This window comes from Sorghum bicolor, chromosome 9 (genome assembly GCF_000003195.3).
Source record: "Sorghum bicolor cultivar BTx623 chromosome 9, Sorghum_bicolor_NCBIv3, whole genome shotgun sequence".
NCBI lineage: Eukaryota > Viridiplantae > Streptophyta > Magnoliopsida > Poales > Poaceae > Sorghum > Sorghum bicolor.
In genome coordinates this window covers 51,080,366-51,141,313 of record NC_012878.2, presented here as the reverse complement: position 1 = coordinate 51,141,313, position 60,948 = coordinate 51,080,366, and the positions used below count along the sequence as shown (strand labels likewise).

Genomic DNA, 60,948 nt, shown 5'->3' with positions numbered 1-60,948 from the left:
TTAACGTGGTTATAGAGATATAGATATAAGTATAGATATAGATATGGACCTAGAACTCTTTCGAATTGCTTCCATTTCATTTGACTCACCAGATTCATTGAGCAAGGACGCCCTTTCGGGGTTCGTTCTCATTTGCTTGCTGTGCTGGTGAACTCTTTTGGTGCATGTCTCAGTTCCCAATCATACAGGCATGCAGCAACAGGTACAAGGAGGACAAGTGTACCAAGGAATCCAAGATGAACTTTTCTTTGTCAACACCTGTATCTGTTTCCTTTTTTAAAAAACAAAAAAATATATATATTCTTTTGATCACCTGATTGAGATAAGAATCTCGATCCTAATAAGAAAGATAGAAGTGAAAAAAAAAGCAGTGCTAAACAGTTTTAAACTATCCAAAAATTTCGTTACAAAAAAGTTATGTAAACTGTGAACATGGTTGAGGATCATGCCATCTTCCCTGAGGAGTTGTTCTTTTTTAGCCCCCTCCACTGTGCGTCCGTGGCTCTGTGCCACACCTCATCGCTGGCACGTGGGACCCTGGTGTCAGTAATGAGTTGGCTGTGCTGATCCCGTTCCCGCCCCCTGATCCCCACCAAGGGGCGGCGGCTCATGACTCGACCCGCGAATCAGACGTCCTCGTGGATCCCCGAAACCGCACCGATCATCATCATTCATCACACCGTAGAATAAGCACCCAGCTCCTCGTGATCATCGGCTCTCGGCACGACCACGCACCACGGCCTTTCGCTCAAGGTGCCAGCCGTGTGCCGACTACCTGCCGACCCACAGGTCACAGGTGAGGCCACAGCCCCAGAGGCGTCGCGGCCGCGGCCAGTGACAGTTGGGGTTGGGGTCGGAGCTAGCCCTCCAGCCGCCGCCGAGCCGGACGGGCAGGCAGGCGGGCCAGGGCCAGAGCCAGAGGTCAGAGGACGCCGCTGCCCCTATTAAAGCCGCCGTGCGTGTGCCCTGCCCCTGCACTGCACAGGCACAGCATCCATCCACCCAGGCACCCAGCCACCACCGCCTCCCCCTCACGATCCGGCCCCCGCTTCGTCTAGGAACCTCCGCCGCCGCGCCCCGTCCCGGCGTCCCCGACCACTGCTCCGTCTCGTCCGGCCAGGTACGCATCGCCCCGACCCGTCCGTCACCTTTGATCGCACGCGCGGCAGGATCCCTGTAGTCGTAGATCGCGCCGTCCGTTGTGATGCCACCCTTTTTGTTTGTGCTCCGCCTTTGACGTTGGGCGCGGCGTGCCTTCCGGATCTGTCCCTGTTGCTGTGTTGATTTTTTTACTCGTAGCGTAGTAATAGTCTTGTCACGTCGTGGTAGTTAAATGTAAGAACCGGTGATAATTGCCAAAGATTGTCATACGAATTCTCGAATTCCATCTGCATTTTTATGTACCTTCCTAGTCATCTGATAGTTGACATCATATTCCTTGTGCTTTCTTGCCAGTAATCCAATCCATCGATCGGGATCACCGGTCCAGCAAAGATGTCAACTGCCTTCACCGTCCCACGACTGTCCGTCCCCAAATCCGGGGCAAGCTACCACCAGACCGCCGCCGCTCCGGCGGCGGCCAAGAAGACCGTCTCCTTGGTCAGCTACACGAGGCAGCAGGCGCCGCACGCGTCAGGGATACTACTACGGCTGTCCAGCTCCAGCAGGTTCGTGGCGGCGTCCGCAGCGGCCGTGCACAAGGTGAGGCTGGTGGGGCCGGACGGGACGGAGCAGGAGTTCGAGGCCCCCGAGGACACGTACATCCTCGAGGCGGCCGAGAACGCCGGGGTGGAGCTGCCCTTCTCCTGCCGCGCCGGGTCCTGCTCCACCTGCGCCGGGAAGATGTCGAGCGGAGAGGTCGACCAGTCCGAGGGGTCGTTCCTCGACGAGGGCCAGATGGCCGACGGGTACCTCCTCACCTGCATCTCCTACCCCAAGGCGGACTGCGTCATCCATACCCACAAGGAGGAGGAGCTGTACTAGAGGCTTTGAATTGCTTATGCATCTGTGGTTGCTTGCTCCAATGGTGCCGCGTTCGTTGAGGTTCCACCATCCATGACAGGGGAACGGGGGGTTCGTTGTTGAGATGGACTAGTTCTTGTCATCAGTTTCGGTGGTCGTTTCGATGAATTTATGGTATATGAGTTGTGACAATAATTATGGCAATATATGGTTTCGCAATTCAAACTGCAAATTTGACCAGCAATGGCAATGTACCATATGAGAACTTGTGAAATTGGCATTGTGTTCAATTGGCTAGTTTGGCTCGGGCTTTCAGTTTCCACATCGATTTGGAGGTCATTTTGGGCCCAAAGTTGGTGCTTAGTGTTGCAAGATGGAAGCCCAACTATTATATGGGGGTTGCCAGATGAGCGCACTATGTCACTGTCGGTCATAAGTCATAACTCATAACGATTCAGCAACATAAGTATCTCCATTTTATTTGGGCCCAGAGCCATTGCGTTCTCTGGATGGATGATTACTCCTTTCCTAAAGTGAAGTCTAAACGTACGTGGAACCTCTGAAAATTCTGAATGCTGAATGTATGATGTTATTTGTTTAAACTGTTCTTTACTAATGTGATGTTTCTTTTCACCTTCAGTTTTCAGAAACAAATTCAGACTTTCAGAAGTTCAGAGCTCAGATGCAGGATGTTGATATATATATTGTCTGTCCTCTGCGCTATATATGTTATATTTAGCTGAGCTACCCTCACTAAGTGCGTGTTGATCTGTCGTCCGTTCGCTTGTCTTATCAGCCGTACTTTTTCTGCCAGTCAGCAGTGTTTTTCTCTCACAATAAATCAGTTAACGGTAATTTCAGCTATGTCAGATCAGCGAACAGGTTTATATATATGCGTTCTCCACTTATTCAGTCGGCACTGCTCTCTGTTCAAGTGTTCATCTGCGCAGTTCGGCACCGCTAGCGCAACAGCAATCGCTTCCGTTCCGCATCATCCAAATTGTAGATCAGCATCAAGCCATTAACACACCTCTTTTTTTTTCTTGTCATTTTCACGGTGCGCTGACGCATCTTGTCTGTTCAATCCACCGAACATTTGCTCACAACCAAAGAAAGAACACACAATGAGAATGAAAAATGCTGGAGAGAGAAATAAATAGGTACATCAAAATTACAATTCAAATCAATGCCCCACGTGTCCTTTTGGAGGAATGCAGACTTTTAAACCCTGCAACAAAGCAAGAATCTTAATTATAGCTTGGATCCGACAAGGTATAGAAAACTGGCTTCTTCCTCCCATTCTGCCGATCGTTGAATGTTCAGCATTCACAGTCGCATTCAGTAACTATGTTCGCATATTTACATACCTGATGAAGTAATGAGCCAAACAAAGAAGATTTTTTCCTGGCGACCGTGCTGGCGTCTACAAAAAGATCAAGAACCTGAGATCAGAGACGCAAGCTTTCGCTGTCATGGCCACCATCAGGCGTGACGGGATGACGTGGAGCCTTTAATTCTTGGTCAGCGACCACTACCTGTCAGCAGTCATCCGCTCCTGCTGCCCGCCGCCGGAACGAACGAAGCCAACTCCAACCAAGCTAACGACGACGACGACGCCACGAAAGGCCCATGCAGCACCGTGCGCGTGTAGTAGCCGGCGGCGGCCGGCGCTCCGGCGTGCACGATGTACGGGGTAGCGTACACGGCAGGCACGAGCCTTTCACTGTTCCGTCGTCATATGTCAGGCATACGCACTGTATCTAGACATAACGTATATTAAGTGCGTGATAAAATCAATATATATGAAAAATTAAAATGACTTGCAATTTAAGTGGTGAAATCAATATATATGAAAAATTAAAATGACTTACAATTTAAAATGAACGAAATAAATAGAAGATTTTACATTTACTCCCTCCGTCCACAAATAAATGCACTTTTCGAGAAGTCAAACTTTTTAAATTTTGACTAGAAATATATCAAATAATATCAATATTTGTAGCTATAAATAAGTATATTATAAAAATATATTTCATGTTCAATCTAATTATACATATTACATATGATAAATATTAGTATAATTTTATACATATTTGGTTAAATTTAAAAATATTTGACTTCTTAAAAAATGAGATGAGATGTGCACTTATTTGTGGACAGAGGGAGTATTTGGAATACATGAATTTTCCACTGGATTTTTTTTGTTATTGGAATGCCTTCTTTGTTTTGCTTATCCACGGAAGGCAGGCCGTGCCTGGGACCAGCAGCCGTCTCCGAAAGCGATGCGTTTTTCGTGACCTGGAGCGTATATAGTACATATACATACATAGAAAGTGCATGTATGTATGACAGACCAGGCAGAGTCCACGACTATAAAAGAGCAAGGGGTGTACATGTACTCGGGTAGCGCGACCCGACCGGGCCCGGCCCAGAGGAGCGGAGCGCGCGCCCGCATCGCCTGCCCCTGAGGCCAGGCACGAGGGAGAGGGAGGCCGAGCGTCGAGAGGGGGGAGCGAGCCCCCAGACGAGCCATGGCGCGGGCGGACGACCACCGCACCGTGACCATGCGCTCCTCCCCGCTTCCGCCTCCGCGCTGCGTCGTCGTCGTCCTCCTCCTCCTGCTGCCGCTGCCGCTGCCGCTGCTCTCGCTCCTCTCAGGTGCGTGTACGGGTGCTAGCGCCGGAGCACGCGTTGTTCTCTCGCTGTTCATGTCCACGGCGTTGCTTTTGCAGTAGTAGTAGTTAGGAGTAGATGCGTTCCTGGTTTCGGAATTGTTGAGATTGAGATTGAGATTTCGCGCTCCTTATGAATTCTGATTGGCAGGCCACATGCATGCATGGAATTATGGAAACAAATTTGAATTTTCCTTCTGTATCTGTTAGTATTACTGGCTGCTTCTCCGTTTCCTATCAGTTAATTAGTAGGAGGGAATTATAGCCATTGAGTTCATATTTTCCTGATCCTTTGTTTACCATGGTACTCCTAGATTAGACCATCCTTCCTGTATGTGTATCACGTAGAGCAAAACAGCTGTTCTATTTTTTTTCCCACAATATAATGGCCTCGACTCCTCGAGCATTGCTAGCTGCTGCATCGCGAGGTCCTTTTCGTGGGTTACTTCAGCTAATTTTTCAGTCGGCCGGTCCGTCCGACGTGGGTTTGACAGGCAAAAGAATTAAGGCCTTGTTTAGATCCAATTTTTTTTTTTTGAATTTTGACATTGTAGCACTTTCGTTTTTATTTGACAAACATTGTCCAATCATAAAGTAACTAGTCTTAAAAGATTCGTTTCACGATTTACCGATAAACTGTGTAATTAGTTATTCTTTTTATTTATATTTAATGCTCCATGCATATACCACAAAATTCGATGTGACGGAGAATCTTATAAATTTTTGGATTTTTGGGTGCATCTAAACAAGTCCTAAATATGTCCACGTCATACGCGCGAGCCCCCTTGTTGAAATCACGTATGCCTGATTTGACATTTCCTTGAATTTTTCCACACGATCGCATGCGATGCTGATGAAATTCCGCTGTGGCGCACGGCTTGTTGTGAAATCGACGTCCGTCCTACCCATAGTGAGCACCACAACAAGCCTGTTTACGTGTGAAACTGTGAAAGGAACCCCTTGATATTTTTGTTCTTCATTCAGATCAGTTGTACTACTCTGCCGACCCAATTATCACTAGGATTAACTTAATTAGGATGAAATATAGTACGTATAGTTTCGTCAGCAATATTGTATGTCGTTGATACATTGATGTCGTTGAAATGGAGGGAGAACTAGTATATCATGCCGACCTAATTATCACTAGAAAGGTTCGCGCCAAACAAAAAAATCACTAGCAAGGATATTAACTAGGATGCGATGAGAGATACGTACATCTCACAATATAGTTCTTTCGTCAGCAATGTACGTCGTCGTTAACTTAAATCTGAATATTTAATTACCCGACCCTGATTGCAATTGCAGCCATCAATGTTGCGTCGGCGGCGACAGCGGCGGCGCCACTCAAGTTCGGCATCAACTACGGGCAGATCGCGAACAACCTCCCGCACCCGGCGCAGGTGTCGGGCCTGCTGCAGTCGCTGAACGTGAACCGCGTGAAGCTCTACGACGCCGACCCGGCCGTGCTCACGGCGTTCGCCGGCACGGGCGTGGAGTTCATCGTCGGCAACGAGGACCTCTTCAACCTGACGGACGCGCGCAAGGCCCGGGCCTGGGTGGCGCAGCACGTGCAGCCGTTCCTTCCCGGCACGCGCATCACCTGCATCACCGTCGGGAACGAGGTGCTCTCCGGCAAGGACACGGCCGCCATGCAGAGCCTGCTCCCGGCGATGCAGGCCGTGTACCAGGCGGTGGTGGCGCTGGGCCTCGCCGGGCAGGTGAACGTCTCGACGGCGCACTCGGTGAACATCCTCGCCAGCAGCTACCCGCCGTCGTCGGGCGCGTTCCGGGAGGAGCTCGCGGAGTACATCCAGCCGATCCTCAACTTCCACGCCGAGGTCGGCTCGCCGTTCCTCATCAACGCGTACCCGTTCTTCGCCTACAAGGCGAGCCCCGGGACCGTGTCGCTGCCGTACGTGCTGTTCGAGCCCAACGCCGGCGTGGTGGACCCCAACACCAACCTCACCTACGACAACATGCTCTACGCCCAGATCGACGCCGTGTACGCGGCCATGAAGGCCATGGGCCACACGGACCTCACCGTCAGGATCTCCGAGACCGGGTGGCCGTCCAAGGGGGACGACGACGAGGTGGGCGCCACCGTGGCCAACGCCGCGGCCTACAACGGGAACCTCATGAAGAGGATCGCCATGGGCCAGGGCACGCCGCTCAAGCCACGCGTCCCCGTCGACGTGTTCGTCTTCGCGCTCTTCAACGAGGACATGAAGCCCGGCCCGACGTCGGAGAGGAACTACGGCTTGTTTTACCCCAACGGCACCCAGGTGTACAACCTCGGGTTCGACGGAGCGGCATTCAGCCCATCATCGCCGACGTACTCCTCTTCTTCCAAGCTGCCGGCGGTAAGGAAATTCTGAGATTTATCATTGGCTAAATTAACTAGTATAAGAATCAAGTTTATTACATTTCTGTCGTCATCACGAGGAGCTTAATAATCCATTGTGATCACTGTTGCAGATTACATTTCAGATGGCGGTGGTTGTCCTACTCGCTGGCTTCTTCCTATGACCATCCTAGCTACACAGTACCGTGCGTGAAGATTATTGCTATTTTTCTTTTTCTTTTTTTGCGAACGACTATTGCTATTTTTTTTTTTTTGACTAACCCCATATGTGCCTTCATTGGCCATCATACTAGCTACCAGAGCCCATAATAGTCTGACTTGAGGTATTAGCTTAATTATGTGACAGTACTTCCTGTTCAGCTGACTTGATAATGCATATTTTTTTATATAAAAAAAGAAATTTCAATTATACATTTCTGTTTGGTGTCATGGTAGACTTTTTTTTCTCGTTATATATATTTTAGATTAAGGAATAAAATGTATTTCAGCCTTTCACATTCACCAATGAATCGGTACAACCGACCAATACAGAAAAAGAACGGAAACTACAACCCGCTCTGTTGCAAACTTCTCTGTTGCTTCCAAAGAGTGCACACACGGACGACAAACTCATCACAGAACTTAAAAAACAAAGACACTTAAGATCTACAAACTTCTCTGTTGCTTCCAACCCGCTCTTCCAAAAACCTTTGACAACATAACTTCCAAGCACATGCATCCATTCTCTTCAACATCATCCTCCAGTAAAATTACCTGTATGAACGAGTTAGATTTTTTCTTATCCGATACTATATCATTTCCATTCAACCACAAAAATCAGCACATCACCAGCAAAACCAACATTATCCGGCTTCTCAAACTTGGGATAAAATTACTAAGCCACGAGCCAAACATGTGAATATTATTTTTGGGTGGTTGAAAGTGATGAACAATGCATTCCACAAGAATCATCATCATACGACACTCGAAAAAGAGAGGTTTCACTGTCTCCTTTAGCTTGGTTCGCTTTATCTTTTATAAATATAAGATCCCTCTTTTTAAATATCCGAGGAAAATCGGGAGCTTTGTCTTTCAAAACGAATCTTTTCCACCATTCATTTCCTTCATGATCTCCCTATATAAAGATTGAGTCGAAAATTCACCATTTTTCCTCAACGGCCACAAAAAACCTATCCTTATTCTTACTCAAATTGATGGACAACTAAGGAGACCAAATTTCACTGCCCTTCTAAACGATATGTTCAAAGGGGTCGAGCTGTTTTTGACCAATCCACAGGTCATTTTTAAAAACTAGTCTCATTGCCACTATTAACCTTGAACGCTTCTTATGTTTTTAGGGGTGGATTTAGCACCTGGGCTGCCAGGGCTGCAGCTCGAGGTGTAGCCCCAAAATCTTCAGTAACAGCTCTGCTATGTAGTGCAAAAAGAGCTCAAGCAAATAGCCTTTAGCCTCACTCAACATAGCCTCAGCGCCTCCTAACAGTTCTGTGATTGAATTTTAGCTAAATTCCTACCCTTTTAAGGCCTTGTTTGGATGTAGCCGGATTCACATCAATCCATATATGTTGGGGTGGATTGGAGTGGAATTTAAACTAAATTCCACCTCAATCCACTCCAACACATGTGGATTGAGTTGAATCCGACAACATCCAAACAAGGCCTAAAGGGTGTAATGCTAGTAAATTTCTAGCCTTCAATAATTTAGCCCCCGATCCTAAACCATTTGTGAATCCGCCACTGCATGTTTTAGCATAAGGTCTTTAACGTCCATAAGACCTGCCCAAAAATTTAGAATCATACCCTTTAGATGCTATTGGAGGTCATCGATCGGCTGAGCATCAAAGTCGATTTTCAAAACCTCAAGTACAAATAAGTAGCAAGGTTATTCTAACCAGGTCATACAGTACGCTAGTACGTATTTCATACAGTTATGATATCCTGACTTTTGTTGAGAAAAGTTTGAGCCATGGAATCGAGTAGTTTGTCAACCTCTGTTGACCCATTATGTTAGGTGGTCGGTCATCCTGAATCTGGAGGCAACATATACATGTTTGGCCTTTTCCACCTCCGGCGCGCCATACGACGGCTGTCTTCAGGCAGCGTATCCCTCAGGGACGACAGGGAGGGGCAGGCCGATGGTTAATCAGTTCTTGCTTGCGCTGCCAATGCCAGCCCTGAGAGCTCCACACCGACCAACCGAAGAGGACCCGCCTTGCTCGCGTCATCTAGAAAAGAATCGAACAAGAATTAGCACAGGAGGGAACGAGATTGGGCGAGACTAGAGCATGCTTCTTCCATTTGATTTGACAGCTACTTTTCAGAAGCAAATGTTGCTTTGGCCAAATTGGGGTCTGCTGCCGTTGAACGCTTGCTGTTGTCGTTAAAACCTTGAGAACAGGGCATTTTTTTCTACTGAGAGAGGTCCAAACTAACTAACTTTTCAAAATGAACTTACCAGTCTACAAAACAAAATTAATTAGGTCAAACTAAGATCAATGCTTCTCTGTTTGCTGCTACTGCTCTCTGTCTATATGATACATGGTCATCTGTTGATTTATTCCTCATTCTGTTTGACACAACCGAAAAGTTTTGACAGTGATCTCACGGCTTCTTGTACTTTATGTGCAGGTTTATCAAGATTTTTTGTGCCCTTTATCAGTTGATTGGATTGTAAGGTTGTAAAGTTTTCTAGATGCAGAGAGCCGCTGCAAAGTTTTGAAAGCATGAGTTGAATTGGAATAGAATGTAGAAGTGCCCAGATTAGTTCTCTAGATGAAGCGAGCTGCGAGCATGTGACTGAATTGATCGTCGGGTGTTTGTTTTGTTTTGTTCTTTCGCTATATTAATAAAGTCCATCAGATTTCTCAGTGTCCTTTTTGTTCGGTGTCAGTTGTGCTCATGCCAAAGTTTTTGTGGCTCCAGTTAGTTGTCAAACAACATTTTACAAATCAACCGTTGTGACTTCATGGTTGCTGCTCCATTTCTGACTTATATATCAGGTTTCTTTTGCCTCTTTATTGAGCATGACTAGGAGAACAGGTGGTAGTGACTTTGACTTTTTTTTTACTTATAACAGGATTGAACTATCTTAAAGGCTTCATCAGCTAGCATAAAACTTGAAAATGGTGTCACGTTTCGAGGACGGCACGACGAGGATGAGCTTAGTGAAGGTGGCCCGGCTGTCACACAAGCGGGCACATAGACAGCCAATGTGGATCCCTGGAGTTCCACGACACAGGCTCTAGGTCGGTGGGGTTGGAATGGATCAGTTTTTAAGGGTGATAGAGACTATGCACATCCCATTTTCAGTTTCTACTTGTCATTTTGGTTACGTTTGGTCAAAGAATTATTTTTTCTTCTAACGTTGGTCTTTTACCCCTTTACTTGGCTTAAAGGATGCATGCAGATTTTTATTTTTAGCAAAAAATATTGCCGTTTGGTATTTTCATGTGCGTCTCTGGAATAAAACCGTGGGGTTAGCACGGGGCACTATACTAGTGTTGTGTGGGTGAAGGAATGATAGCATAATAGCACTACTTTTTTTTAAGGTTTGCCGTAGCCGGTTATGATCACTCGTGTAAATGTAAACTTCAATCCTCAAAATTTCTCAAATTTTATTGCCTCACATAGACACCACCCCCCCCCCCCCAAAAAAAACTTGTCCTTGAAGTCTTGAACTAAAAGGAAGGAATACAAGTCCATATATAGGATATACTGTAGAACACATGTGAGGTATACATGTCAGCGCCATGCTGTCACGAACCCACTATAAATTGATCTCTAGAAATGGGATTGGAGAGCTCAAACTTGGGCCTGTTTGATACAAGAGCTAATTGTTAGTTAGTTAAAAAATAGTTAAAATTAGTTCTAGTGCATCTAAACAAGAGAGCTAATAGGTGGGTGAATTTGTCAGCTAAACCTATTACTAGTTGTTACCCAAGACTAACTAGCTAATTTAATTCGGATTAATTTTATAGCCCTAACTAGTAACCAGTCATGTGTATCCAAACAAATCCTTATAGGGAATCTGGGAATGAAAAGAAGACAGAAGAAACTTATACCAAGGACTTCCACGCCCTGGCTTATATACAGTCGAGCTCCTCATCATGACCAACACGATCTATATCACCACTTTTCAAGACCTCAATACATCTTTGCGCTCTTAAAAACCCCATAAGTGTGACCACGTGTCATCCATCCCTGCTATTGTATTAGCTGCAGAGGATTACTGTAGAAGAAAGTCGAGAAGGATTACAACAGAGGATCTAGTTCCGCACATACGCTCCAACGTTCATCTACCCAAAAACTTTATTGTTAGTCACTATGTCAAGAGCAATACCTCACATAGATGGAGTATTTAGGTTTTTTCTTGCTGTCAAGAGCCTAGAGTCTTTCTTTGATAGTTTTTTATTTGGGTTTCTCCATCGGCTTAATAAAAAAAAGTCATATCAAACATACATACATGAAAACCGCTTGCAAACTAACCAAAGACAAAACTGATAGCCAAAGTAAAAAAAAACGTAGTGTGGAAGTGGTATGGAAATTCTCATATTGACCAATATCGTTTTCATATTATTAATTTTTTTCATTTTTATAAAACCATGAAGAGATGTTATCACAACAATTTTCACGGTTTTTTCATTTATATATTTTATTTTACTGTACTACTCATTTTTAGATTCCATATTATATATTATAGTACCAGGTAAGGTAAAGGAATTAACAGTTACTAGCCTTCAAGCTAATAATTAACATATTTATTAGTAAATCTGCTTAAATCCACTGGCTATTACTAATTTTAGCTAATCAATTTTTAGTGTTATCTCCAATTAAGTTTTTAAGTTTGACTGAACTTATAAAAAAAAGCGTCCAAATTTATGACGCCAAATTAGTATCATTAGATACATCATTAACTATATTTTTATAATTGTTTATTTGGTGTCACAAAGATTTATATTTTTTTATAGTTTAAGTAAATATATATATATATATATTATGTAAGATAATTCTAAAAATTGGTTTATTCATTCACACCATACGGAGTAATTTTTATTTGCCAAAGACATAAGTCGAAGATTTTCTGTTCGTCTTCTGTGTGACGTCAGTGTTTCAGTTTCAGCTGCGGGCCGGCAGAAAACAGTGGGTGTGTGCTATCTTGGTGACGTAACTTAAACCCCGGACAAGCGTCCGATTGCGCATGAACGGTTAGATCTCTGACCAGTGAAGAAAACGCAGATATCCATCTCCATTCTCCATGTGTAGCCCCAGCGTGTCAGACACTCAGACTGTTGTAGCCGCGACTCCCGAGTCCCGACGACTCGCGCGGTCGCGCCCCTCGCCTCCTCCGCTGATCCGGCTGGTCTTCCCCGTCGGCATCGCACCTCCGGAAATCTCAGGCTTGTCCCTCCACTGCCTCGGCCATGGCGGTGCGAGCCACGGTCTCCCGCTTCCCGGCCACGCCGGAGGCGCTGGAGTCGTGCGCCGTCCAGTGGGGCGTCGCCGTGACGCCCTTCGCCGCCGCCGACGAGCGCGGCCAGCCGCCGACCACCGGCGCCGGCGGGGACCGCGTCCCGCGCTGCGAGCACTGCTGGGCGTACCTGAGCAGCCACTGCGATCTGGAGCGCTGGGGCTGGACCTGCGCGCTCTGCGGCACGCTCAACGGATTCGACGACGAGACCGAGCGACGGTTCCAGCGACCCGCCGCGTGCCCCGAGCTCAACTCCTCTTTCGTCGACCTCGAGATCCCAGGTAGCACAACACGCAGCTGCCTGCCCCACCGGCGTGATGTGGGTTGAATTTTGATCTGTGGGTTGAATACGTGCAGTGGATGAGGCAGAGGGTGGAGGAGATGGCGTGCAGGCGCTGCCTGTTTATGTGGCCGCAGTGGATCTCGCATGTAAGTCCAGTACATTCCGATCATGGAATTCTATCCCAGTCCGTTTGATGTGGGAAGTTACCTTCGTATGTGAATTCTAGGTCATACCCAAAGAACCCAACTAGATTGAAAAAGATAGTATGTTTTTCGGGATAAAAAGAACACAAAGCAATGAATGGACCTTGCTAAATTCTCACATTCGTCTATTTCAAGCAAACAACAAAACATAAAGAGGAAAATTAATTGCCTAGGTTTGGCACATAATTCAATGCTAATCATGCACACAGCAAATTTTCCTTTTGGATTATTTGTTGATCTTGTGTGATGTGCTATAAAGTAATCTGGGACTTGATTGTTGCCAACTCTGAATGCTTTCAGGTTCCGAAGACTTCCTGGAACTCATCAAGAGTGCGCTTCTTGCGGCCTTAGAAGGTATGGAATTCTGATCATTCTGAACTTCCTGAATTTTTTGGTTCATCGAATAACTGTGTTATTTGTGAATTCAGTTTGACCCTTCTTCATTTGGGTTTTCACCATGCAACAGCTCTTATTCCGGGCTCCCTATTTGGGCTTATGACATTCAGCCACAAGATTGGGTTGTATGATGTCCAAGGTCCGATTCCACTCGTAAAAAATGTTTTTATTCCTCCGGACTTAGAAGAAGATGGCCTGCCTGTTGCCCTTGAAGATGCCATGCCCCTACATTCTTTTTTGGCTCCAGTATGTTACAAAACTACAGCTGAATTACAAAGAGATTTAGACATGAACTTATTGCCTAATGGCAAGATAATTTATGGGCAGGTTGACACATGCAAGGATCGAATTGCTGCTGCTCTGGAGACACTGCGACCTACATCTTCATGGGAGAGAGGTGCTGCTTCTGGGCAGGAAGAGGATACTGTTTTGCTCGGAGGACGAGGTTTTGGGACAGCCATGTCTGCTTTAATTGAGTACCTAAGTTCAGAATATGGTTCTACTTTTGCTTTAGGTGGGTCAATGCACTTTCCATAGCTTATGAAATATCTGGTGTCAATCAGGCAATTACCTTTATAACTTATAAGATGATGTATGTTTGCAAACAATCTAGTTACCAGTATCCTTATGCCGAATTGACTTTTGTTCCTTGTTGGGGAGCAGCTCGGGTTTTTGCTTTTCTGTCTGGTGCTCCTGATTATGGAGCTGGTCTGCTAGATACCAGGAGATATGGGGAGCAATATGCTAGTAAAGGGGTAGATGCTGACCTTGCATTACTCCCTGAACAGATACCTTTCTACAGAGACCTAGTAAGCATGAGTCTAAAATTTACAGTTGATTTGACTTTCTCTGCCATGTATTGATCTTACTGAAAAATTGAAACAGGCAGCTGTTGCTGTTCAATCAGGAGTATGCGTAGACATATTTGCTGTAACTGATGAATACACTGATTTGGCTTCACTGAAGTTTTTAAGTATTGAAAGTGGTGGATCTTTATTTCTTTATGCAAATACAGACGATTCAACGCTTCCCCAAGACATGTATGCTTGATTGAATGAATATTTTATGTGTTCTATTCAGAAAATTCTGACAACCAAATTTCCTAATAAATGTGAATGGTCTTTTCTTCCTTTCTTGCAACTCCCACTAACAGATACCGCTTGCTAAGTCGACCCTATGCATTTGGTTGTGTTCTAAGGCTCAGAACATCTTCAGATTTTGAACCAGGCAATTCTGTAAGTACTCAAGCTATTTATGTTCACTTTAATCCTATTATATACGTGTAGCCAATTTGTAATACATTCATCCTTCTGACAGTATGGGCATTTCTTCCCTGACCCTCAATATGAAAATGTGCAACACATCATCTGCTGTGATTCATTTGCCACTTATGCTTATGACTTTGAGTTTGCCCATAACAACGGTTTCTCCAGGTATATTGTTTTAACTTAACCCTGTAATTGGTTACTTGCTACTAAATGATGTATTTATTAAAGGAGATATTTGATCTCCTCTTAAAAGGAAGATACTACCAGAAGCAGAATTTTCTTGTTGCACTTAATCTAGTTTGCACTAGTGTGCTACTAAATGAAGCTACATTGCCCAAGCAGTTTGAAGAAGCAAATTTCTATGAGCATGATAGTAGTTAAATGAAATGTGCATTTTAGCTGTTTACCTGTAGAAAATCCTCACAAGAAATAGCAACTAAGTTAAAAAAGAAGCCCTAGTTTTCCTCAAATGTATATATATGAAGGCATGGTAGCCTTGTTTGCTGGATCCATTAATTGATGACCATGTGTCATATTCCCTCCATTCCAAATTATAAGATGTTTTGACTTTTCTAGGTACACAGCTTTTGCTATGCACTTAGATATTCATTATGTCTAAATACATAGTTAAAACAATGTATCTAGAAAAGCTAAAACGTCTTATAATTTGGAACAGAGGGAGTACGTGTTAATGGTGGTTAACTAATGTGAGTATATTTACAGGCACACAGATCCTGCTGTTGTCCAGATCGCTTTTCAGTACAGCGTGATTGAACCTGTCAAGGAGACATTAGGCAATGGTTCACAATCATCTGCAAGGTACATAGGAGACAAAAAATTGCTTTCTTATAGTTAACAAGGTTCTTGCACGCCTTGCAGTTACTATACCTGTGTTCATGTTCAGTGGAAAAGATAGTTCAAGACTTCAAGCAGAAATTTTCTCTAGTTAGCTGGCACTCATCAAGCTTAGCACATTAATAAAACAATTGTATGTATCAGGGACCATAAACAATTTGAATTCTTTAGTCACTGGGCTTGCACATACCCCTATGGCCCTATCCTTAATACATCTGCATTTGTTATCTATACATTTTAAGTATGCAGAGAAGTGGCCTTCCATGAAGTTTTCCATAAAAAATAAATCAATATCTTTTTTGATCCAACTAATATTCAGGCTATTCAACTGATAACTAGCCTGTTACATGCGTTCTCTCTTGAACTATCGATATTTTTTATCCATTTTTTTTTTGGACTTTGCAACTACTCGTATTAAATTTCAGCAACTCAACAAGAGAACAGTACATAAAGTGAATCATATTAACATCCTTACTTTTCACAATTTTGCCTACTTCAGTTTTATTTTGTTGCTATCCTTGGAGGTCATCTCTCTTCTTGTAATGTTATACCTTTGCAGTTACAAGTTCTGTCTAAAGAGGCGGTTGAGAATAAGAACATTGCAGTATCGTCCAGCTAGTAATATCAGTGAAATTTATGACAGTGTAGATCCAGAGGTTGTACTGCATATCCTTGTTCATAAGGTAAACTTATGTTAGTTCCAGTAACATAATGTAATCATATTATGTTTGTTTTTGTTTAAATTAAGTACTCCTCGATAAGTCATCCAGAATGAATTGAAATAGAAAAAACAGCTTACAGCAATTGATTAGAGGTGATTAATATCAAGATTTGTTGTTAGTATTAGAAATTCTGTGATATCATTGAATTAATTTGGAACAAGGATCAGTGAACCTTCTGTCAGGAAGATTCTCCTTTGCTGATCTTTAACTGGTAGTATCAACAGGATTTTCTTAATAAAAAATGTCCTCAGATTAGTCAATGATTTTAGATGTTTGCATATTGGCAAGAATTAAATAAACTCTGACAGAAGGCAATAAAATGCTATGATTCCTTTTTTTTTTGGGTAAATGGAGCTGTATCCTTCCACTCGTTCATCTACATATGTTGATATGCACTAAATCTTCCGCTGTACACTGTTTCCAGGTTATTTTAGAATCTTTGGATAAAGGTGTTAGAGAAGGCAGGCATCAAGTGCATGCTTGGCTATCCCTCCTTGCAGCCCGGTATAATCAGGCTCTGAGCTCTGATGTGCGAACTCCGCTATCGAGCATTGACATTGACTTCTCACAGTGCCCACAGCTTCAAACGATACCTCAACTTGTTTTTGCATTGTTGAGAAGCCCTCTTCTTCGCTTGCATGAAGAAGGCGTACACCCAGATTACAGGATATATCTACAATGCCTTTTCAGGTTCATTGTGTTTTAAATTTGCTATGTTCTGCTTTGCAGCATATCTTGCACACAATTTTCCTTATATTAAACTTTGTTTAGTTTTACTCCAAAGAAGACTTGTCTAGTTAGAATATTATTCGTAATTCTCTTAAACAAATGTAAAATATGTAAAACATTCCATGTTGAGTTGCTCACTTTGAGAACAAAAAATTTTAGACCATTCCTGCTTTGACGATCTCTTATCCTGTATTCAACTAATGTGAACAAATATTCTAACTCCAAATTCACAAGTTTGAGCCTTGTTTTTTTTGCAGTGCACTGGAGCCATCTTCTCTAGCTAAAGCCGTATATCCAGTTTTAGTATCGTATTCCTCACCTGACAAGCAAGCATTCCCACGACACACTCTGAGCCGTGCTGCTCTAATAATGAGCGAAAGTCCAATATTTCTTCTCGACACATTTACCAACCTTATTGTTTACTATTTGTCAACTGCTGATCCTTCAATTCCTTTTCCTCCACCCCGTGACTGTAAGTACATGGTTTTGCATTTTGTTGTTCATGTTTTGAGTAGTATGTATATGCTTTCAAAAAAAAAAAGAATTGCTTAAAGCTCCAAAGAATATTTTGTTTGGTGTAGTGGTGGCTAATAATATTGTTGAAAGTCTTCCTTTTGCTGTTGAGAGCACAGATAGAAGCACTGGTAGTCTAGTACTTGTTTGTTTCAGCTGCTGATTCTTTCTACATACCATGTAGGTCTTTTGAGAACAACAATCAATAGACTGAAGCAGGACAGATGTATAACCCCAAAGCTTACATTCATCCATGGAGGGAAAGATGATTCAACATTGTTTGAGAGCTATCTCATTGAAGAGCAAGATGTTGATGGATCAGGCTTTACTACTGGTTCAGGTTTTGTAGCCTTCCGTGAGAGCGTGAGGAATGTTGCAGGGGAGATCATCCAGGAAGAAATTGGAAGTTAGTTTCAGCTCGATCACACTTTTGGTTCAGCTGCAGAGTGTATTGACTAGGATGCTACCTTAGTTAATGCCATCGTAGTTAACTGAAACTTAGATAGCCAAAATGGAGAAACAATGTCAATGAATAATAAAAGGAGGCCACTTGATATATAGTTACTTCTGTCAATAACTGCTTTAGAATTGATGTCAGAGAAGCCTTTCTGGTACAGGGGTACCAGGTCTGTCTCTCCATGCTAAAAGAGACGAGTTTTACTACAACAATACACCGTGGGAACCTGGTTATCTGAATTTTGGGAGAATTCAAATTTTGGCGGATACCAGTGCTGCTGTCTATTCTGAGTAAATTGCATCCACCATACAACTTTTATGGTTGTATCACTTTGATCCAGCAAGTTGCAAACCAGGTAAGCAAATGTGTGAACTTGTCAAATATGTGTATCTATGGTCATATGTACGCGTAGCCTTGTTGGCTTGAGCTTATTAGCCGAATCTGTCAGCCATTTAGTAGTGTTTTTCTCTTACAACAAATCAGTCAACAATACTTTCTGCCATGGCTTACCTTGTTCATTTAGCTGATAAGCCATGGCAGAAAGATTGTTGACTGATTTGTTTCCACGCAGTCTCCTTGCTTTGTTTCCCTTCTCATATGGGTTTTATGAGTGTAATTAGTGGTTGGTTGGTTTCTTTTTCTTTTTTGGATATTGGTTTGCGCTCTTCAATAGATCGTCGCATGGAGGTAACAAACGACCCTCGGAGCAGATCGACAAAGGGTTCCTAGCGACCTTCGATTTTGATGGAGCAATGCGACATATACAAGATGGACTCACTTGATTTTTTTTACATTAAAAGTGCAAAAGATTTCTTGGTCCTTCATAGCTCACAAACCATTCGACAAGAACCATATATATAGGTTAACTAGGGTCAATGTTACCAGTTGCCCGATGTATCATTAAACCTTAGGCTGCATTTGCGTTAGCAATTCAAACAATAACCATACTCAATTTGCTATAACTTAGCTAAAGTTTGGCTACCAACTGAAATACTCTATTTTTGTCACAACTTAAGCCATTTGGTTTAGTAGGGTCTGTTTGGCACAACTTCAAAAGCTATTGTGAGTTTTTTTTCAAACACTTATTTTCAAATACAGCTTTTATATGTCTCTCATAAAGACATGAGTTGAGATGAAGCGAAAAAATAGTTTATCCCAGCTCACTCTCATCAATGCATAAGTTATTGGTGAAGTTGTTTTAAGTTGAGCTGTGTCAAATGGAGACTAAGTGTAATGCAAATGTTAACGGTAATGATTTACACTCAAGTATGAACGGTAACTAGTTTGAATACAGAGAGTTCCCAGCGTGATCTGACGTATGTCATCTGATACCCATATAATTAAATCGTGTTACAAATGTGTCAACCAAACAGCACCTTAGATTCTGTTCGAGACCATGATCTGCAGGCCGCTGATGATCTGGCACCACACGGTGCAGTAGACGAGCAGCGACGAGAGAGCTGCGACTGCGATACGTAAAATCATGTTCATTGTTCATTTTCGCGGTGGTCGAGTCTGGCGCGGTAATAAGAATCGTGACTCGTTTGGCAACGTGAGATACACAGTCCCAAACATGCCTCAGAGTCACATGGCAACCTGTGGTAACGAATCAAATAGATTCATGAATGCCACAATTTATGGTTTTGTGCTTTTTTTTAGAAACAAGGAGCTGTCATTGTTGAGTTACCATCTGCAGAAAGATGATCAAGCTGACGTGGTCAGGCACGCAATGTATGGGGATGATTGCCGGATGGGCACTCAAAACTCTATCAATCATGACTGATGTTCCTCACCGATTTCTGAGTTAGTTTCAGTGTGTTCCTCTTCCGCGAGAAACTCTTTACGTGCATCAAAGATTCTTCATCATTGCACATAATACAACGCAATCAGATATACTGAGTAGTGATTACATTATGACCAACACTGCACCGCAGTAAAAAAAAAAAAAAAAAAAACACAAACACCGCAGCATTCGGAGTTTCAGACCATCGTCGCAGCGGCCACGGCGCCGGCGGCGACCAGGAGCACAGTCGGCCACGCGAACAGCACAGCAGCAGCCGCACCGCCGCTGTGGTCAGGCGATGGGGCGGGCGCCTCCGCTCCCTGAGGTGGCGTCGCCGGGGCCGGGCCAGGCGCCGCCGCTGCCGTCCCGTGGGTAGGAGGCGCTACGGCTGGCGCAGCTGCCGAAGGCAGCGCTGGCGCCGGGGCCTTGTGGGAGTGCGCTCCGTGGCGCTCCCCGGGCGGCGCCCACTTCGCGTCGGCCGCTGCCACGGCCGGCGCCGCAGCAACGGCGGCAGCGACCACGGCCACGAGCAGCAGGGCCATGAGAACCGAGCAACCTCTCGCCGGCGACAGTGCCATGGATCGGAGCTTTGGCGTCGAGGCAGAGACAGCCTTGATGCGAATGGCAAGGTGAAGAAACTGCACAAGGCCGTGACGCACTGAAGCGGCGCGTGATCATTTATACACGAGTTGATCGTGGCGGAGAATGGCAAGCATTTGATAACGGAGAGAATATGGAAGGTGAGTAACGCGATTTTTAGGGGGTGTGCGTTGATGAGGCTCTATAATTCCTCGTTTCTGAGGAGCTGCGTCCAGCGTGAGTGCGCGTCACTCCCTCCCAAAATTGCACATCAAATAGGAGCAGCTCTTTATTATTCTTTCGTTTAAATTTAGATTCGGACACGTAGAGACTCTTACCTGTACACAAACACCACCTATGAGGTTCGTAAAAAAAAAAAACTCACCTTTAGGTATATCAGTTATCTCTATGATCACTTTCGAACGACTAAAATGTATCAAGATTGGCAAAGTAACTATATGTCTCAATATCAACGGACACATTCTTTACTATTGAAATAATAAATCTAAGAATATATAAAAACCTCCTAATTTCACCTTCTAATTTCTAAAGGACTCGATAGAAAGATGAGTTGCACGGTTATTGAGACAACTACTTTGGAGGTATTTACAAGACACGGTTGGAGATTTAGTGATAGAATTGCTTTTTAGCTGTCGAGTTTGGATTCTTCTTTTTTCTTAAACCGAAACCTTTTGTTAGAGTTTGCTTGGTCCGTGGTGGTGGTGGTGTCTATAATAATGACTAGCTATATGCATTGATCGATGTAGAGGTTGTAATATCAATATATTCTCTTTTTTTTTAAAAAAAGACTTCATAGACAGATACAGATATGGCCACGAGAAACCTAACCAGTTAAGGTATACTCAATTCTCAAACTCTCATTTATATAGTCAAGAGCAAAAAGGCAAGAATTTAACATAGGAGATATTATCAACAAGCTAAGACAACAACAACAAACAGTGAAGATACATATATAGAGACAGACGCATACGCTGCACTTTAATAAAGATTACAAGAATGTTCTGTTACATAAACATACATTTTCATTAAAAAAACATAAACATACATTGTACTATGCAGATAAAATAATACATGTTAATCATGATATCTAATTGATCTATAAGAGCTGATACTATAGCTCGACAAAGCTCGGCTTCAAAAGTTTTATTCATACTCCACAAACCAGAGTGCACAGGGGACAAAAAGGTAGATGGTTGAAAATCTCTATTACAATAAGCGAAATGGACCATGCGTTTTTACTTTTTGAGAGTTTATATATTCAGATTAAAATCCTAAAAGATTTATTTTATGGATCTAGAGGAAAATATATGAAAACTTTAGGGAGGTACAATACATTTTACTGTTTTAATAACATGGAAAAATTATTTAAAAATATGGTTACAAATATACCCATTATTAAAAACTTAATGTGAGAAAAAAATGTGACAGCTGTGGGATTTGAACCCACGCCCTTTCGGACCAGAGCCTAAATCTGGCGCCTTAGACCACTCGGCCAAACTGTCACAATTGTGTATTCTTCCGGAAACAAATCATATAACTAAATGGTCTTTGTCATGAGATATGCCATATTTACAAATAGTAGGAAATGTATCCGACGATAGAATAGGATGTATTGTTATTGTGTAGTCACCTGGACGATTTGTGGATCAAAGATTTATTCAATGACCATCATCTGTTCTAATATGTTTTCAAATCACTGAACTCATGTTGTTTTAATTTATATAAGCATTAGTTGTGAGTCTAGGTCACATATCAGACAGAGAGGGGCATGTAGCTATTGTGAGAAGTAAAAAAGACAAACATGAGAATTTATTCTTTCTTTAATATTAGATATAGGTTCAACACCCGAGGTTAGGTTTTAAACATAGAAGGACTAACTTCATATGGCCCTTATTCTGGCCTCGGTGACCCACACGTGTGCTAAGATTATTTTTTCATAAGTTAATTCTAGAATGCATATGTATTAGAAAAAAGAAAGAAATGAAGATAAATTCAACATTCTGTAAAGAATGTAGCCCAAAATGCTACTTCTTCCCTCCCCACTGAAGGCTCATTGGCCCAATAAGGCGGACTTCTCTCCCCCACGAGGCCACTCAACTCGAGAAAAAAAAATCTATGGACTCTGGGTGCACTCCAACTCTAGGCACCTCCATACAACACATGCCACTTTGAATGTATCAAACGTCTAATAGGAGGGTGGTTTCTCTGTATCACACTTCTTGTGTGTGGGGTGACCGGGTGAGCCTTTGTGTTCCAAACAGACCTAGGTGCTATGATGATGGCCGCATGATTTGTTTTTCATGCTACGTGTTGTGCAGTGCAGTGCATCGAGGGAAGGGGCGCACGGTAGGAGCATGGACCCAGGGTCCATGGCTCAACTCAGCATCCCTTCCGTCTCGCTTATGTTTTGCTCGGTCTGTTGGCATGCCTTCCAATTGCTCCCAAATTTCCCAATCCCACAATAAGGATATCGTCAATCATTTTCAAAGCAAGAAGGATCGGAATTTTGTCTTGTAATTTGTAAGCTTTCTAATCGTTTTGTTGTTTCATCGCCTCTAAATATTTCAGATGTTGTCACTTTGGTAGGTTTGAACTATTGGTACTTCTTTATGTTCTAAACAAATTCAAATTATGCTTAAATTCTACAAATATATGAAATCGTACTATTATACATGCCAAATATAAGGTACAATTCCTTCACATTTTGAATACCCAAGCTACAATTCCTGGGCCCGCCACTGGTTAATATGTGAAATATAAGGTACAATACCCAAGCTACATTTTGAATACCCAAGCTACTGGTTATATTTGACATGTATAAATAATTGTACCTTATATTATACATGCGAAATATAAGGTACAATTCCTTCACATTTTAATATGTTGTGCAGCCTTGGAAGCGGCAAACTTAATTGGTTGGAAAGAACAGGCCGGAGCTAGAATAATCTTGCCGGGAGAGCTTTTGCTTGAGCATGTACAGTTGTACACCATTGACAGCAACAGTACCAGTCCAGGTACGTCAACCTGTCAAGAATAGATCGATATCGACCGGTATAGCTTGAGGCACTGCTCGGTAGTAGTGCTACCATTTTTTTTCCATGTTTCGTCAAGGTCAGCCGCTTGACGCATCCAGCTGCCAGTTGTGTTTATTCCCCGTTGACGCAGCGGCAGTAGCAGTCGCCGGACAATACTACCTGCTCGACGAAACGACCCATCTCTTCCGGGACAGTACGTTCCTTGTCCGGTCACGTCGATCCATCGGTAATCAAATCCAGCTAGCGAGGAGCGCGCGAGAGCTGATGCCTTTTTTTTTTGGCTCCGTACCAAAGCAGTAGACTGGGTCACGGTCACACGCGCACGACGACGAGATCACGGCGGCACGGCGGCCGGAGCGCAGCGCGGCCCCTACGCGGCGCGCTCGTCCACGGCGACAACGGCCGTGGCTGGCCGCGCGCCGGAGTGGTCGTTGTGCTGCCACCCGATGACGAATTGACGACGACGCCGTCCAGGGGTGAGCTGTTGCCCGCTAATTAAGGCAGGCTGCTGCTATCCCTATCTTGATGGGACGATGATGATGCGTGCATGGCTGCATGCGGCCGTGTATGGGCACCGGCGGCGACCAGGATAGAAAGAAAAAAAAAAAAAGGCTGCGTACTTGTGCCTGCCGAGTGTGTGGGTGGATGACTGGATTGATGACTCCGTCGCGCGCTGATCACTCTGTAGTGTCGTGGTACGCGCTCGAGGTCGCTAGCTGTGTCGCGCCGGAAGGACGGGAGGCGACAGCGACATATAATAATATAGTTTTTATAAATATTAATTATGATATCAACTAAGTATTTTATTGATATAGTAAGGTAGTTATTAAAGAAAGAGTAAAAATTATAGAAACTATGTCTAGGTTAGAAATCATGTTTACACGAGATTCAAAACATAAAGTGATACGATGGTTGAAAATAGAGAGAATGTATGTGATTGGATAAAAAAATAATTTTATAAAAACTATATATTGAAACCATGGTTTATATATATATATATATATATATATATATATATATATATATATATATATATATATATATTGTCTATAAAAATTAATAGATATAGAAACTGGTATAATTTTTAGCATTGAGATTGTTCTAAAGTATGTACTCTGCTGCGTGCTTACATGGCAGACCCTGAGCTCCCAGAACTGTTCGCGCTCAACTACTAGGCAGTGGGAAAATTTTCGGTATAAAAAATGCATTTATTTTTAAAGGAAAAAACTCTTTATTCCGACCTGAGTTTTGCACTTCTCAACAACCACTTAACATTACAAAGTTTTAAGAAAAAAATCCTTCAAAAGCACAAAAACAGAGAGACCAAACATGGCAAACAAGACTAATGACCAAAAACAAACTAAGCGTAGAGCCTATTAAAAAAGGGCCACCCGTTTATAATGAAAATTGCAGTTAATGAGGGTACGTAGTTAATTTTTTGTGAGGCTCGTATATATGACTTATGCCATATATGTGTCATATTAGCCAAAACCACTCTGAACTATTTTAGGGGACACTTTGCCTATTTTTGAAATTAGGGGATATGGGTTCTCCCGTATTTTCTTCAAGGAAGACCAAACTCTCTGACGGCAGCCAAAACTTGGGTTTGCTCCATTGCTTCCGTGCATGTGTTGTTGTTGGGGAACAGCAACAAGTGCGGTTCCTCCACGTACCTCTCGATTTGGACCATCATTATCTGACCTGTTAAAACACCGTATACCAGAAAAGAAGAAAGAAGAATGCCACGCGTGTCATCGGCTGCTAGCTGCCCGTAGCGCGTGGACCTTTATCAGTCCGGAGTTCCAGTTCCATCGACAAGTACATGCATGCATGCATCCAAAAGTGCTGCCTGCGCGCGCGGCTTAACAGAGACCACATCACGCGTTTTGCCGATCCGGTAAACGAGCTGGGCAGCTGGCCACTGAAGGTTTGGCTTAACACAAACCAACCCAAACCTTGGACTAATAAGGCCAGTCTCACTCAGAAATTTTATTAGAGCTTCATTATTAGCTTATGCCTTTGATCCACCCTGTTGCGGTCTGCTATAGGCGGTTGTGCTTCTCACACATAAAGTTATATAAACTCTGCTTTCTCCTTATATATATATATATATATATATATATATATATATATATATGCCACAATTGGATCTTTAAAAAAAACTTTTTATGAGTCATGAATTAAAGAACTATAAAACCATAAAAATTATTGAGAAAGTAGGCAATTTCTAGATTAAAGTCAAAATTTAAGTCATGACGATCTCAAATATTAGCATATGAAGCCCTAACGTATTAGTTAGATTGGACAACATGAACAACGTCGTGATCAACACACTAGGCGTACATCAATAACAGATTAGATTATGATGTGTGTACCCTTCAGTAATTATATATGGTCTCTTGGTCTGCCAAGAGTAATTTTGCCTGCTCAGCACAACATGAAAAAGGTTCGTCTCTCTCTCTCTCTCTCTAAAAGAAAAACATGAAAAGGTCCAACACTGATCAGTTAAAAATGGTCATTCAACCGTCAAGTGCATATATAATTTCGTCTTTTCTCCAAGGTAAAACAGACAAAAGTTTTCAGGAACATGGTATACCTGGAATCACGATCTGACACGACACCTCGAGTACGTAGCTGACCTGTGAAGGCAACTTTCACCGTTTTCTCTTAAAGAATGTTTCAAGGTTTCAATTCTAGTACTGCTCATGACAAGTTGACACGTTGCCATGTTTACAGATTTTAAGATAATATAGGATCTGTTTACATCATATAGGATTAGTTATTAGCTAAACTAAATATAGTCTAAATTATCTTAGTTTTTTGAAACGACAAATTATCTTAATTTAGCCTCATAGTTAGCTAACAGCTAGTTTGAGGCTCAGGCTTAGTTAAACTTAAACTATTAGCCTCTATTTAGATAGGCTAAGGTTAAAAATTAGCTGACGCCTTTACTTGGTGAAAATTTTTGGGTTTAGCTACTGTAACACTTAATTTCATCTATATTTGAGAATTATTGTCTAATTATGGACTAAAGACTCAAAAGATTCTCTCGCAAATTATAGACAAACTGTGCAATTAGTTACTTTTTTATTTATGTTTAATATTTCACGATGTGATGAAAAATCTTAAAAAAATTTAAAAACTAAACAAGACCTGACTAACAATTAATATCAAACGAACCCTAAATATAGGTTCGTCACGCGCGCTGCACCATTTATTTGGACATCCGCGCGCCTCTGTTTCTGTCCCCAGCAAGTTCGCCAAATCGCCAGACTACGGTCAACGGGTTGGATCTTTGGTTGTCGGTTGTCGCTTTCAGTGGGATCAACATTTTATATTCAGAGATAATCCTCGCGACCTCGCCCTTTATTAGCAAGATCTCGTGACTGGACAGCAGATTGCATATGTACTATATATGTCATTGAACACGTCAAGAAATAAGTGGCTGGATTTTTTTGGTTATGGCAGTTTAACCTTTTTGTCTATCGAAGACGGACAAAAGAGCCTTTTTTTACTAATAAAAGAAAAAAAACAGCGAAAGAAGCATCATCTCCGACGAGCAGCACGAGTGTATAGTACCCGTACCCATTTATTACCCACTTGCGTCGATCCACTTGTAAGCATATTAGAATGCATATTATTTTAGGATAGAAAGGTACTCCTTTCGATTTAGAATACATATTATTTTAGGATAGAACAAGCGATCATTAATATTCGTTTGTATCTGATCTGATTTTATTCGATTTTAATTGTGAATATAATTCCTTCAATATAATACTTTGTTGTGTTTTTTGTTAACATATGACGTACTTCCTTTGTTCTAAAATAACTATCGTTTTTCGCTTTATAATAAATGACTTTGACTAAATATATATTAAAAATATTTATGCTACATAATTAGTATCATCAGAAAGATTTTTGAATCTAGTTTTTTAACAAATTTATTTATAAATATAAATATTGTACGTATTTTCTATAAATCGAGTCAAACTTATAGCACAAAAACTAAAAACAATAATTAACTGCAATGGAGGGAGTACATAGATAAAATAAATTGTATTCTTGCTGAAACATCTTTTGTCAAGGAATACGCTAATCCTCATAAGAGGGTGATGATAAGGGAAATCATAAGAGGCTGTGAAAAATATTGCCAAGGTAGTTGAACAAGCACACTTTAATTCATATTCTCCCGTTGTGTTTGTATCCTATTATATTTAATCATCGCCATGACACACAAGGGAATCATACTAGTCCTTGTCTATGACCAACATCGGCTAGGTAATTCAACAAGCAAATCACTTTAATTCACATCCTTCAATTCAGTTTGAATCTATTTATATTATCTCTTCACAATGGCACACTAAAGAATTATAAGTAGGAGGTTCTTATGACCAACATTCATGAGGTACTTGAACTTTTATTCAAATGCTTCAATTCAGTTTGAAACTAATTATATTTACTCTGCATTAATTGCAGCTAGTAGGGCACAAACCAATGAGCTGTCTAATGAAGCACAACTACCTCGTTTCATTATGTAAGTCCATGTATGGAGATCACTGTCGTATTATGTAATCAACGGTAGCTTGGGTAGTACATCATCTCATAGCGGGTATGTCTTTCCTCCCACTCTTGTTAGCATGGATTGCTCTTGTAAAGCTTAAACTTGTTCCTGGATAGAATGTATGTATTTTTAATTTGTTCAATATGTATTAAGCTTCATCTCAATAAATATTGTGAAAACGCGATATCACAACCAGATGCAATATCATTTCGGGGGTGAAGGTCTAACACCTTAATCGAACTATTTATCAGCAATGAGTGATCACCACTGGGTTAATGCATGACCCGATGTTGACCAATTGCTCATTACCGCCGGATTAAACCACTGACTGGTGGTGACCAAACTCTCATCACCATCAGAGTGCACCACTGACCGACGATGATCAAATGATCATCATGATCGAATCATGCTATAAATCAACAACGATTATTGGATCAACAATGTCAGGTCAAACGTTGAACCAATGGTGACCTTGCCATTATCACAACTGGATCAAATGGCTAACTAGCCGTGATAGAAGATTATCATTGGTTCGTAACCAGCGGTAATAGCCATGGCCATCACCATGGACATTTCACTGTTGAGGTCAAAAACCAGCAATAATAGGGGTTTCTGACCTGGCAGTGATGACCTTCCTATAGTAGTGATTAGATGATAAATAATGTTTTCACATAAAATACACCCAACTAATATTTTATAATGTAAACATAGTACAAACATCCATATATGTCAAGCATTATGAGGCATCAGTACTATAGATCGGGATTCAATAAACTACCAATTCATGGCTTGAACTGACAATTTGACAGTGATAGGACACCCGACAATGATATTGGGGTCATCACTACTCATTGTTGGTTTGAACTTGTAGTGATAAGCTGCACGAAAAACTTCTTGACTTTTTCATATGATGTCCAATGAAGATAAACTTTATACCAAATTTGTAGCACTCGATGAGAGCTACAACTTTATAGTTCATAACATTTTTATTTGAAGTGCTTTTGATGCCAAAATATTTAATTCACAATATTTTATAGAGTTAATACCAAAATAATGCATATGCTCTATAGTCATAAGTGAGTGTGTAGTGGTATGGAAGGATCTTACATAGAAAACTACCAAAAAATTGTAGATCATGAAAAGTTATACAAATTTGTAATTGCATTTGAATTTCTCGTATTTGAAATTCAAATTTCCATACGACCTCGAATGAAGAAACGACTAAAGCAAAAGCTATAATCTCAAAAAGTTATACAAATCTATAGTAGACATTTTTTCATTTGAAATCATATATTCAAGAAAAACTAATGTTTGAATTTCCTCACATTTGAAATTTAAACTTTTCAAATGACCCCGGATGGAGAAACCACCAAAAGAAAACTTATAGATATTGAGAAGTTATAAAACTTTATAGTTGAAAATATTTTTATTTGAAATCATCTATCCATAAAAATTATGTTTGAATTTCTCACATTTGAAATTCAAGTTTTTCAAATGACCTCAGATGGAGAATGGACCAAATGCAAAGTTGTAGATCTCAAAGAATTATAAAACTTTGTAGTTGACAACTTTTTTATTTGAATTCATTTATGATCCCATATATGTTCATTTTCAAATGAACAAAAGTGTCTTATGGGTGGAGTGGTTATGGGATGAACATGCGAAGCCTGAGATCATGGGTTTGAGCACCTATCGCCGCGCAGCATGCATGCCTGCAATGATAAGGGGTTTAGACCCGACAGTGAATAGCAACTTCTAACCAAACAACCTGATCAAACTCTTCATCTACTACACTATCATAATGCAAAGGAAGAGATTGACGACTCTCATCCATCAGTTCAAGTGTGTTCTTATAACTATCAAACCTAAAAAAATCTGTTGGCAACCAAAAAAATCCTTTGTTTGCAATACCCTTGATTCTATTCTTTTTATGACCAACTCTGGTTTATCCTATTCTACCCTTGGTCAACACATTCAATCTTCTCATCATCTTGTTGCAATTCTTATTAGGATTTGTGTTGGTCCCACTATATTCCTAAAGCATATAAACCATTTTTTCATTTCCATACACATAGTTATAAAAGTACAATTGTTCCCAACACCTTTTCTTCTTTTTACAAATCCACCATTCATCTGCATATTAGAAGTTCTTGCCCAAATCGACCTCCAAAATGAAGAAATGCAAGAGGCAACATTCAAATAACAAATGGGAAACATACACTTTTTGATTGCAAAATAAGCAAGTCTTATCTACTACAAGTCTTCATTTACTCAAGTTATCCACGGTTAATAATCTATTGTTTTTTAATAGCCAAAGAAAGATGTCCAACTTAGGAGGAATAGACAGTTTCCACATCGTTATGCTATACATAGGCTAGATATTTCTAAATATTACTACACCCTTCATGTTGTAATATAGTGTAATATAAGGAACTTTTGGAGACAAGCTATTTTGCATTAAATAATCGCATAAATGTGGCATGTATTATATCAATATGTGCTACTTACCAACCAATCATCATGAATCACATTATTAATAATGTCTGATTAGTAGGTGTATACACATACATTCGAGGGAGTACAACATAAAAATATTGGACTAGATATGTACCATTAAATTAAATTTTGAAATAACAAACTGTAGTCATATGTGAAAGAATTAGAAGTAGCAATTTCTTAATTGTAACCACACATTCATTATATTTTGGGACATAGTCCCCCCTAGAAGTAGATCTAAAGTTACCATATCATACTAGGCCTCAATAATTGCTAAACTAGAATTTCTAAAACCAACAATCTTCCAAAAATCTAATGTTTCTACCATCTCCCACCTCCAAATGTAGCCCATTTTTGTTGCACTAGTATCCCATAAAACTCATTTACAAAAAGAAGCAACAACTCAGGGCAGCAAAATAGGTAGGATTATTCACAATGTAGTTTTAGTAATCAACATTTTTTCTAGATCAAATGATACATAGATATCCAAGAACCAAATAAGGAAATATTTCAGCTACCAAGATCTATAATGCCAAGACCACCATAATCTTGTTTTTTTGAGTAATCAATTGTTAATTTGAAAAAATGTATATGTGGTTATATATTCTCATAGGAATTCTAAAATAAGCGATGACCCATCTGAGAGTTCATGGCCACAACTGTCCACTCTGGAAACTTGATTATTGACATCAAGTAAATAGTAATACGAGCTAAGAAAGATTTTACAAGCTAGGTTAATCATCCTCCATATGAGAGCAATCTCCTTGTCCAACCAACTACTATTAATATTCTTGTCAATTATAGGTTTGATACATTCTCTTCTAATTTTTGCATAATGCATAGGCACCGCTAAACATTTAAAAGGAAATTATCTCCTTTTAGAGAAAAGGGCTAGTCAATTCATTCACCAGATTGTCATCTAAGCCAATGATCATTAAGTCATCCTTATCATAGTTAATCTTCATCCTAGAAAGCTATTCTAAATAGGCTAACGGCCACTTTACATACCTAGCATTCTCTTCATTCATAAGTAAGATGGTATCATCAACATAGGGGCTGATGATGCTAAGGGAAAATTTCCTGTAACAAACCAATAATCAAACCATTATTTGTAGCTTTACTTACTATTTTTGCTAAAGCATCTGCCACCAAATTTAAAAAAAAAGAGATAGATAGGACCTCCTTGCCTCAAGCTTTTTCCTGTTTTAAGAAGGGGCTTTATGATAATTAATCTGAATGCAAATGGATCCATCCATAGTTACTTGTTGGATCCAAGAGATCTATTTGGACCCCAAAACTTCAAGATATGATAAGAATCTCATAAAGGAAATGCTAGCAGAGTCTGTGATAAGCCTTCTCATAATGTAACTTTTATATAAAGGCAAACTGTCACACTAGGGACACAAGATCATCCTTGACCACTTCGCAAAAATGATGATAAAAAATGAAGGAAAAACCTGTTAGGGACACATGATCATCCTTGACCTGCACTAGTAGATGATAAACAAATAGATAAACAAGGTCGAACTGATAAAAAATGATGGAAAAACCTGTTAGGGACACACAAGATCACCCTTGACCTGCGTTAGTAGATGATAAACAAATAGATCGTTCAGATGCTAACTACATCAACCGTTAGCAGCCGCAACTAATCTAAAGGGTCGGGTTGCCGGACGTTAAGCACTAATAAGAAGCTAAGCGGCCATTACAACTAACAGGATACTGTTGTCCGCAGCTACTGACTGACTTTTGGAAACCATTTTGACTTTTGCTATTTACCTGTTAACAGATTTCTTTGGGTACTACATCTGTCAGATCTCTACATGTCTGATTCTGCTTTAGTAATTGTGCTACAACTATCTACTAGGCCGTATGTATAAAAAGCTGACATATTTTTATCTGATAGATTTAACCACATATAATCTGTTGACAGATAACTAGAAATTTCAACTATTTTTCTGCAACAAGGTCCTTCAGATATGATGTTTGATTCCCACATACCGAGTTATCCTTTAGTACCGAGGGCATGTTAATCCTCACATGCTTTCAGATGATCATCAAAGCAACCGATCGAGTTACTCGTAGTAGCCTACACTAAAGTAATAGGAAAAATGAAGACGGAATAAAACACAACTGGCTAATATAATAGCACCTAAGCAAAAGGGTGAGCGTAAATAAACAAAGAAGGATAAGAAGACTGACCCGGTCCTCCCCACCCAACCACACAACACAACGCCCGTCGCAGTACCGCACCACATGCAACCTCCACTCCTCCCCTTTTTCCTTTTTCCACAACACGAGAAAAGAAAATTCTTTGGCAATCAACCGTGAAACTAAAACCGTGCAACACCATGTCAACTCTCGACAACAATAACGCGCATCCAGCTGCCACCCTAGTATATAAACCTGTCGTTACCTACCTGTGTTCTCACTCTGTTCTTCGAGCATCAGACTCACCTTTTTTTTCCAAGCGTACGTACGCTCTTCCATCATTAAGGCGACAAGAGGACACTCCGTGATGGCCGAGTTAGCCCCCGGGTTCCGCTTCTACCCAACGGAGGAGGAGCTCATCTGCTTCTACCTCCGGAACAAGCTCAGCGGCACCCGCTGCGGCGACATCGAGCGCGTCATCCCCGTCGCCGACGTCTGCGCCCTTGACCCATGGGAGCTCTCAGGCACGTCGATCGTCGTCCCTATCCTATCGGCAGAGATGGAGTGGAGTGCATTTCTTTGATTAGTTAGTTAGCTAACGATGGCTCGATTATTTGCATCCATGCATGCAGCGGCGGCGCACCGTGCCGCGTACTCCGGCAACGAGGAGCCGTGGTTCTACTTCTGCCCGCGGCAGGAGCGCGAGGCGCGGGGCGGGCGCCCGAGCCGGACCACGCCGTCGGGCTACTGGAAGGCGGCGGGTACCCCTGGGTTGGTATACGCCGCCGACGGCCGCCCCATCGGGACCAAGAAGACCATGGTGTTCTACCGCGGCCGCGCGCCGGCGGGGGCCAAGACCAAGTGGAAGCTAAACGAGTACAAGGCTTTCGAGTACGAGTACGACGACGACGACGCCACCGCCGTCGCTGCTCATCCGGCGCCGCCGAGCCATGCTCTCCAGGTAACTGATGGCGCCATCCAGCCGATAAGAGTCTCCAACACAACACGCAACTTGCCTTAATGCCTGCTAGATACTGTAGTCACACGAGTCGTGAGGGCACGCACGCACGGCACAAGAAGGTGCGCGACTTGCGTCTTGTTGCGATGCTGAAAGGTGCGTGCATTGCTGTTTCTGTTTGTCTCTGCAGACGAGGAGCGAGTACAGCCTGTGCCGGCTCTACACCAAGTCCGGGTGCCCGCGGCAGTTCGACCGCCGGCCTAGCACTGCCACTGCAGCGGCGGCGGGCGGCAGCGGCGGCGAGAACCTGGCGCCGTCCGTTGCGTTGCCGCAAACGGGACCGAAGAGGAAAAGGGCTGCGCCGAGCGACGACACATATTCGAGTTACGACGACGGCGACGACGTCCCCACGCAGCAGCGGCTGCGGCTGGCACAGAGAGGGACCGGTGACGGTGAGGTGCTCATCGAGGACGACATGGCCGACTGGTCAGAGTTCTTGGACGACTGGATTTGATACTGTGGGTCGGTCGTCGTACATGCTACGAGTAAACACATGCTCGAGCTCTTATTTTGCGAAATTTCTGTTAAAGAACACAAGATATTTTAGAATTCTTTAATTACCCGATCGACTGCCAAAATATAGACCAGTCGGTACGGTGGATATTAATTTTAGGAGATACTACCTTAAATTGTGGATCACCTGTTGTATTCTAAACTTACATACAACATACAAGCTAGAACATTTTTTGAACTCAAAATGTGGACGAGACTTCAGATAAGCTAGTCAACTCTTGGGTTGTTTTGCTGAACTTTTCCTTTTGATGCAGCGAGAGGGCCAACACGTACGCCACTTGTGTTTTGCCCATGCATGCCACACGAAGAATCTTTTCATTATTCCATGTGTCCTCCTTTTGTCTTCGGGTCTTGAGGGCCCGTTGCAGCGATTATTATGTTGAGGCGGACCAAACGTGCACAATTAACATATGCTAACAGTAACAGGACCTCAATTCTCATATTGACTACTGGTTGAACTTTTGGTGCAGAAGGAATGTACACCATATATATTTATTTCCCGTCCATTTCATATAGGCTGGCAAGCAATCATGCTGACGAGCATCAACTGTTATAAATTCGTTGCCAGATTACATCATTGCCATTTGATATCATCATTATCATCATCATCAGGACAAATGGATTCGGAGTTCTATCTAGTATATATATAGGACTGAAACATGAAAATATCAGGAACGACGACAGCACCATTTTTATCATTTCTTGAATCACGTTATTTTCCTTTCTCATGAACGATCTGGCAAACAATAGAGCGGAAAATTAGAGTAGAATCGAAAACGATTCAACTAACAGAGATGGATCAGCTGTCAGAAAAACATACTGGTATCAACCAGTAATTAACCAATAACTCTAGTCAGAAAGGTTGAACATTAGAACCACAAAGTCTACTCCATAACTCGTTCAACCAACTTTTCCTTTCTTAAAAGGACGGTCAAGAGAGCTGCATTTCAGTTATGTTAACAAGCAAAAAAAAAAAGGGCCTAGAGAGGCGCCATACAAAGATGGACCACGGTACCATAACGATAAAACTCGCCAACCTATGATAAACGGTTCAAAAAAGACTCCTACACAGAGCAAGATGCTCACACTCGTGAGAGCGTGCAATTGTGCAAATAACTATGAACTATTGATTGTACACAATATAAGTATATATATAGTCCGGTTCATATTTGTTGGAGAATTCATGCCCTCTAACCTCTCTTAGATATTCTTTCCTACTGTTGGTCGAGATGACGGTGACACCTAGCGCATGGAGATGCAGTTGCATAGATCCTACATGGAGTTGTCCTCACCTTGTAAACTAATCGAGGGCATCACAGGTTTCCGTGCTTCCTCATCCATCTCTTTCTCCCGCACATCCTTCACTCAACCACTATTGATGGGCACTAACACCTCAGTTCATACCATCATCTTATGCTTAATTGGTGATATAAATGACATAAACCATAGTCACAAGGCTTAATTCTAATCATTTCCGCAAGTGTTGGTGATTATGTGAGTGTAGGAACAAAGTGACTATGGACATTATAAAAAATACTTTGTACCATGCCCAATTTTACTGCACCATGTAGAAAAGCTAATTGAGATACATGAAATCAAGTTTTGGTTCAGCCAATTTTGAGAGTCCACAAAGCAAAGTTACGCCTTCCGAAAGATTGCAACACGTCAATCTAAAAATGGACACACAGGGAGGTCGGCGCGGCCCTATTAGGGGTTGGGCGACCCAGGGCTATGTACAATGGCCCAAATCTTGGCCCAAAGCCTCTCCACTTGTCAAGAAACCCAAGGAAAGTCGTGTTGACTCTAGAAGCCATAATTGGACTTCAAGCAACCCAACCCAAGGTCGGGTGACCCAACCAGGAGCTCGTCCACTTCACTAATCCTCTCCACACAAAAGAAACACACCTAGGAGTGATCCCATGCATCAGTAAAATGATGGTTCCCATGAAGAGACAATATGAAGCCATGTTGCCGCTCTCATGGATCCATGGGCCCACACCAACCGCAGAAGAAGAATTCTACATTGACCAAACTTTGTACCCAACTCAATGTGAATTGCATTGCACCAACTCAAGATGGATGGCAGAAGTGCCTAGGCTAGGTCGATCGACCTAGGGGCCCCACCAAACCGCCTCGAGCAACTGCCAACCACCTGCAAGAGTTACCCTCAACCGTGGATGCACCAAGGAGGTGCATCCAAGGGTTGGCTAACCCTCATGGAGGCCATTGCCCAACACCACAAGTCAGCCCACCGACACTAGCTCTCCCTACAAGTATCCCTCCACTCAGTGGTACTATAAATGTTTGGCGTCAGTTGTAATCACCACTTGTAGAATGGAAGCAAGGAAGAACTCTCTAGGCCAAGCCATACCACTTTGGAAGTAGAAGATAGGGAGAGAGTAAGGAGAAGCTTAGAGAGGAGTCGGGGCTATTGGCATACTCTCCCACTTGTACCTCGGTGGATGAAGCTCTTGTTCAAGTGAAATGCAGGATCTTCTATGGTAACTCTAATCTTCTACATTAATTAAGTGTTTGTTTATTTTTATTGTTGTTTATGGGTTTCATTGCTTGGTTAGAGACTCTAGTCTTAAGCGTAGTACTTAGGCTATAGCATGCCTGTGTTTACGACCAGGTCTTTGGATTGTTCTTTTAGGTGGTAGGAGATGATCGCCCTAATCATCCTATGTAGTCCACCACCATAGGTCTAGTTCTTAAAATGTATCTAGACTCTAGACATCTCGAAATTCAGAAGTTGTGTGCTCAAAACAGAGGGTGCTCGTACCGTAATCCCATAATGCACAATATTACGTATTATAGGAGGAAAAACCTTACAATATCAATATCAATATCATGCATATTCTATAAACAAATATTTTAAGGATTACTTCTTAAAATCTCAAAATTAAATAAAATGGTAAGTAACAAAAAAAAGTGACTTCGATTGAAGAACAATTGCCTCCCTTATTTAATGGGCTTATTTACAGAAGTGGCATGTCCCCTATATATGAAAGATCGATTCACAACTTAATCTTAGGCAGCAAGTCATGACGGCTGTACAAAAGGGACATGTTCTCTCTCTCTCTAGATGTAGAATGCTATTATACACCGAACAATACTAAAACACGAATAGTATTCTACATCTAGCGTGTAGAATAGCACTTGTATATATATTCTACACCAAACTATTGTATTGAATAAAATCCAGTATTGTTCAGTACTTGCATTTCAGTATTTTAGGGTCTTGTGTGTAGTTATGAATGACACTGAACGTTGTTCGGTATTTACGACATATGGGGATATTTACCGTAATGTTATAGTAAACCATTTAGTAAGGAGTTACTATAATCTTGTAAATTAATATAGTAATTATCGTAACTTAAAGTGGTTACAAAATAAGTTATTTTGTAGCCAGCTACAGAGTAATAGTTCCTCATGCGAAGTCGGCTCCCTACAGCTTGCTGTTTACTTTCAGTTAGCATCTCATCAATTTCCTTACAAGCCAAACAGACACCACACATCTCTGATCTCTGGTACTACATCGGCGGAGGTCCGCGGCACCCAAAACAATCAAGAGTATATTTGGCCCTTACAGCATGGGCAATACCAAATTGTTTCATAGAGAGTTTCTTCACGGTATTGATTTCGGCCGCTCCCTGAAACGACTTGTTCAGTCTCATATATATATACAGTGTGAGCATGCATCAGTAGAAACCAAGAAATAAACATTCAGCTCGTAGAGTAGGCCTTCATTTCGAGTCTCATGTCAGGCCATGGGTTGGCCCACGAGCTAAAAATTAGGCCCGTGCTTGACTCAATTCTTGCACCAGTCCAAAAAATGACGGCCCACACCTACCTGACGGGCTGAATGGGTCGAGTCGAGTTACGTTTTTCAGAATCCAGCGACCCATGATTTGTTCTATGTAAAACTAGCCCCACTCAGCACAAACAAAAAAAGAAAAACCTTTACTTCAAAAAAAAAAAAACGCGTAGCAAGTCGCAACACGCGGCTCAGTCCAAACGTAGAGCGGTGTCACCGGATTCTGAATTTCTACTCTGTCACAACTCACAAGAGATTCATGAATCAGAACAATATCTGAAGTCCTATATCTAGTCAAGGAATCAGATTCCAACCGGCCAAGCCCAGATAGATAGATACGTACGGCGGCGAACGGAATCTGCACGACGCGCGCGAACCTTCACCTCACCTTCGATCCGCGTTGAGCGCGCGTGTACAGTGTACTCGATCGAGTGGATCTCGACAACAGCCCCGAGCAATGTTTCAGGCTGGGCTGGCAGGCAAGGCATCGGAAAAAAGGACGGACGGTGATGGAAAAAGCTTGGCACGTGTCATCCGGATTCAAAACGGGCAGTGGGAACTCGGAGCACGAGTCGTTTTATGATAAATATTGTCTAATCATAGACTAACTAGAGTTAAAAAATTCGTCTCGTGATTTACAGGTAAACTGTGTCATTAGTTTTTATTTTCGTCTATATTTAGTACTTTATACATGTGCCGCAAGATTTGATGTGACGGAGAATCTTGAAAACTTTTTGGATTTCGGTGAGAACTAAACAAACAAGGCCTTATATTCGGTGAGAGCATGGGAGAGGATCAGGAAAGCCGGGGACGAACGTGTCCTGATCGCGGTGAAAGGAAGCTGCTGAGGAGGAGGAGGAGGAGGAGGAGGAGATGGCATCCTGATTCAGTTATATCCTGCGTTCTGTCAGCACAGTACAAGGTCAGGATCCAACGTACCTATCGCCTCGATTTGCAGGTTTCTTTTCGTGGGAAGCAAATCTTTACGAATTTCGAATAATGGATGGATGGATATAGCTGATCCCGTTTTCGTTTTTTAGTATATTTTATATATTGGATTGAGAGTTGGATATGGATATTATCAATTAGATAGTGTTAGCAACAGAGTTTGGCAGTAGGAAATCATAGGAGATGCAGGGGAAAAGTAGTTCGGAAGAGAAAGGAAAGGGAAGCAGAACACGCAAGTAGGGAGGAGGAATCTTAATATCTGTTCAGAGTTTTTATCATTCTTGTTCCCTCCCCTCAGATTACCCTCCATTTTTATACATGGGCATCGCCCTGGCTTGAGCCCGCAGTCGCAGCTGCGTTCGGGCGTGACTCAAGCCCACTCGGGTCCGCTGATGAGGACGTTCGGGCGCCTGGCTCGGTCCCCTTTCCTGGGTTTCGACGTGTCTGGTGTCGCATCGTTGTACTCGGCTTGTGGTACGGTGCCGACATTCTCCCCCGAAGAGGAGCTGCTTGTCCCCAAGCAGGAGCTCGTGGAAAACGCTGCTGGAGAGCCTCCAAATCCTCCCACGACGCCAAGGAACGAGGCATATTGGACCACTGAATGAGTACCTGGGGGATGACAGCATTGTTAGAAGTACGCACACGACGCTGCAACACCTTCATTGGAATCTGCAGGCCGTCCAGGGACTGAGGAAGGGAAGATGCCACTTGATCAGATGGGAGCGCTGCCTTGAGCTGCGATACATGAAAAATGGGGTGGATGGACGTCGACTGAGGAAGCAACAGTTTGTAGGCCACGGCACCCACACGGGACAGCACCTGAAAAGGGCCAAAAAATTTGAATGCCAATTTCTGGTTAGAACGAGGGGCTAGAGAAGCTTGCACATATGGTTGGAGCTTCAAATAGACCCAATCTCCGACGGCGAATTCCCTTTCTGAGCGGGATTTGTCAGCTTGGGACTTCATCCTTTTCTGTGCCCTGTGCAAATGTTGTTGTACCAGTGCATTCATCAACGATCTATCCTGGAGCCATTCCTCAAGAGGTAGTGACTGAACTGCATCACTGTCAGAAACACCAAAATGCCTAGAATGATGACCATAGAGAACAAAGAACGGGGAGTATCCTAGGGAAGAATGCCACGATGTATTGTACCAGAACTCAGCCAAGTAAATCCAATCAGACCACTTAGTCGGAGTAGCACTGACAAAGCATCTGAGAAATGTTTCCAAACACTGGTTGACGCGTTCCGTCTGGCCGTCCGTTTGGGGATGATAGGCCGAGGACATCTTCAAAGCAACTCTAGTGAGCCGAAAAAGTTCTTGCCAAAACTGGCTAGTGAAAATACGGTCTCGGTCGGACACGATGGAAGTTGGAAGACCATGCAAACGATATACTCCAGCTAAGAAGGCCTTGGCCACAGTCAAAGCAGTAAAAGGATGGGTTAGTGGAATGAAATGGCTGTACTTGGAGAACCGATCCACAACAACCAAAATGCAATTTTTGCCTCCCGAGGACGGCAGACCCTCCACAAAATCCATTGATATACTCTGCCAAGCCATAGTAGGTACTGGTAAGGGCTGGAGAAGGCCGGGGTACCTGGATCGGTCCGGTTTTGCTTGCTGACAAGTAGGACACGTGTTGACAAACTGAAACACAGCAGTCTTGAGGCCAGTCCAAGCAAACAACCGTTTGAGGCGCTGGTAGGAAACCGGAACTCCTGAATGTCCCCCGAGAGGTGAAGCATGGAACGCCTCAATAAGTTTCTGCTGCAGGATGGGATCACTGCCAACCCAAATGCGCTCTTTGTAGCGTAACAACCCCTGATGCAGCTTGAACTTTGGGTCGGCGTCATTGGATACAGCTAACTTGGTGAGCAGAGCTTGACATTTGCTGTCAGAAGCATAACTAGCCTTGATGTCTTCGAGCCATAGGGGCACAGGAGCAGATATGGCATTCAGTTGAGCTTCGTGTCCCCTGCGGGACAGGGCATCAGCAACACGATTGTCAGTGCCAGGCTTATACACTATTCGGTACTGAAGTCCCAACAGTTTGGTGAACACTTTCTGTTGCCATGCAGTATTCAACCGTTGATCTGACAGGTGAACGAGACTCCGCTGATCCGTGAAAATAAGAAACTCCCCCAACTGAAGATAAGATCGCCAATGCTCCACTGCAATGAGAATTGCCATGTATTCCTTCTCATAAGCGGACAGTCCTTGATTCTTGGGCCCAAGAGCACGACTGAGAAACGCCAGGGGGTGCCCGTCCTGGAGAAGCACAGCCCCAACCCCAAAATGGGAAGCATCCGTATCAATACAAAATTGCTTGGTAAAGTCAGGCAACTTAAGGATGGGAGCTGAACACAAGCTGTGCTTCAGGGCATGGAATGCGGTATCATGATCGGAAGTCCAGTGAAAGATGGAATGCTTCTTCAACAAGTTAGTCAATGGTTTTGCTATGATGGCATAGTTCTTGACAAAACGCCGGTAGAAACCAGTGAACCCCAAGAAACTGCGCAATGCCTTAACAGTAGTGGGCGTGGGCCAAGTCGCTACGGCTTCAATTTTAGTGGGATCGGTCGCAACGCCCTGCTGACTAATCACATGACCCAAATAGGAGATGGTAGTTTGACCAAACTTTCACTTAGACAGCTTGATGTGCCAATGATCGCGGGCCAGCAACTGGAAAACCTGACGAAGATGATCCATGTGTTCCTCCATTGTTCTACTGTACACCAGGATATCATCAAAAAATACAATGACACAGCGGCGTAGGAGGGGATGCAACGTGGTGTTCATAGCTCCCTGGAAGGTACCTGGCGCGCCAGTAAGGCCAAAAGCAACCACCCAAAACTCATAGTGACTCACATGAGTGGAGAAGGCGGTTTTGAACTCTTCACCTTCCCGTAAACGAATCTGATGGTATCCTGATAACAAATCCAATGTGGAGAAATAACGAGCATCCGCCAACTCGTCCATGAGCTGCTCAAACATAGGAATGGGAAAAGCAGTCTTGACCGTTAGGTTGTTCAAGTATCTGTAGTCCACACAGAAACGCCAGGAACCGTCCTTCTTGCGCACCAGCAGCACTGGCGAGTTGAAAGGTGATGTACTATGCTGAATAAGGCCCTGTTTGAGCATGGTCTCAACCTAGGCTTCAATCTCATCCTTAAGTGCAGGGGGGTAACGGTATGGCCTAATATTGACAGGACGAGCTCCTTCCACCAAAGGAATCTCATGGTCACAAGCGCGCTTGGGCGGCAATGTCTCAGGTGGAGTAGTGATAGTGGGAAATTCAACAAGAAGTGCACTGATAGCTGGATGAATGGCAGGAGACTGTGCTGGAACTGTAGAATCCAGATTGAAAACCTGCACCATTAATTGGGAAGGGTCCTCCATAAATGCATCAGACACTCCCTAAAGGGTAACTGAGTGTCCTTTGTAAGGAATTGTGAGCCAGTGAGCATTCCAATCAACCTTCATGGGACTGAACAACTGCAACCAGTCCATACCCAAAATAATGTCATACTGAGGAATGGGCAGGACCTTCAAATCATGCTGAAACTGAAACTGGTGAATGGTCCATATGGCGCCTGGTACAACAGTAGAACAACGCATGACATGACCATCCTGGTACAACAGTAGAACAACGCATGACATGACCATCCGCAATTCTGACAGAAACTTCAGTACTCTGACTTGTGGACAAGCATAGCTGAGACACCAACTGCGTGCTGATGAAAGAAGATGAACTGCCTGAATCGAGCAATATCAACACAGACTGATGGCACATGGATCCCCGAAACTGCAAAGTTCGCACTATAGTAGAAGTAACACTAGCCGACAGACAATAGCAATGTTCTGCAGTCTCACAGTTCTCCCCATCGTCAGTAGCTGGATCTTCGACAGTACAATCAGCAGAGAACAAGGCATAAAGCTCATCCAATACATGAAGACCAACCTTGGCAGCGCACTTATGATCTCTGCTCCACTTGTCACCACAATGATCGCAGAGTCCTTGGGCGCGACGATATGCCTTAAGATCAGCCAATCGCTTGTCAAGGGGCTTCGAAGGGATCATCGGCTTGTCAGCGTCAGCCGCATTGTGGCGGTCGCCACGCTGATAACCGCCCTTCGGATTCCAAGTCCTGGAATCATGTCGGCGTGCGGAGTCCCCAGCTTCTTCCTGCAAGAATGCCAAAGTATACGCAGTATCCAAAGCAGCAGGACGGTGAACAAGAAGTACAGCACGGATTTCAGGTTTTAGGCCATCAATAAATCTTGTGACATAGGGTAAGGCACTGGGTGGAGACTCATAGGCTTTGAGTTGGTCAACAAGCTCAGCGAAGCGATCAATATAATCCTGGACAGATGTTAGCTGGCGTATGCGGTTCATTTGGCGAAGAAGGAAAGTATGCTGATCACGGTCAAAGCGAGAATGCAGGGCTTGATAGAACTCAGGCCATGTCCAGGATTTGAGCTCATCAGTAACAGATTGGACCCAACGCTTGGCTGGACCAAGGAATTGCATACGGGCGCATTGTATCCAGACAGAAGGATCGACTGAATACATGGAAAAATAATCTTCAGCGCAAGTAATCCACAGCTTAAGATCAGTGCCATCAAAAGTGGGGAAGGATAATTTTGGCAGTTTGCCTGTAGGATTATAGTGGTGTTCGGGTGGGCGATTGCGTGAAAGGTATAAATCCCGTGTTGTACCGTAAACTCTAGGAGGAGTTTCAGGGAAATCGTCCATACCCGTGACCGGGGGATGAGCATGAGTGGTGACCACCCCATACCCACCCTCCCGGTGATGAAGGTCGACGCGGTGCCCGATTGGCCGAGCAGCCTGATAGCGCGCAGAGGTTGGTGCGGCGTGCTGCTCCGAGGAAACCTACGGTTCTGGGAAAACGCCCGGATCGGTGAAGGGCGAAGCCGTCTCGAGCACCGAGCGGGCCCAAAACTTGTCCAGCTTGCCGAGGCGTAGGCGAATGTCGTCGACGGAGGCGTCCTGCTCCCGCCGCCAATCGCTCAGATCGGCACCCGTCTTCTCGATTGCCTGGAGCCGAACGTCCTGACGGAGCTCGGAGTCGATGATCCGCTGCTCCACCACCGCTTCGGCATCCAGGAGACGCTTCTCAAGATTGTCATCGACCTCGGTGAAGCGTCGCTCGAGGAAGTCCTTCTGCTCAGTCAACTGCTGCCGAATACCAGATTGCTCGAGGGAGAGCTTCTGGAGTTCCTCGAGCAGCAACTTGGTGTCGGGATTCATGGCTTCGGAGGCGGCGGTGTTCTGCTTGATGCGCCTAGTATAGTGGTGGCGAACCGGAGGCTTGGGTGGAAGTGGTGGTGTTGGTGGGGATGGCGGTGGATCCAGATCGCTGAACTTCTCAATCGCTCACGGGACCGAGGAATTACGGGCTCCCAGCGTCGCCCAGCAAGCGCTGTTCGTCGCGAGAGGAATCGGACCCCGGTCGTTTGTGAATCGAAAGAAAAATTTGCGATCTAGATCGGTAGGCTCTGAGTACCAATTGTTAGCAACAGAGTTTGGCAGTAGGAAATCATAGGAGATGCAGGGGAAAAGTAGTTCGGAAGGGAAAGGGAAGGGAAGCAGAACACGCAAGTAGGGAGGAGGAATCTTAATATCTGTTCAGAGTTTTCATCATTCTTGTTCCCTCCCCTCAGATTACCCTCTAGTTTTATACATGGGCATCGCCCTGGCTTGAGCCCGCAGTCGCAGCTGCGTTCGAGCGTGACTCAAGCCCACTCGGGTCCGCTGATGAGGACGTTCGGGCGCCTGGCTCGGTCCCCTTTCCTGGGTTTCGACGTGTCTGGTGTCGCATCGTTGTACTCGGCTTGTGGTACGGTGCTGACAGATAGATACCCAGCACATATAAAAACTTAGATGTGGATTAGAATTAAATAGAAACAATGTCCATATTCTTCTCCTAATGAAAAATGGGCACAAGCCGGTCACTAAAAAAAGAAACAACGTCCATATATAACATGTGTTGCACTTATAACTCTTTGGAGCCTAGCATCTTTAAGGCCCCCAAGCAGCCCGTATTCCCGCAACATGTGCGTAGTGTCACAAGTCACGACTGGCAACAACACAAAGAGCAGCCTCAAATCTACATCTATATCTCTATAATCTATATCTATCTCTATCTATTTTTCATCTATCTCTCTCTAACTACTCGATCGGATATTGAAGAGTTTTTTCTCTTGTGAGAGGTAAAATTTCTCTCCACCCATTTACTTCGTCCACCTCTCCTAACTACTTAGGTAATAGAGAGTCCCCCCCCCATTTTTTTTACTTTTCAAACTGCACTCATATCCACTATGTCTTGTATGTGACCCCTCAGTGTTTTGTATGTGACTCGGACGCATAACTTATAATCATACGAGTTAGGAAAACTCATGTCTACCAATGATTAATATGGAGTCTAACTCCAATACGTATTGGTTTGCGCCCTACGTACCTCGTATATGTCACCCGGACTCATAACTCGCGCTCATACGAGTAGTGGCGAAGTCAAAGCAAATTAAAATGGATGCACTTGCTCTTTGGGTGCATAAACGTGTCTTGTAAGGGTTGCATATATGGTGGAATTCTAATAAAACTCACTATTTTCGAAAAAATGGAGGGGGCATGTGCAACCCCTATACACAAGGCAGCTTGGGCCCTGTATATGAGTTAGGACAACTCGCATGTGGTGATGATACGGAGTTTGACTACAATACATATTGAGTTTGATTATGAAACATATTAGGTGTGATTGCAACACATGGAGACATTCCCTACGAAAGGCATAAGGTTCTGGATCATCTATGTCCTGATAGCGATGCCACGTGCCATCAAATCACAAGAGCATCTTCAAGATTATTTCTTAAACTTACTTTTGAAATTCCTATTTTAAAGGTCATCGAGTAAAAATGTTCTCTATGTGAAAGTGCCTCTAGGTGAGTTGGTGGTTTGAGTAGCACTCCTGGTTCAACTCTCCGTTAGCGAATCTTGGGCTTGGGTAAAAAAAAAAAAAAAATCTTTTCATCTGTTCTATGTCAAAACAATCCATTTATATCTCTAAATATTTTTATTGTAAAACTATAGTTTGTCCAATGATACTATTTTGCACGATAATATTAATATTTTTTATTAAAGTTAAAAATATTTGATTCCTCGAAAAATGTGGAGGACGTTCTAGATAGGATTTCCTGTACGGCCACGGTCGACTCTGTATAACAAATACTTGTACCTGAGGCTGAAAGAGAAAAAGAATAACACTTCCTCGGCGAAACAGGTGGCTGGCTGATGCAGACACGCAGTTCGGCAGCCAGAGGATCGGCCGTCTGGCTAAACTGCAAGCCTCCTGGAGAGGAGAAGAAAAGGGAAGCGCAAGGTTCGCCGTCGCCGGTCGGCCGTGGCACGCCACCGGGCCCACCGCACACGTCGGCGTAGGCCCCCGCCCCCCCCCCCCCCCCCCCCCCCCGACTCCCCATCGAACCGGATAAGCTAAAACTAGCTCGTGTACGTGCGTGTGCCGCGCAAACGTCTTTAACGAAATTGCGCACGATCGAGATGACGGGAATTAACTAGAAGCTGACAAAAGCGGCCGCCTTTGCTAATAATAATCCCGGGCCGATCACTGCCTTCTGAGATTCTGTGTGGTGTGGTTGCTTGAAGAGCGTAGAGTAAGGATGAAAACGGTCGGAAACAGTCGAAAAACTCTAAAATTGTTTTCTATTTTTATATTTGAAATACGAAAACGAAAACGATAAAGTCGGATAAAAAACGAACACGAACTTACGAAATATCGATAATTTCGAAAACGAACCAATTCGATCGGATTTACGTCGAACACGGTCGATATACAAAAACTCAATAGGAAATACCGATATATAGTACCAAGTGCATGACTAAGTATATACAGGATCAAGTTCAAGTGCATATAATAATTAAAAAGTGCATGATCCTTGGTCTTAGGTATTTAATACAATAGTCCACACATAAATACAAGTCTAGAATAAGCAATTAATAGCTAGCAGGAACACAACTAGCCACCAGTAGAAAGAACGCAGATGTATGGTGAGTAGTCTGTAATTGGGTTGTATGACCCTATAGTTGACTAAATTCGGTTTAAACCAAATTCTAAATTCGAAATATTTCAAATTAAAAGTAGAAAAGTAGAAAACGGTTGAAAAATGTCAAAACCGTTTTCTACTTTTACATTTAAAATACGAAACATCTAAAATACGAAAACGAAAACGAAAAAGTCAGACAAGAAAATACGAATTCGATCGAATCAAATGTAGAAAACGGTTCGGTTTGGTTCGGGATATTTTTGTTCCGTTTTCATGCCTAGCGTAGAGTGACATGTCCGTGCAGCACTAGAAAAGGGCTGCGATCTTATCCGCGCGGTACCGGTGCGTTGGCCCCCAATGGCCCGCCAGGCCCACGGCCGCCGACTTGGGGCGGGCCATGTGCGAGCGTCAGCCGAACCCGCGAACGTGGGCGGCGTGTACGGTGGCCTTTCTGGCTTCCGATAATTTGCTCGCTTTAGGCTTGGTTAGTTTTCCAAAAATTTTATAAAAATTTTCAGGTTCTCTGTCACAGCGAATCTATAGATGTATGCATGGAGTATTAAATATAGATGAAAAATAAAAACTAATTGCACAGACTTTGTTTAGTTCATCATCTTAAAATTCAAAAGAAATTTTAAAATTCTCCGTCACATTAAATCTTGTGACACATGCATAGAATATTAGATATAAATAAAAAATAACTAATTATACAGTTTATCTATAATTTATGAGACAAATCTTTTAAGCCTAATAAATCTATGATTAGACAATAATTATTAAATACAAACGAAATTGCTACAGTAGCCAAACTAAAAAATTTTGCAAACTAAACAAAACCTTAGAATGTTCCAAAATCCAAAGACAGCAACATGAATGAATGAGGAAACGGGACTTGGTTAGCGAAAACACATGCATAGATTAGTACTAGTACTACGAACCATTGGCCAACTAGTTCGTTCAAAAGAATATTACTCTTTCTAAAAAAGAAACAGAGGATCGAGAGCCCTATAGAAACTGATATAGTAAAACGCAGCAAACTGTTGTATGTCTTTATTCTTTTGAGAAATGTATATATCTTGTCACCACGATGTTTTTGTTATGCATATCTTGTCACTTTTTCTACATCTGTCGATGATTCATCAAGCGGCATAGAGATGTTTCGTTAATTTGCAGCCTTGCTAGAGAGCCACAGCCAGACAAAGCACATCAATCCTAGCTAGGCGTTCGACATCGAATGCTACCGTCGATATATGGGCAAAACTTGATTTTTAGGTTAGAAGCGAACAAACCCGTAGTGAGTCGACAGTCAAATGGGTGTGTCATATTTCGCCACGCATGCCTAATTAGGATAGATATAACTCGCATGTGTCTCTTAAAATTTGGAACGAGAATAAGCATAGATCGTGGGCTATTCTAATATCCAAGAACAGTAAATAAGTGAGTTATACCTAATGCTATTATGTACTCACAATTTATTATTAATGATGCTAACGCGACTTAGAGTTAAATAGTGGGTGTTCTTGCCTTGTGAATACATAGACTTATGTTACATAAGAGGTGTATGTATGATGAAATTTTAGTTATAATCACTTCTTTTAAATTTTCGAGGGGAGCATCTGCACCACCTCTAAGACTGACTCCAACAATGGGCATGCAAATAAGATGCAAATGGGTCATGCACAGTGAAAGCATAGCCACCTAAAATTTATCTCTCTCCAACCGAACACGAGAACACAAATCTTCCGGCCACCCCTGCTCCTTCTCTGCGCATGCGGCCACCCCTGCTCTTCCTCCACGCGCCGCCGCCACCCCTGCTCTTCCTCCACGCGCCGCCGCCACCTCTTCTCCTCCTTCTCCGCGGCCGCAACCACCCCTCTTCCTTCTGCGCCTCGCCGTCCTCCTCGTGCCCGCTCCTTGCCGTAGGGAAGATGTCGCGCAACCGCTCGCCCCGCCGCAGGCCCGGCTCACCACGGGCAGGCGCTGCGGACTCGGCTCGCCACGCTGGCGGGAGCGGGAGCGTCGTCGGAGAACCCGGCTGCGCATGAGCGACAGCGACTCCGCGGAGGTCCCGGCGCCGAGCAGCAGCAGCGGATCTGGGGTGGCGAGGCGGAATCCCCCTCGATGTTGGCCGGGAGCAACCACGCGGCTGCCGCATTGCCGGCTCCGATGGTGGTGGCCCCCACGTTGCAGGACGATGCAAAGAGGCGAAGGGACAACGCATTTTTGCGTTGTGCGCTGCCTTTGACCCAAAATGGGTGATGTGTTTGCCTACCTTGTTGGAGGATGATTTTGCACTGTGCATCACCTATTTTGGGTATGGGTTTTGCTTTGCCAATCTTGTTGGAGACAACCTAATTACTGAGTACCTTGGCCCTTGCTAGTTGTGAAAAATTATATCGTCAAGCTTGCCAGCCCTGTGTTATCTAAGACCTTAGTGTTGTTTGGTTCGCTTAGTTCGTAGCATGATCTAATCACGCCATCAACCGATCAGTTTAGTTTTTGTTTGTTTGAGGTAGGCTGTAATCGGATGGCAAGGTAATACTTACACGCCTTCAACGGCCCGATTACACCCAATCTTGGGTGGAAGTGCTCACGCTCGCGTCCACGTGAAAACAAATATGTCTTCCGGTTTCCACGCCTAGACCAAACAAGATATGTAAATCAAAGATTTTCTTTTTGTCGCCACGGGAAAATCACTCCATTTACGTTAGGTTGCTTATGTTTTTATAGAACCAAACATGACCCTTATTCAGAAATTTTCTTTCTATATAAGAGGTGAGTGTGCGTTCGTATATGTGAACCTCCGTTTCTGTAAATGAGTCTGGCAAAAAAGAAAAAAAAGTAAGAAATGGGTTAGAAAAAAACCCACGAATTATCACTTCTTTTTCATCCCCTCCAATCCCTGGACAACTCCGGCAGTAAAGTTCAGTCTAGCTGCACGCATATAGACATGAAACATTTTCTGGCTAAACGTTGAGACGATACAGCACCAGATTGGCCCGCACATGGAACCCCAAAAAAAATACTCGTTTCCTTTCACCACCCAAGAAATCGCGAATCCACGACCTTGTGCTTTCTCGGCGGACCGGGCAGATCGTGGTCTCCCTCTCACTCGTCAGCAAAGCGGAACGTGCAGCCGTGCAGGCCGCGGCGGATCCTCCGTGATCTCGTCGTCATCCATCCATCCATCCATCCAGGGAATCCACGGAGCACTGTTGGTTTGGCTGCGGCCGGCCCCGCGCGCGTGGAGGTGGAGGCCGGCGCCACCCGAATCAGGAATCGGTCCGTCCGGAAGCCCGCGCCGTGACAAAGCGTCTTTTCGGGCGCCCTTGCCTCGCCTTTCCACATCCACTGGCGGGCGAATCATTGGCACACGGCTGCGGACAAGCACGCTGTAGTAGCGCTCTCTTCGCCGACATGCCTAGAAAGCTTTTGTGGTCGGCTGCAGCATCTATGCCAAAGCTAGCTGCAGACGCTGCGGCAGTATCCCAAAACGTGCTGAAATTCGAGGGAGCGGCCGGCCGGTGGGTGTCCTTCATGGAAGAGGAAAACTTTGGCTGCTGAACACTAGCGAAGTTCAGGAGCCCAGGTAATTCTCATTAAGTAAAAGTATTTAACTATAAAATTACAGAATTTTATATAAATATAAAGAACATTTCTTTTGCATTTTGGTGAGGAGTCCGGCCGGCCGCCCGGGGGGGCCGGGCGGTGGCTCCGCCAGTGGCTGCTGACACTTGCAGAAATGGTTCAGCGTCTAGCCGTCTATATACTATTACGGTACTCCCAATGCTAAAAACTACATAGAATTATATTTATTCTCTCTTTATTCTCAACCAATCATATTACTTCATGTCTTGGATATCGCATAGACATGGTTTCTAAGTTAGACTCAGTTTCTATGATTTTTGCTCTCTCTCTTTTCAATAACTACCTTGCCACATCAGCAAAATGCTTAGGTGACACTGTAATTAATGTCTATAGAAACTATAGTAGTTTCTGCATTGGGAGTGCCCTTAGGCCTAGTTTAGTTTCACTTAAAATCCATTTTTTTAAAAGATTTATCAGCACATTCAATCTCGAGTACATGTATAGAGCATTAAATATAAATAAAAAATAACTAATTATATAGTTTATCTATAATTTACGAGACAAATTTTTTAAATCTAGTTAATATGTGGTTGAACAATAATTGTTAAATACAAACGAAAATGCTATAGTACCTAAAAAGTTTTCACCCAAAGTAACTAAACAAGGCCTCAATTTCATTACTCATTTTAGACATGATGGTATTTAAAAGATATATATGCATAGACGGGATTTAAAAGGTGGATACATACGCATAAGATTGAGTAACCCAGAATAACTTTTAATTCCAGATAAAACTTAAACTTTTGGTATTTATATTTTAGGATGGGGGAAGGAATATGCTCAATTAAGTATCTGTAATGCTGTCCATATAAGTGGTCACAAACGCACTGAGCTAAACTAATGTTGTTTCTTAGTCGTCACACCATCTTTCCAGCTAGGACTATCTAGTTATTTATATGCCCTGTTGACGTAATGTTTAGTTGTTAATCTTAGCCTCTACTGCTGCTTTTTAATCAAGAACCTTTATGCTTCTACGTACTAGTTAAAATATATGTCCTGTTGAATGCATTCTCGTTTAGCATGATACTGCATTATCCACAACTAGGCCAGCACTATGCAAGCAGATTAGATCAGATTATACATGTCCCCTGGCTAACAAAGTTTACGTTATCTGGGCCCTGTCCCCTGGACCCCGGCTTGATCTTACTGCAGCGAATTCACGTCGTCGTCTCCACGAAAGCGACAAGGTGACTCCTATGCTGCACTACACGTCTACACTAGCTCGCTCATCAAGGCCTTGTTTAGTTCGTAAAATTTTTCAAGATTCCCCGTCACATCAAATCTTGCGGCACATGCATGGAGCATTAAATATACATAAAAACAAAAACTATTTGCACAGTTCATCTGTAAACCGCGAGATGAATCTTTTGAGCCTAGTTACTCTATAATTGGACAATGTTTGTCAAATAAAAACGAAAGTGCTACAGTGCCGTTTTTCACAACTTTTTGCGAACTGAACAAGGCCCAATTCAATCTGGATAAACATAAGCACAGCTCATCCCATGCCAAAACCATCGATCTCCCACTCTGCTGGGAGGAGCGAGGGCTCGTGGGCCCACCCAGGTGGGTGATGTGGACCACTTTTGGAAGCCTAGGCCTTGTTTAGTTCCGAAAAAATTTCGGATTTCGGTACTGTAGCGTTTTCGTTTTTATTTGACAAATATTATCCAATCATGGACTAACTAGGCTCAAAAGATTCATCTCGTGATTTCCAGTTAAACTGTGTGATTAGTTTTTGTTTTTATCTATATTTAATATTTCATGCATGTGCCGCAAGATTCGATGTGACAGATAATCTTGAAAACTTTTTGATTTCGGGGTGAACTAAACAAGGCCTAGCGTATGGTGGTCAAACCATTTCGTGCCACCCAGCGCGCGCCGCCACTGCCGGCGACCTCGATCGGCTTGGAGATCTGGGCTGTACTGTAGTAGACTAGAGAGCATAGAGAGCACAAAAACGACGTCTATCAGTAGATAGATAGCGCTTTCGTGGTGTAAAAGCTCCGAACAACGGCTCTCCGTTAGCCTGGTCCTGGATCCATCCAGAGCAAGTGAGCCACTGATGAGCAAGTTTGAAAGCTGACTGATGACTGGAACGGTCCGCATCAAATCTTTGCTTAAATCCATGTCATATCTACCGACTGCCGTTCAAGGGAATCTGCGAGGCTGTTCGATTGAGCTTATTTGTTATTCAATGGTGTTTTTCTCTTACAATAAATTAGTAAATAGTATGAACAAATTTTTGTTATAGTACTCTTATACAAAGAGCGGCGTACAATTTGGACGCATACTCCTTTATCTCCAAAAATGTCACACAGTTACGGTTAAAAATAGCAATGCATAATCAGAAACTCTGAAACAATTTTGTCAGACACTAGGAAATTTTTTCATTGGTAGTTTTGAGCCCATTGCTAGTCAGATGATGAATTTCCTAATGTTTGCACTAGTACAAATTCTCTATTTACACTAGCGGTGCGGTTGGGTTAAGACAACCGCTAGTGCATATTAGATTTATATTTGCGGTTGCTTTAAGTCTGTGCCCATTGTAAATACATGATTTGTACTAGTGGTAAACATAAGAAGATGTTAGTATAGATATGTTTATATTGACCTTTTTTCTTAACCGTCACCCAATACAAAAAATAATTTTAAATGATTTGTTGAGTTTTTCAAATAATCTTGGATGAAGAAATGACATATACTAAAGTTGTATTAAAAAAGATCTACAATTTTGTAGTTGAGTAATTTTTCATTTGAAATCATTTAAGGTTAACAACTTTGCAGATTTCCATGGCTTGCCATGATCTTCAAGTCGGTTGTTCCATTCGGCCTCATGGGCCTCCTTCGCCGTGGCCTCTGGTCTGATAGTTGGATGTGGTCGAATATATGGTACGGGTACCCTTGTCCCATATATCTGATAGAAAGGTTTCTCCAATGATATATAAAGGTTTCTCCAATGATATATATGTATATATATATATTAGACCTAAAAAATTCCTGGCAGTGTGTGGGTTTTTTGGCGGGAGATTGCAACGATGGTGTATCCTCGTCGCGGCCGCCCCCAGCACGCCATGGCCATAGGTTTTCATCGAAAAACAATTGGTGAAAAACACAAACAGATAAAACAAAACATCCCATCGATGCTCAATCCCCATTAGTTTGGTAGATGAACCAAAGCATGTCTCTCAGGATTAATCCACGACCAAACAACAGTACGAAACAGCAAAACAGTAATGCCAAATCCTCTCTACGAGTATATCGAAGAAACGAATCAATGGTAACAGTCGGTTTCTTCTTCCTCCTATCTATCACTACTCCAAGATGCCAGTTCGCATGTATTGTCAATGGAATCAGCAAAACTTCACAACTACACATGATGACCGCCTGGTGAAGGACTTTGCTGGCCTGAACGACTAGAGCCCGCGTCACGACCTCGGTGAGTCAGAGGCAGGGGGCGGGGCTTGGGGCTGGACAGCGCAATGACACCATGGACTGGTTCATCGCCTTCTCTTCCTCCGGCTAGAGCGCCTATGACCGGTGGGGCATGTCAACCATGGATGGCGTCTAGTAGGTGTGAACGTGGCTCGTGAGCTCGGCTAGGTGTGAGGAGAAGAAGGCATGGCTGTCGCAAGTAGACCCGCGCATTATCGGGTAACCTGAATCCTAACCTAGAAAATACAAACCTAGTAGCATAGAGTATAGGTCAATATTAAAAAGTGAGTCTCCCTCGGTTCACCTTGATTTACTGTAGAAAGGGGGAAACAAGTGGAGGTGCCATGGTGAAAGCCCAAGTTTGGTTTTGGTAATTAATGACACCAAGTTGCTAATGCCTTTTGTTTAAGTGACTTGAGTTAGGCATAGCAACACATGTGATGAAGGAGCATGGTGGCATGAAAAGGTGGCCACACGATCACAAAGGGATGAAGCATGAAGTGGAGATCATGGTGATAGACGAGGAGCAAAGTTATCAAGGCAAAGGTATAAACATAGGGTTTTACTTTTGCCGGTCTAAGATGAGTAGAGAAGTGATTGACCGGGTTTAGGATAGATAGCCGACTATCAAGAGGGGAAATCACGGTCATCTCTCGAATCAAGTGCTACTAGGTCCATATCTTGAGCATATGCATTAGGATCAAGTAAAGTGCTAACTTAACTCCTTTGGGGAAAATGTTTGTGAAAAGCTAACACACTTGCACTTTGGTGGTGGACACTTGTTGGTGTTAGCACATTTACAAAGGAGGTGGAGTTCCTAGGGTTGAGAGGCGTGTGGGTTCCTCTCTCCCTCCCGCCGAGCTTGCGAGGCGGGATTCGGCGCTTTTGAGAAAAATAAGTGTATATTTTCTATTGCGCCGGTGGGAAATTTAGAGAAGTCACGGGAGTGTTTTCTCACTGAGAAACACTCACCGGACGCTGAGTGCGGAGGCACCGGACGCTGGCCTCAGCGTCCGGTGAGCTTGACCCTGCTAGGGTTAAGCACCGGACGCACTTTGAGAGCGTCCGGTGGTTAGCGTCCGGTGTGAGGGGTTTTTGCAACCCTCTCTGCGCACGAGTCCGGTGAGCACCGGACCGTCCGGTGCCTAGCGTCCGGTGAGGTCGCGAGTTTGACAAACTCTCTGCGCACGAGTCCGGTGAGCACCGGACCGTCCGGTGCCCATCGTCCGGTGTGTTGCAGGTAGCCGTTAGAAACTGACACGCGAAATCGAGGAAGGACACGTGGCCAACTCTAGTGCACTGGACGCAGGGTGTCGAGCGTCCGGTGCTCACTTAGTAGCGTCCGGTGCCCCCGTTTACAGCCCAGTAAAAACAGCCAACGGCTAGTTTTCTTGAGGGGCTTATAAATAGTTGGTGGCCGGCTTTGGGAGGTTAACTCTTGCACATTTGATTACTTGAGACATACATTGAGCTAGAGAATACTCCCTCCACTCATCTCCTTGCTAGATTGCTCATCCTAGTGAGATTGACTGAGATTCAAGTGCATTGCTTTGAGAGTTGCATTTAGTGGCACTTGATTCTTGAGTTTGCTGCGGATTTCTTGTTACTCTTGGGTGTTTCCCGACGCCCTAGACGGCTTGGAGCAGCGGTGGTGTTGAGCTCGTGATTGGAGATTGTTTCGAGCCTCACCAAGTGATTTGTGAGGGGTTCTTCAGCCTTCCCCGCGGGAGATCGCAATTGGCTACTCTAGTGGATTGCTCATGGCTTGGAGGATCCCCATCTTGTGAGTGGATGTGCGGCACCCGCTGAGGGTTTGGTTTTGGATTGCCAATTAGCTCGTGATCCATCAAGTGGGTGTATCGCCACAACGAGACTAGCTTGCCGGGAAGCAAGTGAACCTCGGTAAAAAATCTTGTGTCATCTCTTGCCGAGGATTCTCTTATTGTTGTGATTGATTGATTGGCTATATTTCTACTCTACAACGTCGGTATAACAATCACTCACCTCTCCTTTACTTTTGTGCATACCTTGCTAGTTGTGTAGCTTGTTTAGCTTAGTTCTCTTGTTGTTGTGCTTTAGTGTTTAGCCTTGTACTAGTTTGTATAGGTGGCTTGCATAGCTTAGTTGAGCTAGTGCTAGAATTGCTTCGCCATTTGTTTTACTAACTCACTTGCTTAGTGAAGTTTGTAGAAATTTTAAATAGGCTATTCACCCCCCCTCTAGCCATTTGGACCTTTCACATGGTGCATGAGATATATATTTTTTTCTTTTGGGATATTCAAAGTGTTGGGCACACTGTAAGCCAGTTGTCACAAATAAATGTGTAGCACACATATAGTAGTATGTGGATAATGTTTGGCCGCAACGATGCTAGGATGTTATTAATTACCAAAACGCTATGATTTTTATTCACGAACTCACTATTCCTACGCTATATTTGGCAACATAAATGTTTCTCTAATAGTTTTCAAAAAGTATGTGCTAAAATATAAAAACAATTGGACCCACAAAAAATTTTTGACGGTCCATGATTTTTTTCGTGGGAGATCACGCCGGCGATGTATCCTCGTCGCGGCCACCCCACAGCGTGCCACGACGAGTGGTCTTCATGGAAAACAATCGATAAATAGCACAAATAGTTAAAACAAAACATCTACATCAATAGTCATTTGCCATTAGTTTGGTAGATGAACCAAAGCTTGTTTCTCAGGATTAATAAACGGCCAAATAATAGTACAAAATAGCAAAACGGCAAGACCAAATCCTCTCTGCTACAATAGAGTATACCGAAGAAATGAATCTACGGTAATTATTTCTTCTTCCTCCTATCAACATGCATTGTCAATGGAATCAACAAACCTGCACAACTACACTCACGATGACCGCCTAGTGAATGAATTCGCCGGCCTAAACAACCGGAGCCCGTGTCACGGCCTAGCGAGCCAGAGGCAGGGGTTGGGGCCCGGGCTACATGACTACGGGATCATTGGGGACCGGTTCAGCGCCTCCACTACTACCGGCTGAAGCACATGTGACCGGTGGAACATGTCGACCATGGACGATGTCTGGTAGCTTTGGACGAGGATCATGAGCTTGACTTGGCATAGAAGGGAAGAAGGCACGACTGTTGCGAGTAGATCCATGTGGTCTCAGGCAACCTGAACCATAACCTACCTAATTTAAACCTAGTATATAGAGTATGTACACCAACCATTGAAATCGAACTTTCCCTCCAGGATCAGGCTATCAGGGGCAAGGAGAACCATCGACATCCATGTTGGAAAGCGAGTCACCCTCAGTTCGCCCTGATTTATTGTAGCAAGGGGAAAACGAGTTCAGGCCCCCATGTTTTAAGGGATATTTTTCTTTTAGGATATTTAAAGTGTTTGGCACACTATAAGTCATTTGTCACAAATAAATGTGTAGCACGTATATAGTAGTATGTGGATAATGTATGCCCGAACGGTGCTCGGATGTCATTAGTTAGCAAAATTTTAGTTTTGTACTTCGTGATTCCTATGATATATTTAGCAATGAAAATGTTTATCCAACAATTTTCAAAAAGTAACTCCTATAAAATATATAAAAAGTTGGACCCATGAAAAAGTTTCTGGCGGCATGTAGTTTTTTTCATGGAAAATTGCGCCAGGTGTGTATCCTTGCCTACAACAGGTGGAGCATGCCGACCCCAAACAACGTCTGGTACGTCTAGATGAGGCTGGTGAGCTCGACTTGGCATGAAGGAGAAGAAGGCACAGATGCCACGAGCAGATCTGTGTGGGGCCAAGTTAGGAGGACTGATATGTCATGTCACGTGACTCAACGTTACATAGGAGTGAGTCGGTGCTATCAAGAAGAAAAAAAGGGAAAATATAGCAATGGGATATTAGTCTAGTACTTGTACATGTGATCCCGAATGAGACATTAGTGTGTTGTCCTAGAGAACTAGATTTTGTTCATATGGGGGGCATAATGAGTAATATCTAAAACCACTTTCCTAATTCTATTTCTCCTAGTTTTCCTCTCAACTTGTTCCATCTTTATCTTGATCCTTATCTCGATCTACCTCTATATCTCTCTTCTAAGTTCTTCCCCAAATATATAGATATATCCCTGTTGCATCCCTAGATCGAGAGGGACATGAGAATTGATATCAGATCTAGGTTCTTCATGCAAGCAATTCCTTCGTTACCCTCTCATCCTTGAGTGGCAAACGTTGTTAGTTGGTGTTGTTGGGGCTAGGCTACACAACCACACGATTGTCAGGGACCGGTTTAGTGCCTCACTACCTTCGGCTGGAGCCCCTACGACCGATGAGCATGTCGACCACAGGCGACGTTTGGTAGGTGTGGACAAGGCTCGTGAGCTCGACTTGGTGTGAAGGAGAAGAGGGTGTGGCTGCCACGAGTAGATCCACGTGGTCAAGTTAGGAGGACTAGTATGCCATGTCATGTGGCTAGATGCTACATAGGAGTGACCCAACGCTATCAAGAAAAAAAAGGCGGAAATATAGCAATGGGAATATTAGTCCAATACTTGTACAAGTGACCCCGAATGAGACATTAGTGTGTTGAGCTAGAATTAGACTTTGTTCATATGAGGGACATGATGAGTAATACCTAAAACTGCCATCCAAATTCTGTTTAAGCACACCCTACCCAGCCCAAGTTGTTATGGTTTGTGTGTGGCATACACAATCTACAAAAAAGAAGAAAGGGGGGGAATGTAGCAATGGGAACATTAGTCTAGTACTTGTAGGTGTGATCCCAAATGAGACATCACTATGTTGGCCCAGAATTGAACTTTGTACATATGGGGGCATGATGAGTAATAACTAAAACTGCTTTCCCAATTCTGTTTCTCCTATTTTTCATCTCTGCTTCTTCCATCTTTATCTCTCTCTCTCTTATATGTTCTTCCCCAAATATATAGATATATACCTATTGCATCCCTAGATCGAGAGGGACATGAGAATTATTATCAGATCTAGGTTCTTCGTGCAAGTGATTCCTTTGTTACCCTCTCATCCTTAAGTGGCGATCATTGTTAGTTGGTGTCATCAAGGCTAGGTTGCACGACCACATGATTGTCGGGGACCGGTTCAGTGCCTTCGCTACCTCCGATTGGATCCCCTATGATCGGTGAGCATGTCAACGAGGGACAATGTCTGGTAGGTGTGGACAAGGCTCGTGTGCTCAACTTGCCATGAAGGAGAAGCGAGCATGCTACCATGAGTAGATGCTCGTGGCCAAGTTAGTAGGACTAGTATGTCATGTCATGTGGCTACACACTACATAGGAGTAAGCCAGTGGTCAAGAAGAAAAAAGGAGAAATGTAGCAATAGGAATATTATTCCAATACTTGTACATATGATCTCGAATGAGACATCAGTGTGTGAGCCAAGAATTGAGGGCACAACCACTTTCCCAGTTCTGTTTAAGCACAGCCTACCAAGCCGAAGTTATTGTGGTTTGTGTGTGACACACACACACTCTACAAAAAGAAGAGTAATGGGGAAATGAGGAAATGTAGTAGTGGGAACATTAGTCTAGTACTTGTACATTTGATCGTGAATGAGACATCAGTGCATTGGCCTAGAATTGGACTTTGTTCATATGGTGGGCATGATGAGTAATAACTAAAACTGCTTTCCTAATTCCATTTCTCCTATTTTTCCTCTCTGCTTTTTCCATCTTTATCTATATCTCTCTCTTCTAAGTTCTTTCCCAAATATATAAATATATCCCTATTGCATCCCTGAATTGAGTGGGACATGAGAATTGATATCAGATCTAGGTTCTTTGTGCAAGCAATTCCTTTGTTACACTCTCATCCTTGAGTGGTGATCATTGTTAGTTGGTGTTGTCCGAGCTAGGTTGCATGATGACATGATTGTCAGGGACTGGTTTAGTGCCTCCACTACCTTCAGTTGGAGCCCCTATGACCGGTGAGCATGCCATCCATGGATGACGTCTCATAGGTGTGGACGAGGCTTGCGAGCTTGACTTGGCATGAAGGACAAGAAGGCACAGCTACCATGAGTAGATCTGCGTGGTCAAAGGTAACCTTAAAGCTAACCTACCTAATACGAACCTAGTAGCAACTATGAGTATGTACATCGACCAACAAAAATGAGGTTACCCCTTCGGTGCTAGGCTATTGGCGGAATGGAGAACTATCGAGATCGACGTCGAAAAGCGAGTCACCCTCGGTTCACCCTAATTTATTGTACCAAGGGGAAATAAGATGAGCCCCCATGATGCAAGAAGATATTTTTCTTTTAGGATATTTAAAGTGTTGGGCACACTATAAGCCATTTGTCATGAATAAATGTTTAGCACATATATAATAGCACGTGGATAATATGCCCGAATGGTGCTTGGATGTTATTAATAGCAAAGCTATAGGATTTTTTATTCATGAACTCATGATTCTATGCTATATTTAGCAATGAATATGTTTCTCCAATAGTTCCCAAAAAGTAACTCTTAAAATAAAAACAAAATTGGACTCTCAAAAAAATTTCTAGCGACGTGTGAGTTTTTATGTGGGAGATTGCACTAGTGATGTATCCTTGTCTCAGGCACCCTCCGCATGCCATGTCCATGGGTCTTCATGGGAAAACATTCGATGAATAGCACAAATAGTTAAAATAAAACATCTGCATCAATGGTTAATTCCCATCAGTTTGGTAGATGAATGAAAGCATGTCTCTTAGGATTAATCCATGTCCAAACAACAGTTCAAACACAATAAAACCAAATCTTCTCTCTACGACAATAGAGTATATCGAAGAAATGAACCAATGGTAATGGTTCCTTCTTCCTCCTATCTACCGCTACTACAAGATGCTAGTTGACATGCATTGACAATGGAATCAGTGAACCTGCACAACTGCACACATGATGACCATCTGATGAAGGACGACTTCGCCGACATGAATGACCAGGGCCCGCTTCATGGCTCCAGTGAGCC

General features: G+C 43.2%; 5 protein-coding genes and 1 non-coding gene across 8 annotated transcripts; 4 read left to right on the top strand and 2 right to left on the bottom strand.

The window, feature by feature from the left end:
* LOC8058532 (ferredoxin-6, chloroplastic) lies at positions 824-2,252 on the top strand. The gene is made up of 2 exons (XM_002441136.2): positions 824-1,120; positions 1,456-2,252. The coding sequence occupies exon 2, from the start codon at positions 1,495-1,497 to the stop codon at positions 1,981-1,983; it is 489 nt and encodes a 162-aa protein (XP_002441181.1). The 5' UTR covers positions 824-1,120; positions 1,456-1,494; the 3' UTR covers positions 1,984-2,252.
* Positions 4,351-9,948, top strand: LOC8058531 (glucan endo-1,3-beta-glucosidase 14). 2 transcript variants are annotated; one of them, XM_021448289.1, is made up of 4 exons: positions 4,351-4,620; positions 5,940-6,994; positions 7,110-7,181; positions 9,625-9,948. In XM_021448289.1, exons 1-3 carry the CDS (start codon positions 4,494-4,496, stop codon positions 7,158-7,160), a joined length of 1,233 nt encoding a protein of 410 aa, XP_021303964.1. In that variant the 5' UTR covers positions 4,351-4,493; the 3' UTR covers positions 7,161-7,181; positions 9,625-9,948. The 2 variants fall into 2 exon arrangements, with proteins under 2 accessions (XP_021303964.1, XP_002441180.1); XM_002441135.2 differs by lacking the exon at positions 9,625-9,948 and having other exon boundaries at positions 4,352-4,620; positions 7,110-7,409.
* Positions 12,264-18,340, top strand: LOC8058530 (protein transport protein sec24). Of its 2 annotated transcripts, XM_002441134.2 has the most exons (14): positions 12,264-12,744; positions 12,821-12,892; positions 13,250-13,303; positions 13,416-13,591; positions 13,673-13,859; positions 14,009-14,154; positions 14,231-14,385; positions 14,499-14,580; positions 14,663-14,778; positions 15,337-15,432; positions 16,028-16,151; positions 16,615-16,880; positions 17,177-17,391; positions 17,617-18,340. In XM_002441134.2, exons 1-14 carry the CDS (start codon positions 12,417-12,419, stop codon positions 17,841-17,843), a joined length of 2,244 nt encoding a protein of 747 aa, XP_002441179.1. In that variant the 5' UTR covers positions 12,264-12,416; the 3' UTR covers positions 17,844-18,340. The 2 variants fall into 2 exon arrangements, with proteins under 2 accessions (XP_002441179.1, XP_021303501.1); XM_021447826.1 differs by having other exon boundaries at positions 13,416-13,859.
* Positions 19,735-20,531, bottom strand: LOC110430010 (cyclin-dependent kinase inhibitor 1C-like). Its single transcript, XM_021446830.1, has one exon. The coding sequence runs from the start codon at positions 20,248-20,250 to the stop codon at positions 19,870-19,872; it is 381 nt and encodes a 126-aa protein (XP_021302505.1). The 5' UTR covers positions 20,251-20,531; the 3' UTR covers positions 19,735-19,869.
* On the bottom strand, positions 21,695-21,774 carry TRNAL-UAG. The gene has a single exon. It is a non-coding gene; the product is annotated as a tRNA-Leu (tRNA).
* LOC8058529 (NAC domain-containing protein 90) lies at positions 32,812-34,542 on the top strand. Its single transcript, XM_021448262.1, has 3 exons — positions 32,812-33,039; positions 33,148-33,476; positions 33,664-34,542. Exons 1-3 carry the CDS (start codon positions 32,883-32,885, stop codon positions 33,985-33,987), a joined length of 810 nt encoding a protein of 269 aa, XP_021303937.1. The 5' UTR covers positions 32,812-32,882; the 3' UTR covers positions 33,988-34,542.

Bases quoted from the DNA above. Each gene is read 5' to 3' on its own strand.
- LOC8058530 (XM_021447826.1), top strand. From the start codon at position 12,417: ATGGCGGTGCGAGCCACGGTCTCCCGCTTCCCGGCCACGCCGGAGGCG. The intron at 12,893-13,249 runs GTAAGTCCAGTA...GAATGCTTTCAG, and splicing joins GGCCGCAGTGGATCTCGCAT to GTTCCGAAGACTTCCTGGAA. The intron at 14,779-15,336 runs GTATATTGTTTT...GTATATTTACAG, and splicing joins CATAACAACGGTTTCTCCAG to GCACACAGATCCTGCTGTTG.
- LOC8058531 (XM_021448289.1), top strand. From the start codon at position 4,494: ATGGCGCGGGCGGACGACCACCGCACCGTGACCATGCGCTCCTCCCCG. The intron at 4,621-5,939 runs GTGCGTGTACGG...TTGCAATTGCAG, and splicing joins GCTGCTCTCGCTCCTCTCAG to CCATCAATGTTGCGTCGGCG. The intron at 6,995-7,109 runs GTAAGGAAATTC...TCACTGTTGCAG, and splicing joins CTTCTTCCAAGCTGCCGGCG to ATTACATTTCAGATGGCGGT.
- LOC8058532 (XM_002441136.2), top strand. From the start codon at position 1,495: ATGTCAACTGCCTTCACCGTCCCACGACTGTCCGTCCCCAAATCCGGG.
- LOC110430010 (XM_021446830.1), bottom strand. From the start codon at position 20,250: ATGGCACTGTCGCCGGCGAGAGGTTGCTCGGTTCTCATGGCCCTGCTG.
- LOC8058529 (XM_021448262.1), top strand. From the start codon at position 32,883: ATGGCCGAGTTAGCCCCCGGGTTCCGCTTCTACCCAACGGAGGAGGAG. The intron at 33,040-33,147 runs GCACGTCGATCG...CCATGCATGCAG, and splicing joins TGACCCATGGGAGCTCTCAG to CGGCGGCGCACCGTGCCGCG. The intron at 33,477-33,663 runs GTAACTGATGGC...TTGTCTCTGCAG, and splicing joins CGCCGAGCCATGCTCTCCAG to ACGAGGAGCGAGTACAGCCT.